The sequence below is a fragment of the Tauraco erythrolophus genome, chromosome 14 (assembly GCF_009769465.1).
Source record: "Tauraco erythrolophus isolate bTauEry1 chromosome 14, bTauEry1.pri, whole genome shotgun sequence".
Classification (NCBI taxonomy): domain Eukaryota; kingdom Metazoa; phylum Chordata; class Aves; order Musophagiformes; family Musophagidae; genus Tauraco; species Tauraco erythrolophus.
The window spans coordinates 14,009,968-14,081,183 of NC_141478.1; the positions used below are offsets into that span (position 1 = coordinate 14,009,968).

General features: G+C 50.9%; 1 protein-coding gene across 1 annotated transcript; it reads right to left on the reverse strand.

Annotated features, from left to right (window-relative positions):
• Window positions 1-14,595: 14,595 nt before the first annotated feature.
• ONECUT1 (one cut homeobox 1) lies at window positions 14,596-30,092 on the reverse strand. The gene is made up of 2 exons (XM_086620432.1): window positions 29,012-30,092; window positions 14,596-14,888 (listed from the first exon to the last, which is right to left on the reverse strand). The coding sequence occupies exons 1-2, from the start codon at window positions 30,090-30,092 to the stop codon at window positions 14,596-14,598; spliced, it is 1,374 nt and encodes a 457-aa protein (XP_086476558.1).
• Between the last annotated feature and the right edge of the window lie 41,124 nt (window positions 30,093-71,216).

Genomic DNA, 71,216 nt, shown 5'->3' on the forward strand with positions numbered 1-71,216 from the left:
AGACAAGTTGGGTAACTGGAGAAATCAGTCCTGCTGGTAACTCCAGGCTGCCTTACCACAGCGTGTAACGCTCCAAGGGCAAGGGGACAGAGCACCAGAAACCATTTGTTCGTAAGGCAGCCCCAGCCTGGCTCTCGGGCTGGGGGCATCCTGAGGAGCCCCCGGGTTGTGATACCCCAGGGGTGAACCATGTGTTCAGGGTGGTGACTCCATATGCTTTTCAGCGTGACACTAACCCCCACGTGCATTATTCGGGGGCCGTGCTTCTGCAAAAACCCCGGACACTTTCTGTACCCACTCCTCCCCAGGAGCGCCTGGGCCCTGCGGCTCAGGGGGATGCTGGGCAGAGGGCCCTTTGCCACAGTGGCACAGACAGATCACTGGAGGGTTCTCCCCGAGCACCTACCAGCAGGGTGGCCATGTGCACCCCCGGGTGCTGCCCACTCCCAGCATGGCCGGGCTCTGCCAGGTTTACCCATTCCAGGCTGCTGAGCTGGGCAGCGGAAGTGGCTGGTGTTTTCCAGGGTGAATCACAATGGCTCGTTTTCTATTTTCAGTGACTGCTAAGAATATGACAAATTTTCCCTTATTCCTGCAAATCCAACCACCACACAGTCTTTCGCTACCATAAACAGTAAAGAAATGCCTTAATCCAGGATTTAAATTAGATGTAGGAAACCTCTGCTGTGTTTTCCCATATAAAAGAGGGTTTTAAAGTAAAAGGCAGTTTGAATGTGGCTTTACAGTCCTAAACTGCAGCCCTAGGTCTGTCCTTAGGAGAAGTATCAAATATCACAGAGGTTTGTTTAAAAGGGAATTACTGAAGCTACTTGTATTTTAGTAATATTTGTACACACTTTGTAAGGAGTCAGAGGTCAAAGCGCAGGCAAACGAAGACCCGCATGGGGGCCAGGATTGTCCCAGGGGGTCAAAACGAGAGGGCTGCAGCGAGGCAGGAGCAGGTCCCACCAGGCTGGAGGCAGAGCTCTGCCCCTCCCCGCCTTGCTGTCACCCCAGGGGATGGCAGAGGATTGAGGAGACAAGGGCTTGGGGTTTGGTAACACCAGTGGAAGGTTTGCCACTAGTTGAGGCTCATCCTCACCCATCTGGTTTGAGCCCTTCACCTTACATGACCTGGAGAGCAGACCCCTCAGCAGATGCCAATCTGCACGCTTGGCAATAAGGCCAGGAGGTGCGACGCAGATTGGGGCAGCCCAGCAATACCATCCCCCAGCCTCAAGGCCTGAGGTTCTGGTCTTTTCCCTCCTTTCCCACAACACGCTGAGGCGTTTCCCAGCACATGGCACTAGGGTGGCATTGCACAGAGGGCACTGAGCCGCCGAGGTGGCCACACCCCAAGTCTAGTACAGAAAAGCCTCTCAAATCCGCATGGACCATGTCTCCAGAAGGCTGAAGGAGATGAGGACTGAGCAGGCAACCTGTGACAAGCCAAAGGTCCTTGATAACCATCAGAGACACCTCCGTCCTACCTGCTGGGGCAGAACTGCTCCCTGGGGCCGAGCCCACACCCTTCTCTGCAGCCGCAGGGCAGGAGGACAAGGTTGAAAGGAGACAGGGTGGCAGCGAGGGCGTCCTGGCTGCAAGGAAACGAAGAGCATGAAGATATCACACAGCAGGAACAGCCCTGGATATTTCAGAGTTGGAGGCAGTAAAAGATGCTTGGAGTAAGCCCTGGGGACTTACCTAGAGAAGGCAGCAGCTTTCTGCAAAGCTGCGGCTGCTGCCAGTTGGTGTTAAACCCCAAAAATAGGACAGTGCAGCCAGGGTAAGGAAAGATCTTGCACACAGTAGGATGCTTACGTGTAAGTATGCCGTCATTGAGGTCTTTGTATCTGTACATCCCATGTGTAATTGGAGATTAAGTCCATCCAGGGGGAAAAGGTTAAGAAACTGCAACTAGGGACATACAAGAGGTCAGACTTGTTGACAGTATTTGGAAAAAGGTTCAGCGTTAGTCCATAGCAGTGGTGAGCACATTGAGCATATAGCGAGTGCTCCCTCCACACCACCATCATTTGGAGAAAAGGCAGACGTGGTTTTCTCCCAGCCTCAGCAGGGGAAAGATTGTGAAAACAGCACTGGGAGGGCAGGCAGCGAGCGCGGCTGCGGCCAGCCTGGGAGAGGCAGCATGGGCAGCGAGAGCCCAACCTTACTGCTCCAGCACACGCTGTTCAGAAACACAACGGAGACTATCACAGGGCACAGACACAGCATGGCCCAGGCAGGGAGAACTAACCTCAGTGGCCGTGTGAGGTAAAAACCACTTTTGGGCACAGCCCTGTTTGGTGACTGGTCTTGTCCCTCTGGGTGGGAGACAGCCATGGGGCAACGAGTTGGTTCTGCTGGCAGGCTGCCACTGCTTTATCTCCCTTTTAACATTTTGTTTATTTCTGTTGGTGATGTGGGAACATTTTTCTCAGAGGAAAAATAAAAGGTGGTCAGTGAGCCGGGGAACCTTCAAGACTTCTCCTTCCCACTACACTGGCAAGCTCCTTCACACTTCCCTTGGAAAAAACAAAACAAACAAACCCTGCTTTGCCTAAATAGATGCTGCCTTGCCTATAACGTCTGCAGACTTAGACTTGCTAAACCTGAGCCTGAAATCCTGCAGCTTGTTCTGGCTGCTTTCATGTTCCTGCAAATGATTTAATATGTATTTTGCCAATGCACTAAATCAGAAAGCCTTACTATTGTGATGTTCATCTGAACTAGTGCTCACCTGACAGCAGCACTTACTCTCATTCTTAGACCTTTGCAAACCAACGATTTGCTTGTAACATTTTTCCAATACAGTCTTGGATATTTTAATGACTTTATTTGATATTAGAACAGTTTGGCAAGCAATTGGGAAAGAAGAATTAAGCAACAGTATCCAAAATCTATATTAAAATAGGAAATTCCCTTGTAGTCTTTAATGCACTTGGAGACAATCTAAGGTTTTTGGAGCCTGCGTAGCAGCACGTGCTCATTCCTACGTGGAATTTCCATAATTCTCCAATCAATTACCTGGAAAAAGCAGCCATTTTAATCAAAACCCTGAGGGTAGATGAAATCATGAGAAAACACAAGCTTTATTGCAATGGATATTGACTGTAACTCATTAAGATGTTAAGGTATTGACATCCCGTTTGATGAGAAAAATGTCTGATAGCGAGTGTACATAACTGTGTTACAGAGAATGCTGGTATCAACACATCATAATGAGTAACTAATGATGTCTGTGGCCTAACGAGGTGATTAAAGCAGTATCCTTTGATCTATGTCACTGACTTGATTTAATGCCATGCCAAGATTGAATCTCCATGCACCACTGGGGAGTTTCAAGTAATTTGAGTAATTCACTAGCCTTGTTCTCGCATCACTGGGGATGTTTGTGATGAGCACAGTTGCTTCTGGAGCCAAGTCACCCTGGGTGGCAAATGCTGCCCGGGAAAAGCCACTGCTCCCTGCCTGCTGGCAGCCCCTCGCAGGGCTCTCACCTCTGCAGGGCAGGGGTCTCACGCAGCTCCTGCTATGGCCACGAGCCTTCTTTTGCTCACAGTCACTGCTCCTTACAGAGCAACATCTCTGGTGAATTTTGGAAGCATCCTCTGCCAAGAGGAGCTCATAGGAAGATGCTTTGCTGCCTTCCACCCAGCACCTTTGTCCTGAGCATGGTAGGCAAGAGTCACACTACACAGAGCCATGGGGCTTTGTGCCTCATGCATCCTGAGCATCTTGTTCAAACTATTGTGCTTGTCCAGCAGGAGAAAAGCTTAAGCACTGGTTCTCCAGGACAGCAGCAAGAGTGCCAGGAGCCCAAGCCTGCAGGTGACACCAGAGATGTAAAAGCTTTGACGGTGGTCAGATAACAATGTAGCCTGGCTGCTGGCTACCAACTTATATCCTGCTTCCACTTTCAAACACCCAAAAACTTTTTCTCCCTTACTAGGGGAAGGACTTGTTAACCCTTTCACATATCTCACAGCAGCTCTTTCAAGCAGCCCTGCCTACATGTGCAGGCAGACCTTGGCTGAGCAGTGCCACTCTGGGCACCCAGTTTCAGGTGGTGTTTTGTTCATAAGAATACCAGAACAAGAAAGTGGCCACCCTCAGTCAGATCACCAAAGATCCATCTGTGGGACGACAGCAGGTACCCAGGGCAGAGCACGTGGACTGGGTGGGCACGCCGCAATGACCCTTCTCTGTACTCTTCCTGCTGCCAACTGTTTTCACTGGATATCCTGAGCTGCCCACGGTTTACGTATTAGCAGTCCCTGTGAATTTCACTCACATTAGATGTTTATGTTTCACATCACAGTAGTCCTTCTTAATGAAGCTGATAACGAGGATTAACTTTCCCTCCCAATCATCTTTAACATTAAGCGATAATGCCAAAAGCATAACTCAGAATCAAATTCTGGGCAAGAGATTGTTTTGCTGGATGAATAGGCCGGTTTTGAGAAAGGGCTTTTTCCTGTACATAAATAACATTGCCTGGCTCCCCAATGCCTAGGTGCGACACTGCCATCTCCAGCCATGCAGCGATCGTCACCCGGGGAGGGTGATGGCCCAGCTGCCCCAGCACAGGGGCTGGGCACTGCGCAGCCCCCTCTGCCCCAGCACTGCTCGTCCTGCCCCAACAGGGAGCAAACTGCTCAGGCCTTGTCCCGGGGCTGTCCCAGTCCTCAGGCAGCTCCAGCACAGCCACCCCTCTGTACCCACCGGGGACCCCCTGTCCCCACCAAAGCAGTGGGCTCAGCTGTGGGTCCCAGTCCCAAGGCAGCGCATCCCTCCAGCTCTGTTCCCTGCCTCATTCCCACCACACCAGCCCCTGCTTTAGGCACTTAATGTTAATCTATAACATCGACAGCAGCACTGCCCCGTCCCACGCAGCGCACCTGAGCCACCGCCACCACCCTGCGCCTGCAACACGAACCCCTCCAGAGTTTACACCCGAGCACAAACCCGCCGTGCGTCCCCCGAACGGAGCAGCCCCCTTACCGGACACAGCTCCCCGCCGAGGGAGGCGGGCCCGGCTCGGGCAGCCTTTATCTGCCCGGGTTACCCACCTGCAAAGGGGCTGCACCTGCTGCGCCGCCCGCGCTGCCCCCGGGAGCGGTCTGACGCCCCGAGGGGCGGGTGAGGGCCGCCCCCGCCGCTGCCTTTGTCCCGGGAGGGTCCGGGCGGAGCAGAGGCAGGAGCACGTTCTGGGACGGAGCCAGCGTGTCCGGCGCTGCCTCCTGCCCCCGGGCCTCAGCTCCTGCCAGCGCACGGAGAACAAAGCTTGTGAAGCTCATTTTGGGGTCTGAGCACCTGTGGAAAGCCCGGCTGGCTCCCCTGAGCACGTCGAGACAGAGGGTGCACACGGCAGTTAGCTGTAACTCTAATGGAAATGTAAACTCTAATATAACGAAGCAGCTGGGAAGCTGTGCCGGCCTCTGGGCATCGCGGCCATCCCTGCCAGCTGCTTGTGGCTGGCCTGTCCCCGCAGCGCGGGCCGGGCAGCCCAGGGTGCCCAAGAACACGGGGCAGAGAGCCGCTGCATGGGACGGGGACACCCCAGGGGCCACCCTCCAGTGCCTGGGGTCGGGGAGATTAATGACCAAATGACTCACATGAGGGGGAAATATGACGGGAGGTGTAGAGAGAGGTGACAGAGAGGGGACCTGCTGCAGTCGCGCCAGGCTTTGTCCCCATGCTGCCCATCATCGTCCTCTGGCCTGTGGAATGAGAACCTCAGAGATGATCCCTGCAGCTGCCTGATGGGCTTCAACCGCTGTGGCATCCCCAGATTATTTTTTCTATTAAAAATATTTGCTGTGTCCCTGGAGGTGTTTTTCTTTTCCAAGCCAGGGTGCTGCACAGCAGCATACACTTGCTTCGTGCTGTGGCCCTGGCCAGCAACATCCCATGGAGCTACTGACCTGAGTCAGCATCAAGTTGTCCCAGGCCTGGCCGGTATGATGGTGCTGAGAACAAATCCCACAGGCTGCTTCTTCTGGGGACCGTGGACATTTCTGGCTTCCCACCTGCCCTTTGCCTTTGTGCTTGCCATGGATGTGGGCGGCTGCTGCTGCTGCTGCTGCTGCTGCTGCTTTGGATTCTGGCATGGTTGTGGGATGCCAAGCCCGAGGGGAGTCCTCCGAACGGATGCACTCTGTGCTTCCCTCGGCTTAGCAGTAAAAAGAAATTGCACATCAGGGCACAGGCTGCAGGTGCTTCCAGAGATAAAATATTGTCAGTAGAGTCCAGACCATCCATCAGAATAAACGTAGCTGATGCTGTGATTTATGGGACAAAGATGAAGGTTTAATCCTCCTCTCAGCAGCGCAACCCAATTTGCCACAAAACCCTGTTAAATTTTGTGGCACGCGCTTCATCACTTCATTAGGAGATAGAGAGAAAATGGTTCGATGCATTGCTGAATCTTTTACGGCCAGGGACTCTCCTCCCACCACTCCCGAGTGATGGGTAATCTCTCTGATCAGATCCCCAGGAAAAGACCCCGTGGGATTACAGAGCGTGGAGGCATTAACAACAGTGACAGGAAGGGAATACAATATCCCTTTAAACAATTAAATATTGATCCTGCGGGCCTGAGGTGGACTCCATCACACAAAAGGAAACACCTCTGTGAATTAGTTTGGTGACATCCATACCCTCAGACGATACGAAGGAAACTGAGATTATTTGCTTCACTTATTTTCTTAATGTTTTTTTCCCTCAATTAGAGAAATGCATCTGGTATGAACCGCGGTTGCCTTTCAGACACTCGGCACCTGCTTCCCTTGGAGCCCACCCCGCTGGGCACTGTGGCGGGAGCTGGGACAGGGACAGGGAGCCCGGGGTGTTTGCTGGGGGTGGGGGGCTGCAGACAGATGGAGGGAAGAAGACACCATGCCGTGAAGCCCCAGGTGCCGTTTCCTGTCCCCCTCCCCGAGGACGTCCCTCCCATGACGCAGCCGAGCGCTGCCCATCCCATGGGAGAGCTGGGCCCACCTGGGGCCCACCCGGAGCCCACTCGCTCCCCTGGGCTCAGCCTGGTGCCTTGTGGCTGCACGTGGAGAAACAAAAGAAGGCAAGAAATGTCTAAATTTAAAGTGCTGGAAAATCCAACCTTTTATTTACTACATTTTTGTGACTACATAAACGCTGAAACATTGTAACACTGAAAAGCATGATGACATCATCACTTGCTTTTTTTTCTTTTTTTTTCTTTTTCTTTTTTTTTTTTTTTGCTTAGCAAACACAGCAGATGATATTGCACGGCATAAAGTGAGAACAGTAGCAAAGCTTAAAAAAAGTAACTTAAGGAAATCTTAACGCAGTACAGGAGATACTCATAACCAAACCAGAATAATGCCTAGCGCATTACACTTGTCGTCGCTACACACAAAAATACAGAAGAAGAAGCGCTTGACTAAGAGAGAGATTGAGGAAATATTAGCAATCAACCATAATTAGGTACAATAATCACTTAGTCTGAAATGCAGATGCAACGCATAAACTACTACTGCTTCCTAATGGGCAAACTAAAAATGACAGCAAAGTTGTCTTTTAGCAAAACCTTCGCTTTGTTTTCTTTTCTTTTTTTTTCCTTTTTTTTTTTTCTTTTGGTTTTGTTTCACTGCTCTGGAAGAACTCCCTCTTGCTCTCGGAAGGTTTCCTACGTCTACGGATCTGGGACCTGTGATTGTCTCTGGCTCCCTCTTTGCGCGGATGGAGCTAAGGGGAAGGCGGAGGGGCCGGGGGGCCCGGCTGGCCCAGGCTGCGGCTCAGCTGGGACTGGGCTGCAGGCAGGGGGTTATGAAGACAACTACCAAAGCAAGTAAAAGACAATGCTTTAACGTTTATTTCCATTTAATACTGTTGTTTGGTTCAGACTGCAAAACTAACGCGGTTCCACAGCAAGGATGCAGTAAATGCAGAACGGACCCTGAAAAATCAAACTATGGAGCGGGAAAAGAAACCGTGCCAGGTTCCTAAGCACAGTCTGTCCAGTGCTCGACGGCTCACGCTGGATGCGTAGACTAATGCTTTGTCTCCCCTCTCCATGTGAAACGTAACTCATTGCACGGCATCAGTGTATGTGTTCAAAGCAGACGATTAGCAAATGCTTCCCAACAGACCATTTCATGATCCTGCATTTCAGAGCGTCTTTATTGCCCCGTTTCAACACTCGAAGTATAAAAATGTACCTAGAAAGTGTAACTTCTGACCAAAAGCTCAAACCCTGCCCTCGTCCTTCCCTCCCTCAACCCCTCCGCTATCCCCCCAAAGGAAAACAAGGTACACCCGGAGCTCGGCTACTGTGCGGGAAAAGGAAATATTTACATCCATCACAAACCATGTCCGTACACAACATTTACTCGAAACAGAACCTATTCTTTACGCAAAATAAAACACAGGTGAGTGGCATCCTATTTTCTGTGCCGTGATGCCATCATCAGCTTTGCAGAATTATCATTGTCATTACCCTTTCTTTCGCTTTTCGACTCCAAACTGCTTCTTCCTCCCTAGAGCTGCGGGGAAGGGGGGTGGGAGGGGGGCGGTCCGGCGCAGAGCCCCGTCCCCTGGAAGCGGGGGCCGCCGCACGGGCCCCTGCCGCTCGGCCGCAGCCGGGGCGGCCGCGGTTCCGCCGCGGTCCCTCAGCCCGGAGGCGGCCGCAGCCCCGGGGGGGACGCGGCTGCGCCCGGCGGCCCCCGGCCCGTCCCCGCCTGCGGGCCCGGCCCGGGGAGCCGGTGCGGCGGCGGCGGCCCCGGGGCGCCCCGAGCCGGGCCCTGCGCGGCCCGGGGAGCCGAACCCCGCGGGCGGTGGGGCTGGCGGGGGCCGCTCCGTGGGCAGGTTTCCGAGCTCGAGTCAGCGAACGGCGAAGGAAAACAGAAAGTCAGCGAAGTCTCTCACAAATGCCAGTGCTTTTACACATCGAACGACTCTGAAACTCTTTGGATGTGCGGGTCTCACCCGCAAAGCAACCTTTCTAGAAAAAGACAAATAAATTAAAGGAAAACCACACTAATAATGCCTTTCTGCTTCCTAAGCGACAAAAGTACTACCTTGAAACACTCGTTTTGGCATGTACAAGTCGGGGGGCGGGGGGCCCGGGGGGATAACCTGGCAGTGTTCGTAACACGGGTGGAAGTGCATGCCAAGACGAGGCTGAAGATACACCCTGCAGTCAAGAGAAGCACTCTCCTTCAGATCATCTCGGCATCAACAATGAAAAGATTGTAACATAAAGCTTTGGCCGTTTCTGAATCTACTATATACAATTTTTTTTTTTTTCAAACTACATAGTCATAAATTAAAGCAGTGATTAAATAAGCGTATACAAAATGTAATTAAATTAAAAATCACAGCACATTATAGAGAAAAAATAGGAACATTTATCACAGCAGAGAATATTTTTTTTTTTACCCTGTGAAAAGAACATTGACTAGCAAACACAAAGCATCCTAGTTGAAACAAAAGAAATCGAAGCCACGTTTCCCTTTCTCGCATTCATTGCAAACAGTGATCTTCACCCACTTTGAAACATTCCCAGGAATAAGATCTTCCTTGAGTATAACAGAGAAGTTCCGCCAAAAAAAAAAAGGAAAAAAAGAAGAAACCCAAACCAAACGATATAAAAGGAATATACAAACAAAACAACCCCTACAAAATAAATAAGAATTATAAAGCTTTTTTTAAGTAACCTTAACAATTATCAAACTAGTAAGTTCTGCCTTATCACATAGACTCTCTATACAACATAACCCTAAAGATTTATTACTATGAGGTATTTGGAGGAATTGGTAAAAGCGATGCACGGCCTGTCTGGGCTGAGGGACTCAAGCTGCTCTGGGGGAAAGAAGAGGGAACCTTTGGTTTGTCAGCAAGAAAGTGGAAAAAAACATTTTCCTTTGGTATCAAAGAAAGTTTCATTGCATGGTTGCACGGCAAAAAGCACCACGGTGAAGAATTATTCCTTTTTTCATTAGTGGCCTTTCTAACAGGCTGAGGTATTCAAAGAGTATAAGGTGAGAGATAAAGAGGTCAACAGCGGTTTAACACTTTGGTTCAAGCAAGGCACTCGTCCTAGGGAGTTTACAAAGTTTGCAACATGTTTGCCTAGAGCTTTATTATTAGTATTATCCTTATCGTCATCAGTAGTAGCGGTTTGTAGCAAGAGAAGTATTCGTAAGGTTACTAGCATTATCATTAAGAATGAAGACAAGGTTACACACTGAGTGGAGGTGAGGAAGGAGGATCAAGGGGACGGGGGTAAGAAGGAGGATGAGTTCCCTTTCCAGACCAAGGCCGTGCATGAAAAATCTTTGGTATTCTTTGGTATCATCAATGTGATTAAAATCACCAATGGAAATCGAGTGAGGTAGCGTCTTTGGTTCACACTATAAATAGTAGATCTTTACACACTTTTTTTTTCTTTTTTTTCTTTTTTTTTTAACACGTGGAAGTAGCTATTCCTTACCTTTTGCTTCTTTGTCTTTAGCAAATAGTTACCAAATGTATTGTAAAGCTAACCACACCACAATAATAAACCAGGAGGCTAAGCAAAGTCTCAAAATTAGCCCCTGGGCCTTTGAATGCACCCAAACGCAGCGAGATAGAAAAGGGTAAGTGCTTTCTCTTTGTTTGCTAAATGCATAGTTTTCATCCTTATGTACAAAGGAGGAGGAAGAGGAGGAGGAGAGGAGGAAGAGTAGTAGAAAGAAGGACCGTTTTTCAGGGTAAAAATGACTTGTTTACAACTCAGGTGAGGAGAGGTGTCCTAAGACTCTTTGGTATAAGCTCAGGGGTGTTTCTGAGCCCCCCCAGCCAGTGGCAGCCCCCGGGCAGCGCCCGCTGCCACCGCGGCCTCATCCCGAAATCCCTCTCAGGAGAAGAGCGGTGCCCACGGGCAGCCCTGGCGCTGGGCCCGTGCCGGGACCCCAGGGGCAGCCCCAGCCACTTCGGCCACTCGGGGTTTTGCCTCTAGCATCGGTTGGAGCAGGAGCACGTTCTCAAGTGAACGCCCCGTTGCTGGCTCGCTCGCTTTTGTTGGGTTTGCGTTACCTGAGTAAGGAGAGGAGGCGGAGGCCCTGGAAAGCCAGGCGGGGGCTCACATAGTGCTACGGGTCGGTCTGAGTATTTTTTTTTTTGCCTGGAAAGCTAATAATGCCATTTACAATGGGGATGGATGCGGACAGTTCACCTCTTGGCCAGCCTCCCCTCGCGGGTCTCTGCGGTCAGGTTGGGATACAGCCGACGAGCCGAACGCGAGTTCCTAACGCCCCCTCGCCGCAGAGTCGCCTTTGGCAGAAGCCCTGTCTCCTGATGCTTCCAGATTGTTTCTGGTTCTGCTCCCTCTCCTAACCTTTCCTGGCAGACTTTTAGGTTCTTTTGCTGAATTTGAAACAAATTTCCATTTTGTCAGGAATGAAGTGAACCAAGAGACTAACACTAATAGACGGAGACAGGCTTTCCTGCCTAGCGTTAAGCGCAGCATTAGGAAAAAGCTCCCCTTTAAGGACGCCTTGCTAAGGAACGGCAACGATCCGAGCCGGGGAGCACCGAGCAACCTCTCCGTGCTTCAGCCGGTGCGGCCGGGGCAGTCTGCTCAGAGGTCAAACAGCTTTACAGGAAGAATGAGCGGTTCCATAGTTATTTGCTTCATGTTCGAAAGGAATTAAAGAAAAGTGTGTTCTTTGCCTGTTCAGAGTATGAGGCGCATATTGCTTATGGAAAGAGTGGTTTTGTTCCTAATGGCTTATAAAAAAAAAAGGCTCATATATACTCAAACAGACATGTCAAAAACCAAAACACTTAAGATCTATAACTTGTGCATCAGTTTTAGTGTGTGTGGATGTATGTGTGCACATGTATAAGTACATATACCCCATGAAAACGTGTGTGAGTATATATATACACAGGACCTATTCAGGGGCTTGCATGTGTGTGTGTCGGAGATCCTGAAATTGCATATTGGGTGCAAATTTAATGCTGGTATGAAAGTTCTCTTTGGTTTCAGCAAGTAGTCTCTAAAGACAATACAATGGAAATACTAAAAAATGCGGCAATGTACTTTGAATTTCCCTGCATTTTTAAATTCTCAAGTTTTAAATAAATAAGGCTTTATTTTCTAAACTATAGGTACGTTACAAAGCAGTGTTTTGCTGGAAAAAACTAAAATGTTAGTTATCACTGTCCTTTATTAACCTTATGCTAATGTGACTGCAATCCTAAGATACTTTATACATGAGCTTATTAATGTTTCCATGTCAATTATGCCTCTGTGGGGATGGAACACTTCAAAAGAAAGCTCACTAAAATTTAAGGTAAGCTAGAGACTCGAAAAACTCATGGATTATATTACATTTTCATAGACAATTGCTTTGTCAGTCTTAAAGTGGGTTTAACGTAGGAAAATGTGGAGAAATATTCCGTGCCAAAAATCTTGGGTTTATTTGACTTTATTTTAATAAAGAGATATTTCAGTTGTATTCTAAACACTTACTGGAAATTAACTGTATACCCTGAACCTTGACTAGACCCTGTCCTCTTGGGAAATAACTGGTGCTACAAAGTTGCTTAACTTTGGTGTCACTAGTATTTTGAGTGGGCTTCATCCCAAAAAACAGTACCTGCTATTGCTGATGGTGGTTGGATTCTAGTTTACCTTGAATTTTCCTTCTCTCTTTTTTTTTTTTTTAAAAAGGTGTAAGTAAGAGTACCTATTTCTAATCCTTGCATTGGGCCTATACCTGCATATTTAGTTACTTTGGAATTTAATATACCTAGTAGAATTACTACAGTGATTTGAAACACCAGTTAGAAATCTAACAGGCACATGTATGGTTTTTAAAGTCTATTTTCCCCTTACGCTAAAATTTACTATGCAGATGTTGCACGCTTTTCTTTTTAATTTTGTCAGAGTAGGAATGGGATGATTTCCCTTCTACGGGTCTGTTAGCAACAGAGCAATTAAAGCTTTTCAGCTACAAACTTTAAACTATTTCATGCATTATCCTGATTAATAGATGAGCAAGAAAGAATGCACAGGACAAAAGCTCAGCCTGCTACGCACAGATACGAAGCCACAAAACATCAGGCTGTATCTCAGTGTCATGAGAATTTTGCTATTGACTTCAGAGGCACCATGATTCAACCTCCCAAAAGCACTACCGGAGCACCTCTTGCGGAGCTCTTCCCACCAACACTAACCGATGTCGTACCACTGTTTTCAATAGGAAAAGACCACGAGCCTTCACAGCTAGTGCTATTCCTTCGCCTAGTAAAGTCAATAGGTAAAAAAAAGCTCGCTAATGTCAATGAGTATTGATCAGACGCTGAGCCCTGTGGGTTTACATTTCGCCGTTCTTTTCTTTTTTGCATGCAAAGCCTCAGGTCTGCTGTTGGCAGGCTCGATGGCAGAGCGGAGCTGCAGTTACAGAGCGCGCGGTTTGCTGAGAGCGCTGCTCAACCGGCCTCCGGCACCGTTGGCCCGGGAGGGCGTAAGGAAGGGATGCACGCACGATAGCAACCGCACTACCTCACACCTGCCTCTAACAGCCCCTTTTCTGCTCCCGCTGAAGTCGGCGACAACGAGGTGGACTGACTTCCACGGAAGCAGCATCCCCATCTCAGTACCTGTGCTCTGGCAGGGGCTGCCAGCTCCTCGGGTGACATTCTTTCTTGCCAATCATGGAAAGAAACGATAATGTGGTTTACTAATTGCAAATAACAGTCTTGATTACAAGTTTTATGTGTTATACAGTTAGATTAGTTTATACCTATAACTCTACATAGTATTTTGTGTAAAAATAGCTTTGGAATATTAAAATCATTGCAATAAAATACCTGCAATATAATTATTAAATGTGTTCTTTGGTAGCTAGTCGATTTTTTTTATGGATGGAATAGTTTTCCTTTTTTAAATCTGAACATTCCTTAACAAACAAAGAGAATGCACTGGTTTAGGTACCATTCAAAATTTCTTTGCCTAGTTTGAACTTGTTTCCAGGCGTTGCACGGGTTAAGTTCAAACCATGAAACAGCAAAAAATCACACTACCGTTCCAACGAATTCAGACGACTCCACGCTTTGTCAGTCGTGCCATGGCACGACCCTCTCTGAAGACCAGCCCTGACTAAGTCCCTAACCACCGGCGTGTACGCAATACGGATACACCATACACCTTCATGGCAATTGCTGTGGAAATGAAGAGCCATATCTGAAGAGATGTCCGTTCAATGACAAGAAATCACTATGCTCCAAACCACTAAACAGCCAAGTACGGTGAAGATGATCATGGGCGAAGGTGTAAGACCAGTGGTCTGTTCCTCTTCTCCTTGCCTTCTGTTTCATTCCTTCCGTTTTGCTCTCTTCTCTCTCTCTATTTTTTGCAAGTCGTCATCCTACTAAAGTGTGTGTCTTAGAACAAAGTCATAATGCAGGTGAAATAAGTCTTTGGTTTCTTTGGACTTATAAATAACATTTTTTTCAAATAGTTCTAAGTATAAACCTGCTATCTTGAGGTCCTGGTCTGTCTTTAGTTATTTATTTATTTATTTTTAAAGCTTTTCCACCGAGGTTTAGTTCGTGGTTATTCCTTCATGCTTTGGTACAAGTGCTTGATGAAGAAGATGAGTTGCCTGAATTGGAGCTGCCCTCGTCTTGCCACTTATCCAGACTCCTCCTCCGTGCATTCATGAAAAAGTTGCTGACGGTGCTCAGCTCCAACCCAAGCTGCTGGGAAATGGTGATTTGTAATTCTTTGGACGGACGCTTATTTTCCTTGAATATTGCATGTAGAGTTCGACGCTGCACATCTGTGAAGACCAACCGAGGCTTTTTGGGTGTGTTCCCTCTATCCTTCCCATGCTCTTGTTCTTTCCTCTTGCACGCTGCAAGAAAGGGGAGGACAGTTAGAGAGGGCTGGCAGAGGAGTCCGGGGGCATGCAGTACAGGGTAGACTAGGGAAAAAGGAGTGTTTATATCAGCTTCCAAATTTGGAGAGGATATGTGACACGTCAATTTAATTTTTTAACTTGTTATAGACTATAAAAATATAAGGACTAGAAATTAGAAAATACCTTTATCATTGTCTGTTAAAACTCAGCAAATACTATTATTGAGCATTTACACTTTGACAAAGCCCATTAGCACTGAGAATTTAACTATGTAAAATCCCTACGAGGCAGAGTGGAAATTCACTGAGCTCTAAAGTCAACCTTGCCAGTCTTTTTTACTGTCATTATTTGTTGTCAATTCACTTCTCTAGGGTTTTTTTTGGCTGAGAAATAAGGAATTAGGAGAAACCAGGATGCTACTAGAGTCTTACAGGCCGGATGATTATGTATTCTGAAGAAAATAAACCACGTTTTGACATGCAGAACAATGGTATAGTAAATCTTCCTTATAGAATTTCACCTTATTTCATCTGACATCTCTTCTTTTCAGAACGTGATTTTGCTCTACATTATTAAAGGATGCTTGCAAGTTGAAATCTGCCTTGCAGATCACCCGCCAGGCAGGATCCAAGGGGGCTGGGAGGGCGACTCTCGGATCCCCCCGCCAACTTTTGACTATCTGCCAGCTCATCTTTGTTAGCGTTTCGCTAGGATAAAAGGTTTCCTTAGGAGGACAGATTGCTCTGTCTCAACTCTTCAAAAGAGTCTGGAGTTGCCTGTTTCCCCTTTTTTGCGCTAACAATGTCCTTTAATGCTGATTTAGAGATGTATTTCTGAAGGTAATATGGATGTTCTGTCTCTGTGCCTGTCTAGTCCTGATTTCAGTGGAGATGAGCGCTGATTACAGGAAGGATTTTGTGCAGTGTCTCCACCTATTCCATGGTTATTGGAAGGAAAACAGCAAATTACTTTGCAAAGGTCCTTCCTACATCTTTATTGCTACTGAGAGCCAGCCTTGGCACGAGGGTTTAATTGCTCAAGGGAGGTATAAAAATAGTCATCCACCTTTTGTACTTAGAGAAACAGCAACTGCACAGATCAGACAGCAAGACTGAGGAGACGCAAAGGCACCTTCTGCTGGCCCAGGCGGGCAGGGACTGAGACACTGGCCTCTCAGCCCCTCTGAGAAGAAGCTTTTGAAGACCTCCCTAACAATATATATTCCAGCTACACGTTCTTTCATAAGCAATGACACTGCGATCAAATGGACTGGGATGCCAAACTCATATCTTCTAAAGTTATTTTTATCTGAAAACCTTTGAAGAGTGCTTTGAAGTTACATCCTGACCTCTAAAACGTGGAGCTTCTGGGCTGAAAAACAGGCTTCCTCATGCAACCAAGTCCTCACTGAAGTCAAGCTGCTGAATTCACTGTGGGGATCAGTGCCCACCAAAATAATTCTGCATCACCATGAAAAGCAAACATTGATAACTGAAGGCTTAAAAATGCTTTTGCAAGTATAGTTCATTATTTACTGACAAACAGGGAATGAGGAGCAAGGAAGATATTGACAGAATCTCAATCTTTTACACAGGTCTAACCATTCGACGATCAGAAGTTCCTGCGCAAGCAGCCACAGAAGCTCGGCTCCGTAACAACCTCAGCCTCCAGCTCCGGCTCTGCCCCTGCTAATGGGCTCGTGCACAAAAGGACACAAACCAAACCCAGATAGTGTTTGCCCAGCACTTCATTTCTGCTCACGCTGCTTTACACCTTCCTTTTTCAAAGACTACACAAATTTCAGCTTTCACATAGATACAGCGTCCAGAGCATTGCTTATCACAGAATCCTAACTCTGCAGACCAGGTGATCCAAGGCAGCACCACACAATGCTTCAGCAGCAACCATCACATCACAAATGACAGTCACAGCAGTAGATGATACAAAGCTGTTCAATTAGCGGTGTAAACCTCTAGGGTTTCAATCACAACCTAGTACATGAGTTCTCTGAAATCATATAGAATAACAAAAAAACAACCACATACTATGAAACTAACTTGCTTAACACATTGTCTTCCTGAGCTTGTGCTCATCTCCTGAAATTTAATATTCCTGAGTAACTATTTCCTTAGAAAACATCCCAAGAATTACAACACGCCTTGTTCCTGAACTTCAGTTGTATCTGAGACCTCATAATTACTTCAAGTAACATCACAGGGGTAAGAAAAAAGTGTTGATTGCTGGGGAGAAAAAAAATAATTTTCTCCAGTCTATGACAAAAAATAAGACAATATTTTGCAAATAAAACTTCATTTCAGTCAAGCCCATCAGAAAGCAAGCGTTGAGGTTCTCATGCTGCTCCCTGGAGAAGGTAGGAGCCATCCCTTCCTCCTGCAGACCAGTGCAGATTTTAGCTTCTAACAAGCTATCACGCAGGATTGTTGGTTTCCTAAGGCTTGGTCCACAGCCGGTGCGAACAGGTGAAGAACTAGGTGCTCTAGTTTAGCCCACAGAACAAGACAGATCTTGTCCTCACATCCGAGTTCTATTTTGAATTAAGGATTAGTTATATATTGGTTCAGAGAGAGGGAGATACTGACTCAGTTGCGATTTGAGACATTATCTGCAACACGGAAGACTCACACACGATGAGTTCAGTCCTCGTGGGACACAGCTCAGACCCAACAGGTGACACGGAGGCATCCGCTGCCCCCAGCAGAGCCGCCCAGCCCAGCTCAGCCCAGCTTTGACCCTGGATGCTCCCGTACCCCCGGCACCTGCTGACCCCGCACTGGCCCTAGCCCTGCCCAGCACTGCTCGCAGAGCCTTCTTCCACCTGGGGGAGACCAGGAACACGTTCAAAATTTGCATCATCTTCAGGCAATGCAAAAGCTAGTTCCTTTTCTGCTCTACTCCCATTGGCATTCACAAGAGGCAGATTGAGGGCAAAACTTTCCGATACGCTCAGTTGTTGAAGGAGCCCTTGCAGACAGCACTGCCAGGCCTCGGGTTGTGAGCAGCAAGGGTGGATACCACCTTTCATCTTCTCCCTTGTCCAGACTCAGGAATATTAATAGCACTTAAAAATAAATAATGGTGATAATGAAAAACTGTAATAGGGTTTCCTTACGATCGTTTTCCCTGCACTGGAGCCAATCAATTTTAATAATAAATTGTAGCTTCCAGCTTGCCAGAGAACAAATGTACACCATGGGATAATATCTGCTCCAAAGTGAGAGTCTATGCAGAGTAGGCACAGAGACCGGTCAGCTCACACTGTGAGGGCTGACAAATTGGGGCTGCCCAGCCCAGTGACAGCAGCCTGCGCTCAGCCCACGCTCACACAAAGCAGCCTGGGCCGGGTCCTCTTCTAACGCCAGCGAGGGTGTCCACTCAAGTCAGAGGCTCCAGAGACACCAACTGAAACACTTTTTTGGAAAAACACCGGAGCCTGTTTTCAAAACTGTTTGTCACACATCTTCATAAGAATTTTATTTTACGTAGCAGAAAGTAATAAAAATAATTGGCACTGACATCCTTCCCATGCCCCTGCCCATGAGGGCTGTGAGCAGACCCTCTCCTGCAGCACCGAAGCTGAATTCAGGTGCTTTGCGAGGTGCTGTGCTCACCAGAGGTGTACCCCTCTCCCATGGCACTCCTGCTCGCACGCTGCCCTCGCACGCTGCCCTCACTCCCCCATGCAGCCAGATGTGCTCTTTGTTTCTGGGCTGCCCCGGCTGAGCAATGCTCCTTGTGGTGCCTTTTGAAAAAGCCTTTAAAAAATCAATGGAAGAAAAAAATAAAGCAGAGGATAAAGAAAGAGTCACTCTGACTCTGGCAACACACGTGCAGATATGACAATGTAATATTATCAGTGCCAGAAGGAGCCTTATAAATCCACCGCTGAACTCTGGCCTCTTCCAGTCACTTCCATCTTCCTCTGCCCTGAGCAGCAGATATTTTTGACACTTGCGATTCTCCTGATACAGTCCATCAATCTATTTTTGTCTCCCTTTGTTCCTTCTCAGTCGCCTGAGGGATTTGGCTGAGTTAACTTGCCAAACCTCGTAAGGTCTCTACATCTCATCGAGGCCTGGTTGCCTGTGCGTGGAGCAGAAGGGGGGTCTCACCACTGCAGCCACACCGTCTGTTGCTGCTCTTTTGCAGTGCCTGGCTGCGCCCGCGGCCCGCAGCACGGCAGGATCAGTCCTGCTCTGCCGGAGGTGTGAGCAGGATCGAGTCCCCTGTGAAAACGCACTAATTGCATCTTTAGGTTGAGATAACAAAGAGGATATTTTGCCCACCTGTGATGTGAACTACACCGTTCTATCAGGCTAAAAGTCAAGATTATGGTAAGCTCAGGTGTTAACCCTGACGCTTGATCTAGTCTGTCATCTCTAGAGGCTGGATTTCTTTTTAAAAATCTAAGAAAAAAACCCTGATTACCATAAATCAATTTTCAGGAGCACTTGGTGCATACACGTGTGCCTTGCTGTATGTGGCAAACACTAATTTTCCTTTCTAAAAACCTGAAGCAAAGAATGAAATCAGTAATACTCCTAAGAAACTTGTTTTTATTCTGGGCACATAGTAAAATACCACCACAAGTTTTTCTGTCATCTTTTCTGGAAAATTGGCACCAGAGCAGGGGGAACAACAACGGAAAAATCCTACTTGGGCAGACCCTGCCCCAAGCCCTGTGGCTAGTTGTGCAGGCTGAGGACCACTCCCACTGCCAGAGGCATTGCTCAGCTGGCAGTCCACCACACTGCCATCACTGAGCATGCACTCTCAGACACAGGATGGAAAAGTGGCAGATGCTGAGGAAGAAGAAGGTGGATTCAGGGGGTTCCAGACCTGGCACCAAAAGAGCCATGCCCTTACACACACCTCTGACACGCTGAGGCAGCGGCCACGTGCTCCAAAGGGCCACACCAGCCACCAGCAGCAGTTCCCATAGCTCCGGGACAGGCACACGCATCGGCCACAACTGGGTTTTGACAGCACAAAGTGGCTGGAAGAGGAGAAGAGGCACAGGGCAGCACAAGGGGAGCGTGGTGGCCCAAGTGCACTGCAGCAGCACAGCATTACGGCTCCTGTCGGAAGGGAAGCACACTGTCCTGCCAGCGCCTTGGCGTGAGTCCTCTCACGCCATGGAGAAGGAGGCCAAGGCACACAGTGGGTCTCCGCTTACAGGGAGCCCTTTTTCCCATTTGTACCTAGAGCGGGTCCAGACCAGCAACTGGGAGACACACGCACGATAACATCTCCATCCATGCTGAATTCAGAGCCTGGTTGACACAGAGAGGAGACCATGTGCTGGCCTCCAGCGATGGGATATGGGGCCTTCCACCCTGAGGTGACAGGTCACATTTCCAGCTCTGGACCAGGTCACTGCTGACCACAAGCCATTATTACTCAATGGGCCATCGAGTGCCCTGTATGAGATGAGGTGCTGGTCTTGGTTCAGCTCCCCATGAGCAGGTTCACACCATGCTAATTTTCATCACATCTGACACATTATTTGACACCAATTAGCACCATGGCTAGAAGGTTGAGCTGGACACTACAGACAGGAGGAGTCTGTAGGAACCCATTTTATGGCTGAAATGTTGATTTTGGGTAACAAAGAGGATTGGAGATTTCTCAGGATTCTGGGCTAACAGGACCTTGGCTCTGTCTTGCCCAAGGAGGCACTTGCCCGAGGTTGCTTCACATTAGAAGGTAAACTCAGCACTGAGTCTGCATTTCTGCATGTGCAATAGGAGAGAGAGGAGATATATTTTAGATTGACTTGAGAGAGCTCTCAAAAGTTTTGTGATTATCATATTTTCCCTCTCTTGCAAAGCCTAGTCTTTTAGCTATCCCAACCTTACCCGTATAGGACATGTCTTAGAACATAAAACCCTCTTAGAATTCTCTTCTTACGTGTATTTTCTAATCTCTACTGTGTCAGGTGTATAAAGGCTGGGACCTGCCTCAGCTACAGTCCGATTTGTGCCCAAGACCCTGAGAAACATCTTCATTGGTACAAGCTTCGGAAGGAGGTTCTGCCTTTGGGTGGAAAAGGCAGCAGGATTTCCATAGGACGTTGGAACTGCTTAAGGACTTTGGCCGTCAGAGATAGTCCTAATCACACTGGCTACTACAGTTCAGTGGAAGCAAGTAGCCAAAAGTTTATGGTAAATTCATGGTGATGATAGTATTATCACACAATAAAGTGTGATAAGCTCCATCCTTATCAAGTGAATAACACCTCTGGAGCGTGCAGGGAGACACGCAGATGATGGATCTTTCCTAATTGTCAAAACCATCATATTTGAGGGAATATGAGAACAAGATATGGGGCCTGTAAAACACATCCTACCTGCGGGCAGACTTCACCACATGAACCAAAAGCAAGCAAATCTGTCTGGCCTGGATGAATAACCACAGCTGCTGTGTGCCATCCACTCTAAGGCATCACCATTTGGAGATGCCCCATGCTGCCCATCCTGCTTGTCACTGCCCTCAGGCATGAGACCGAGCCCTCTGCAGTCAGGGCAGCTGGTGGCCATGTGCCCCCGCCGTGGCAGCTAGCAGACAGCATCCATGCTGCAAAGAGCAATCCCAAAAGCTTCAGCCCACAGGAGGAGAAGGCCATTAACATATCAGGGATGATAGTCTACACAGGTGATACTTCATTGGTCGCTCCTCAAAATTTTCCTCTTTCAACTGAAGAGACTATGGGCTATTCTGAAACGTCTGAACCCACACTAAATGATTTCGTATTACTCCTGGCATTGTCCAGCGTTTCGCACTGTCTCTTTAGTGATTTGTATTTATGCTTATTTAGAGCACGGGTGTATCCATCTACTCAGAGGTCGTTTGAGCTGTATCTTACTTCTCTGCCATCAAGCCCAGGGAATCCTCCTCTTTTGTTGTTTCATACCATGAAAAGAGATGAAAGTATGTTCCTATGCGGGAAGCTCACAGAATGACATCAGCCTGCCACCACATAGATCCCAGCTGAGACTGAATGGTAAACAGCTCACTCCTGTGCACTGTATTAAAATGCGTGACCTTAATTCGCTGCCCCTGGAATAATAAAGTGAATCTGACTAAGGAGCGCTGACTCAACAGTTTGGGATTCTGGGGTTTACACAAACTTACAGTGTTGATGGATCTGTAACCACCTGAGCGAGCTGACATCACCATTACAGAATATGTTGTTAAGTGGATCAATCAGGGGAAAACACCTGATTTTCCTGCGGTATTATTTAGAGCAAACGTTAGATTTCTTTAGCTGGGTCTTCAGTTAACCATATTACTGTGACAAATATTTCCTTGTCCAGCACAAGTAATTAGAATTTAATCACTTTAACTGCATCTTAACTACCGGAGACGAATTGAAAGGACGTTTAATAGCAAAGATTAAATTGCCTTAATGAACGATTTTTGCGACTACATCGATGTTTACCCGTGCGAGCCCCTCCCGCGCGCCCCGCCGCAGCGGCGCCGGCAGCCCCCGGCCCCTGGGTGGCGCCCGCTCCTCGCCGCTGCCGCCGCCGCTGCCCGGGGAGGCGGGGACGCTCCGCTCCGCTCCGCGCCGCCCCGCACCCGCGCTGTCCGCGCCGCTCTGTACCGCACGGCTCCGCACCACCCAGCCAGGGAGCGCCGCCCGCTCCGCACCGCTCCTTGCCGCTCCGCCAGGAAACGCCGCCCGCTCCGCACCTCGCACCTCCCAGCCGGGCAGCGCGGCCCGCTCCGCACCTGTCCGCTCCGCGCCGCTCCTCACAGCTCCTCGCTCCGCTCCGTGCCGCTTCACACCGCGACGCCAAGCTCGGAGCGCCTGCTCCGCACCGCCTCGCACCGCCCCTGGGGAGCGGCGCCCGCTCCGCCCCGCCCCGCGCTCCCCGCCGCCGGGGAGCACCGGCAGCCCCGCCCCGCGCCGCACCGTTCCGCTGCCTCCTGCGCGGGTTTACCGGGCACATACTGCTGTGGAACCTCACTGGGCCCGCCGGCCCCAGGCAGCGGTGGAGCTCCGCACTGCTTTGAACGGTGCAGCGGGAAAGACCTCTACCGTGGGGGGTCCCGAGGCGCTCGGGAAAAGGGCTTGGCGTCAGGCCGCGTTATTCTGCCCCTTTCTTCTGCCCCAGCCCGGGGCTCTGCTGCAACCGCCGAAAATGGAGTTTCTGAGCGGTGGAAGTGACGCAATCCGTTGCGAAACCTTCACTCGTACATGAAGGGTCGTCAGATTTATTTAAGAACCTGGCCGGTTTCCCGGACTCCTTTCCTAAGGACCTGCTGCCCGTCTCCGCGTCCCCTGCTCCCGTTTTTTAGCCGTCGGTTAATTCCACCAATATATTCTAAACAGCGAGATACGTCTCGAACGGACGAGAAGTACAGCGGTGATGACATAAAGAAGTTCCTCCGTTTTGGGGGCATTACGGCAGCAGTGCGGCAGCCGGCCTCTGCGGGGGGGGGGTGGTTCGCACCGGTGGGAAATCTGCCTGCGCTACTCGCACCGCCTGTGGGTGACTTCTTATCGAGAGGTCTAGGAGGCGCGTAGCAATGTACGCGGTATTGCTGCACCTTAAAAATATCAGTCACCTTCGAGCGGGTTCACTGCGGCTTCTGCACCGAAGTCGCTAAGGAGTCCCCCGTGCCACCTGATTTAACGCTTCTAGCTGTTTGAAGGAGCAGCATTTCTAATGGTCCACCAGCAAGTGCTTGCACAAGCCAACGCCGACGTTACACAGACGGCAGCAGCTTGCGACGCTGCTTGCGCTCCCGCGAAGCAGCAATTCATCGCGTTTTGATTGCCATTTGGGCTGTATATAAAATGTTACCGCTGAGACTTCCTATCGCCCTAAAACGGGAAAAAATCAAAACTACTGTTGAGCTAATAAATTGTGCCTATAAAGTACTCTTTCAGCATCATAAACCTGACTTCCTCTTAAGCAAAATTGCTCAAGTAAGCTGCATTTCCAAAGCAAGTCAGTAAGCATCGGTCGCTTCTCTGTCAGTATACGATTTATCCGGATAGATTTATCTTTGGGATGCGAATCAACATTTTTCGATTTGACCAGGGAAGTACCCGACGTGATCCATACTAGGTCCCCGCCCGGTCCGCAGGAAAAACTCCCCTCGATGCCTGTAGTCTTCAGGTTAAAGTCACCAGCAAAAGCTCCTGCGCTTAAGAGTCACCTTAGGTCTCCCTCGAAACGAACTTGTCCCTTCTGTGAAGGTTGCGGGGCTCCTTCTGTTACGCAGAGGACACGAAAGGCTGCCTGAGGCGAAGCACGAGCTTCAGCTCAGTGCCGGCGCGTGGGCAGCCGCGGGGCGGCTCGGCGAACCGCGCAACGGCAGCGGGGCCGCCCGGGCCGGCGGCAGCTGTCCGCGGTGCTGAAACCGCGCCCGGCCCGACGGAGCGGGGTACCGGCGGACGCAGACAGCCCGGGCACCGCCGTAGGGCATCCGCCAGGATGCGCCCCGGCCCGCAGGGCTCGCCAGAGCCCCCGCCTCTCGGTCCGCAGGAGCCGTCGCTTCCCGTTGCAGGCGGGATGCCCGAGCCGGCGAGGCCGGTTTTCGCCCGCCGGCAGTCAGTAGATGGCGCAGAGCTCCCGGGAACCGAGGCACGAAGGGTGAGGGCTGCGGACGGCTCGGTGGCTCCAGCCGGCCGGCGCGGGCAGACGGGGCGGACCAGGCCGGCATCGTGCCCACAACCGGGGAGGCCCCGAGGGTGCCCGCTGGCGGGAGCGGCCCCGTTTTGAGGCTATTTCATCCGAACGGCAGCGAGGGTGGGAGGCGGGACGGCCTCCTGGCGCCTCCCCGCCACGCAGCAAGTAATTAAAACAAACAAACAAACAAACAAACAAACAAGCACGGGCCGAGTCGTGCTACCGGGGGCGGGGGCTCCGCGGGGACTGTCACGGGGCGGGCGCGGTGCGGAGGAACGCGGGTCGCGGCAGCCCGGCCCCGCTCCTCCTCCTCCCGCTGGGCAAACATTAACGAAGGGCAAACGCGGCTATGGGCGAGCGGCTGTAAATCAATCCCGCCGCAAGGACACGGCCGACAAACAAGCGCGACTCCCAGCGCCCGCCCGGCGGCGCGATGGGCGCTGCGGTGGGGCGCGATCGCGCCGGGGCCTGACTGGGGGCCGCTCTTCCGCCCTCCCGTCCGACCGGGCCGGGTCACGTCGCCTCGGCCCCAGCACCGCGACGGCAGCCGCGGAGCGGCCGCTATCAGCGCCGGCGGTGCGCTGAGCCAGGCCCATGCCCATGCCCGTCCCTGCGGCGCCCGGGCGGCCCGTAGGGCGGGAAGGGGCAGGGCTTTTCCCCCGGGGCCGCGCCGCGCTCGGGGTGTCGGCGGTGAAGCCCCCGGTCGATGCCCTCCGCCTCCCTGATGCAAATACGTTTATGCAAAGCTCCCGGCGGGTAAATATTAAACAGGCCCTAATGAGGCAATCGGGGCCCGGGAGCTGCTGGGGCCGGGGCGGCATCGACCTTGCCCGGCGCAGGCAGCGGCGGCCGGCGGGGCGAGAAGTGCAAACGGCGTTCATTAGATTTCATATTTAATGTGGAAAACGCTCTGATTACTGCATCGATTTCTTTACAGTTAATTTGGCGATAATTTCTCGCCGGCTTCCCAAGGCTTCAGCTTAGCCGGGATTCGCATTGGAGGGAGAAAGAAAGGGGGGAGTGGAGTAAAGAGATGCAACTAAGAAAAATAACAGTCAGGTCGCACGCAAATATCGAGCAGCTCTGGAGGGACTGACGACCCCCCCCGTCTGAGCCCCGCGGGAGAGCGCGGTTCGCCCTCGGCCCCCACTCCCCTCGCCCGGCTCCCGCCGCCCCGGGACGGGCTCGGGAACCCCGATGGGGAGGCCGCCGCGGAGGGACCACTTCGGGACGAACTCGCTCAGAGGGCGCACCTGGGCAAACCGGACCCCTCTTGAAGTAGATCCAAAGGGGCTTCTGGGGTCTCTTGTACCCTCCTCGCCCGTTCCCGAAACGTTTCTTTGCCTCCTTTCTGCCTTGGGCGCTTCCCTCCCGCCCGGCGGGGCCAGCAACCGGCCTTCGGGCAGGTGCGTTTCTAATAACAAATGGCTTGAAGCAGATTATTTTTTCCTGAACAAGACGAGTCAGATTTTGCCTTCTTTATCCCCTCCTATCTCCCCCACGCGTACGAAAATAACCTGAAATAAATTCGCCCTTAAATCCCAGCAGGCTGCAGAAACGCTGTACGTTTTCTTTGAATTGTATTTATTTTTTTCGGTATCGCTTTTCACTGCCCTTCCAAATGTCAGTGAAGGCGAGGGGAGAGGGGAAAGAATAACTAACAGAGAAACGGCCAAATAGATAAATATTCAGTGACAGAGGGGGAGCGGGAGGGGGACAGACAAAGGAAAAGAGAACAGAGAGGAGAAGGAAGATGGGATGAATAAAATGGAGGCTGGAAGAGGTCAGCTTTGCAATTAGTAGTTCTGCTTACATTTCGAGAGACAGCCCAGGAAGTGTCAAGACCTCAATCCTGCTTCCATGTAACTGCCAATTTTTCCTCTATTTGTCGGAGCTTCTGTAATCTGGGAGGTAGGAAACCCCCAGGGACGGCTGGAAGGGGCAAATACTCAAGACAGAGTGCTGGGCAAGACCGTGAGGCCTAAAATAAGCACACTCCATCCCCCTCACCGCCTCCCGGCCGCTGCCTGCAGGAAGGCAGAAAGGGAAGAAATGAAGGCGGCAAGGGCTCCGCTCTGGGTATTTATCTACCTGATAATTCTCTAAACGCCCGGTAGTGAGTTCTAATTTGGACGCGAAATTTAATTTGCGTCGGCGGCAGTAATTTATGATATTTTGAATTGATGTTCATACATCAATATGAATCGGGGCACATTTTTACCACTTAGTAAGATCATCACATATTTAAAACCTGCACAAAATAAAATCGATAGTTTATGCTTTTACAGCAGATTGCCTGCGGTGCGGGACGCGCAGCGCGGAGGGACGCGCAGCGCCGCGCTACCAGCGCGGGGCGGGGCCCCTCCGGGGGCCGCCCCCATTGGCTGGGACGCAGCAATATGCAAATGACCACGTGCTGCGGGCGCCCAGGCGGAGCCGCGCCGGGCGAAGCCCCCGGCAGCGCGGGGAGAGCCCTGCGCGGCCCCGCTGGTGCCCTGCGCTGCGCCGCCCGGCTGCACGGGACGCGGAGACGCTCGGGCACAGGCAGCCCTCTCCGCCCGCCCGCCCGCCCACCCCCCCTTGCCTCCCCGGGCGGCGAGCCCAGTTTCGCCCTGGGGAGGCCGTTTCCGCAAGGTGCCAGCTTTCGGGTTTCATCGGAAAGAGAAGGCGGAATAATGAGGCTTTGTCTCTCTAACGGGATTACCGGGATCCGTTTGTGCGAGGGCAGCGCTGGGGTGGCTGGAGGAAGGGGCGGTTTAGGGCAGAAGCGAACAATGGGTCTCTCCGGCCCCGGCAGCTGGGCAGAGCGCGGCCGTCGCGCGGCAGAAAGCGGCCGCGCCGCGGGGAGCCGCCGCCTCCCTCCTGCCCGACCCTGCAGCCGGGGCTGGCAGAGCTTCCCGGCCGGCAGCGCCAGGGAGGGGATGCCAGCAGACTCCGAAGCGAGGGGTTGTTTCCAGTATTGATCTATGCAAATGAGCGGAGATTCAGGTCGACCGAATTGTCGTAAAAATACGCTCCAAATCGAAGAAAGTTCGCCTTAGCGATCGTTACGGGGACATGGGAAACACAAACTCCATTCTTCTCTCCTGGATAGCACCAGCAAGATGGGTTTTTTTTCCTGGTGGGGTGGTTGTCGAGGAAGGGAAGGCGGAAAGGGCATTTTCTGAGAGCTCAGACCTTTGAAACTGACTCCGCAGGAAGGGAAGCCAAAGAGAGCAACGTCCTCCCGCCGGCGTGCACCGCAGGGCCGGCTCCAGCAGGGAGGGAGATCCTGCTACGGGCCCTTCCTAGCACTGCTTTAGCCTTCAGAAACGAGGAGGTTGGCTGAAACCAGGCAAGGAGCACGGCGGCGGCCCACACGGGTCCCCCGCACGGTCGGGAAGCGGTTCCAAATTCCCACTGTCGTGGGTAGACGAAAGCTCAGGACCGTTTGTGCGTTTGAAAGAAGGAAGATTTGGCCCTTCCCTTATTTTTGTCTGTGAAACGGATCAGTGACCCTGGCTCCAACTCGGATTGACTGTCTCGCGTTCTCCAGGGACAAATTAATGGAGACCTATCACTTAATTAACAAACCCTCACTCGCGGCATATTAAACCCGGGCTCAGCACCGGGAGCGCAGGCTGGCGGTTTTGGGGAGGCGGCGGAGGAGAATGGGTACCGAACGGGACGGCAATTTCCGAGCAGACAATACGGGAGCCGCGACACTGACTGCGTCTCTCCTGCGGAGGCATCCACGCGAAACTCAAAACTCCACGGCCTAATGATAATTACAACCAATTAAAAAAAATAAAAATCTAACGATTTTCGCCAACAGCGTTTCTTAGCCACCACTCACGCGTTTTTTGTTTGTGTTTTTTTTTTTAAAAAAAAAAACGTATCCCAGCGCACCTAAGCCAACCCGAGCGGGACGCCGGGATACCACCGGCCCGAGCCCCGCCGGGCGCTGCGACCGGAGCCCGCCGCCACCAGCACAAAGCAGACGCTCCGATTCCTCTCAGCAGCTCATTGCCTCTCCCCCGCACCCCGTCCGTGCGCCGTACCGGGCAGTACCGGTCCCGGTCGCTCAGACTGCCGCTAATTAAAGTATTTCCGCCTCACCCTACCCGCTCAAGGTAGCGCTGCGGTCGGCCGGTGCGGGTGGCAGCGGAGCCCCGTTACCGGGCATGCTGGGCGCCGTCCCGCCGGCGACAGGCGAGCCTGGCGGGTGCGCTCCGCCTGGGATAACGGGGAGAGCCGGAGCACCGCAGTGCGCAGCCCGAGCCCCGGCTCGGCTTTGTTTGGCGGCCGGGAGCGCGGCGCGGAGGAGCCGGACGGTGCCGGCGCACGGAGCCGGGAGAAGGAGAGGGGAGAGGAGAGAAACGGAGCAGCGGAGGTGGGGGTCGGGGCTGCTCTTCAGGGGCAGGCAGGCCCCAGCCCCGCCGCCGCCTTGCCCCGAGCGCTCCGCAGCGGGCTCACCTGCCAGCCGCAGAGCAGACATCCGCTGAAACTCCGGCTCCTGGAGCCACTTCCACATCCTGCGGAAGGTCTCCCGGCCGGATTTGAGCTTGCTCCAGGGCTTGGGGTTCCTCAGCAGGTCTGAGAGGGTCCCTTGAGAGCGGCACAGCACCCTCTGGGCGAAGATAGCCTGGGGGATGCTGTACCGCTTGAGCTCGGTGGTGATCCTCTGAGCTACTTCTTTGGTATTGATTTCTTCCATTTGCCCTGAATTACTTCCACTGTTGACCTGCGAACCAGTTACAGAAGGGTTTTGCTCCCTGGCAGAGCCCAGGATCTGCCCGTGGCTCTGGGCGTTCAAGTGGGCATGGGGGTGGTGTGGGATCCCGTTGATAGGCACCATGCCAGCGGAGGTGGGGGTGAGGTGTTGGTCGCCATGCCTGGCTAACATGGCAGGGTGGTGGGCTTCAAATCCGTTCGGGGTGAGCATTTTCTCGGCGGGCATGGTGGCACTGGGGTGAGCGTAGTGGGGCAGCCCTTGCTGGGAGTTGTGGATGCTCCCCAGGCCCGATCCAGACAACGGAGAGAGGCTTTGCCCCATGCCGGTAACATCCTTATGGTAGGGGGTGTAGAGATTGTTCATAGACGCCAGACCCCTCTCGTCCCGCATGAGCGTGAAGCTGCCGCTCACGTTGCCCGGTATCCGCTGGTGGGGGTGGTGGTGGTGGTGATGGTGGTGGTGGTGGTGAGGGAACTTGTCCGAGACCGTCGAGATGGGAGGTAGAGGCTGCAGAGGGGTTAACGTGGTGTAGGTACTGCTCATGCTCATGCCGGGGGGTGTCTCGCAGGCCATGGTCATGGTGGGGTGCAGGGGGCCCGTCAGCGCGTGGTCGGGCGGCCGGTGGTGGTGGTGGTAGTCGCCGCCGTCGAGGATGGACGCCATGCCCATGGAGCGCGGGTGGGCCGGCAGGTGGCTGCCGCGGTGGGCCACCGCGCTCCGGTGGTGGGGGCTGCCGCTCATCAGGTCGGCGGCAGCGGGCACCGGCTCATGGCTCACCCCATGCAGATCGCCGATGTTCTCCATCGCCAGCTGCGCGTTCATCGTCGGCCGTGCGGGCGGCTGGACCGCACATCTATCTGGTGGGCGGCGGGGCGTCCCGGAGCTCTTCGCGGCGGCCGCGGGCCGGTTCCTCCCGCGGGCCGGCGGCGGCGGGCGGGCGCTGTGGGCTGGTGGCGGTGCTGCTGCTGCCGGGCTGGTGGCTTTTCCTTTTTTTTTTTTTTTTTTTTAAATTTTGTTTTGGTAATTTATTTATTCGTTTTTTGTTGGTTTTTTTTTTTTTCTGTTGTTGGATGACGCTGTCGGGTCGGTTCTAGGGCCCCCGCTCCCTCAGGCCAGGCTCCGCAGCCGCGGCGGGTGTCTGGCCGCGTCCCTCGCCATCTCTAGCCATGGCTCTCTCTGCGCTCCGCCGTTTGGACACCGCTCCGCTGCTGCAGCGGCGCGGCCGGCGGCCCGGCGCATGCGCGCGGCACCCCCGCGCCGCCCCCGCCCGCGCCGCCCCCGCCCCGTGACGTCACCGCCCCTATTAAGGAGGCGAGCCCCGCGCGGCGGCGCCCACAGTTGGCGGGGCACCGCTGCCCCGCGCCGCTGCCCCGGGCCCTAACGCCCCCCTCGCCTCCCCGCCGGGCACAAAGGGCCGGCCCCGTACTCCGCCTCCGCCCGGCGGGCGGCTCCCGGGTATTAGGGCCGCCCGCCCCGCCCCGCCCCTTCGGTGACTTCGCGTTTTCCGTGAGCGCGGAGCCTCCTCGCCCTCGCTTCACCGGGAGCTTCCGGGAGCGAGACCGCCCTGCCCCGGGGCGCCCGTGGGCCGCGCCCGCCGTGTACCCCCGCACCCTCCGCCGTCGTCCCGCAGCCGCCGGCTCTCACAGCCCGCCGGCCTAGGGATCGCTCCTCTGCGCTGCCCTACCGGGACACATCCCGTTACCTGGCATGGGGGCGGGCGCCGGGAGCCCCACGGCGCTGCATCCCTAGTCCAGCCGGGGTCCCCCCTCCGCCTCCCGCTCTTGTTCCCCCCAAGTCCTTGTCCTGTTCCCCCCCGGCAGAGATCCTGCCGAGTCCAACCAGGCAATGCGATTCCCGCCCCCGCCGGGGACCCCGAGTGGCCCGGGGGCCGTGCCAGGCGGTGCAAGGCGAGCATATGCCCCGAGGCGCCCAGCAGCCGGACGTGCCGCTGGTTTTCTTTTATTTTTTCCCCTAAAAGAAAGAAAAGGAGGAGGAGGAGAAAGAAAAAACGAGCCCACCCGCCAGCCCCCCTCGTTAGCTAAGGTGCCTTTATGCTGGAAGAAAGGGCAGATGTGCCTATTGTTCGCCCATTAACAATAACGAACCACGCCGGGCAGAGTGCAGCGTGTGCGCGGCGCCGAACGGCGGGAGGGACGGGGCGGGCCGAGGCGCGCCACGGGAGAGCCGCAGGGCCGCAGCCGGGAGGCACCGGGCCGGCAGAGCACAAAGGCCGCCCCGCCTCACGGCCCGGCCGCCGCCGCTTCCCCCCGCTCCACCGTCGGGGCCCGCGGGAGCTCTCGGGCACCCCGCGGAGCCGCCTGGCCCCCTCGCTCAGGAAAGGCGCGGGACCAGCAAGCAGGTTCCGGCCGCGATGAGGCTCACCTCAGGAGCCGGGATCTTTCCCACGGAGAAGGGTACAGCGCTGGAGCACCCGCCCCGGCAAAGCCTCCGCCGGCGGGATGCAAAGAGAGGGCACACCGCCTCGCTCCAAAGCTCCCCGGCGTGATGCGTGCAGCGGTCCGTAACGGGGGACCGTCACCCTCCCTTCGCCCTGCCAAAAGCTCCCAGGTTCTTTCCCTGGTGAGAGCCAGGAGCTCGCTGCTGGCGGGCCACCAGTCCCGAGGGGCTGGTTCGGACCGCAGGAACAGAGACTGGGGTCGGTCCCAGGGCAAGAGCCACCCCGGGAGCGAGGTGGAATTAAACCCTGGGGTCATTTCTCCTGGAGCTCTTGCCCTAACTTTATGGCCAGGGCCTGCGGAGGTTTCCCTCGGTGCGACGGGGAGCGCACTGCTCGGGAGCCCGTGGGGACTCACGGCTGCACCGGCTCCGGGAGGCAGCGGGACCCCTTGGCCCGCGCTTGGAGCCCAAAGCACCGCCAGGTCCCGCAGCAGCGGCCGACGCGGGGGGCGCGGAGGGGCCTGGGAGAGCCGCCGTGCCGCCGGAGCCAGGCCTGTCCCCGCTCCTGCCCTGGCCACCCCCAGCAGAACGCCTGCAGGGGCGAAATGTGACCGGCGCGTGGGGTGCGGGAGTGGGGCTCATGCCCCCTGCCCCGCACCCCCGCCCCGCAGCCGCCCGTGGCAAACCCCGGAGGTGAGCGGGAGGCACCCTCTGCCTCCCCGCTGCCTCTTGCCCAGGCACCGCGGTACGTCGCGGTCTCCCGTGGGGTGCCCGCGGGCACCGTGCCCTGGGAGCTCTCCGTGGGAGCTGCTGTCCGGGACCGGCCGTGTGCGTGTGTGCTTGTGTGCGTGTGCACGTCTGTGTGTGTGTGCGGTCGGTGAGCTAAAACCAGCCCCAGACACCGGGCAGGCTCGCAGGAAACTTTTAATATCACGATAAGTGTCTGCTAAGAATGTCGCGTGTACGACCCTGGAAGCAAGTGCCTGAGCTTTTCTCCCCCATACATTCAGAATTTCCACAGCAGGTTTATTATTTCCCGCAATTAACACGCACAGACACACATTTGCAAGAACTGAGCGCCGTTGAACCGCGTCTCCGAAAGACATCGGCTACTCACCTCCGTTCATTTTCCCTGGGTGCACGAAGCTCCTCCGTATTTTATTTTGCGCTAAGAAATACATTCAGATCCCGCACAATTCCTACCTCTCCAATCACACCCCCATCCCTAAACGCTGCCACATCTCTCTGAATTTTTGTAATCTTAACGTTAACTGTGTCTCCATTTCTTACAGAGAGGGATAGGTAAGGAAAGGTGTATCTGCGAAAGAAGAAAAAATAGACCCGAAACCTAACTAATAACCTCAGGAAATGTTTAGGATAAAATAAAACAAAATTATTGAGAGCATTTCGAGGCCGAGGTGAACGGCTGTGATCGTTTCCCAGGCCAACGAGAGGTGATGTCACGGATCTAATCGAAACGTTGTCAGCTTCTTCATTATCAATATCTGTACACAATTTACAGTTCAATTACAAATATTTCATCTCCACGCATTTGGCGATTAGTTACCAAAGCAAACATCACAGCGGATATAAGTTACTCCTTTGAGTTTGTAGGAATTACAGCATCATTTTTTTTTTTTTTTCAAGAAAGGACCATAAAACCAAACCCCAGACAATTTGGGGACACGTGCCAGCCCCTGTCGGGATTCCATTTCTAATCTCAGAAAAGAGCGGCCGTAGATTCGCACCCACCTCCTCCTAGCCCTACACGCATCTTTCTTTTTAAAATATTTCCCCCCCACACTCTTTGAGGGGATCCCCACGACGAAGCGGCCCTGGTGCGCAAAAGCCGCCGGTGCGGAGGACCGCGCAGGAGCGCAGGACCCGCGGTGCCACCGTTCCTCGACGGCGCCCGGGCCCGGCTCGGCCGTAGGGTGCCCCGGGCCCCCCAGTGGGCTCGCAGCGGCCCGGGGCTAAGAAGGCGAGGCCGGCACACCGCCCCGCCGCCCCGGTTCCCGGCCGTCGGGGGTGCCCGGCCGTGTTCCCCGCGCGGAGGCTTCCGCCCCGCCGGCGGAGAGGGGAGCGCCGGAGAGATCATTTCGGCGCGCTAATCAATTACTGCTTGTGCAGTCAAGTACCATATATTTAACAGAATAATCGTTACCGCCCTTAAGTCTTTATTTGATCAGCAGATAGTCGGAGCGGACTTAAAACGCAACTTTGCTTGTTTGAATTGCGTTGCGTGTGTGTGCTTTTTAAATCCGAGATAATGACACCATGAAACGGCCGTAATCTCCCTCCTGACGCCAGCAAACACCGCGCGGGCACCGGGGCCCGGACGGGGCGGCCCGGCCAGGGGCAGCGATCGCAGTACGCTGGAGCGGACCGGACAGAGGGTTTTCTTGTTTGGTTTTTTTTTTTATTATTATTATTATTATTATTTTCTTTTTCTTTTCTTTTTTTTTTTTTTAATTTTTTTATTTGCGTGTGTGCGCGCTGCCACCGTCCGCACCCTCCCGTCCCTGCGCGGCTCTCCCGCGCCTCCTGCGCGGTGACAGCTTGCGGCACCCGGGTCCCCTCGCACGGGGGAGCGTGTCAAAGGTGACGCTCGAAGGCTCCCAAAGCCAACAGCTGCCGAGGGGGATTAACTTTTCCAGACTTTCCCCTGTCGAGCTTCTTGGAAACTTGCTCGGTGACAAAAACATATACATCTGTCGGGGGCAGGCGGAGAACAGAGGCCCCACCGGCCGGGGCAGGCGGGGGAGGGCCCGGCTTTCAGGGGAAGCTGCGGCGCGGCGAGAGCGGCGGGGGCTCGCTGCGGGTGCTCGCCCGGGGGGGACCCGGCTCCCCCCGCAACCCTCGCCCCCGGACCCGGGCTCTGCCGACGGGAGCTGCGGGCGGCCCGAGCGGCGGCAGCGCGGGGTCTGGGCTTGCTCCCAGCCTGCCAGGCGGTCCCCGCTGCCGGCCCGGGGGCGCGGGGCTCCCCCCTTTTCCCCTCCGGACGCGCCCGGGGCGAGTGTTTGCCCGGGCTGGGGGACGCGGAGTTGGGAGCGGGCACCGAGAGAGCCCCGCGGGCTGCCGGGCGCTGCTCCGGCCGAGCCGCCGCGATCCCTCTTCGCAGCCGCGCTCTCCCGCACCCCCCGGAGCAAACCGCAGCGCTTGTTAATGAAGGAACTTATGGAAGATTGCAAAACACCGTAAATAATTTAGCATTGTATTTCAGGAAAAAAAAAATAGCTTTCTTAAATCATCTCCTCAATATAACTTGCAGACTTACAGTATGGCCCTGGTAAGTCTAAATTTTTAAAGTAGCAATATTCAAAGAGACAGAGATGTCTGTATTAATTATTTATCCGCTGGTGCCTTCCTTCGTTTCTAACTTATTATTAATTAGGCGCCTCTAGTCTTTCGCAGAGAGCTCCACAGAGCCAGTTGCAGCTTTAAATATGAATTAAAAGCAAATCCAAGCTACTGTAATGCGAAAATTATTCCGTGTCTTCTATGGCAGAGATGAATAGCTGCGCAGATCAATACTGTGAAGCTATGCTCCAAACGACAGGGTTATTGATAGCTTATATTAATGATGTTAATGATGGAAAAAGGAAAACAAGAACCCGACCAACTTATAAACTTTTATCTGCTGAAACCCCGCAATCAAGCGGACAGGAACATGAATTAAGGGGGCTGGAGGTAATAAGGACGTTATTTATGAAACCGGATAAATGACTTCGGACAGTTTGATGCGTTAGAACTCCACGCTGCCGCCTCCCCGGAGGCAGGCTGGGACCGGCCCGCCGCTGCCCCCCGCCGGGGCGACCCCCAGCCGCGAGGGGGGTGCGGGATCCACGCGTGACCCGCGCGGTGACGGCCGCGGCGCTCTGTGCCCCTGTGCTTCGGATCCTGCGAGGATGCCCCGGGACACTCGCAGGAAAAGACCTCGCGGGGTGCGAAGGATTCGCTCCTCGGGGACCCCACCGACAGCCCGGCCCGGCCGGCGGCGCGCGGGAACCTCCCCCCGCGACACGGTCGGCCCCGCTATTCCGCCGGGGCAGAGTTGAGGGTAACTGGAGGGAGGGAGGGAGGGAGTGCAGCCCGACCCGCGCTTCTCCTCCCTGGGGAGCGCACGGGGCCTGGAGCTGCCGCCCACGACGTGCCCCGGACACGCGGGGCCGGGCAGAGCCGTCCCTCCCGCGGAGCTGTGTTTGTGGGGCGGTACCTGCCGTCGGGGCCCGGGCCGCGGCTGCCGCCGCTCTCCCGCCCGCAGCGGGCCGGCCCCGGGAGAGGCGCGGGGCACCTGCCCGCTCCGCTGCCCCTCGCCCCACGGACACGCCTTGGCACCCCTGGAACAAAACTACTCCTTGAGCCCGGCACCGGCCGCTGCTGCGGGGACAGCCGGGTGTGTGCATCCCGACACACACACGTACAGGGACGGTAACCCGATAGAGATCAATAGCACTTTAGTGAACACTATTAATCTGCTTTATTATTTAGGAAAAGACGCCATTAAAAATCCCAGCCGGTTGCTCAGAGGTGAGGCTTTGCCAGGGCCCCAGGAAGGGCACCTGCCCGCGCAGGCAGCACGTGGCCCTGAGTTATCAATTAGGGCAGGGACACATTTTAATCAGGCAGGGCTGCTCGCAGCGTCCTGAGTTTCTGAGCTGAGGTCTTTATTAGTTACATGTATAAGCGAATATAGCCTCTCACTTATTGTTTTTTTTCTTTTTTTTTTCTTTTTCTTCCCTTTTTTTTTTTTTTTGTTCCCCTTCCCCTCTTTCCCGGGCGCCAGACCGAGGGCTCCATAAAAATGTTCCCCTCTGTAATTAATTTGTATTAGACATTTTTTTTTTCCGTGCAATGCTCTCCTGTGCCTGTCTTAACGCATTTTATAAAACTCTTTGTCTAGATGCCGTCTCAGACAGACACGGTCCAGCTCATAGATAAAATTATTTCGTGCTTTAAAAAGCTGTTGTCTTTAAGCTGGATTTTTAAAAAATATTTTTGCAATTATTATTTTTAAAACTAGCTTCCTCCAGGATAAAGTCGCACTTGTTTCCAAAACCAATTCACAGCAGATAGTGTAGATAACACTTAATTCCTACAGAAATCAATGTGAAAATTAGATTTATTGGCTACTTACATTGTTAAAAATGACAAAGTGCTGCCTTTCATTTTCATAAAAAAAACCCAGAAGACCGAAAATCATTTAATAAAAAATCCACCTAGTTTAATTTCACTGTAGGTCTTTTGCATCGAAACCAATTCTTCGAGCCTCTCCCTCATAAACTTGCCTTCCATTCTAGTATTAAGGACAAAACCAATATTCTCCAAGAGAGTTAAAATAGTAGCATTTGTTTGATGGCTGAAAAATCTTTCACGCCGTTAGCTGAAAGGAATCGTGTAAATGGAAGAGGATCCGCCGTTGCAAAACGTTTGGAATCCCCTATTAAACCCAAAGCTTTGTTGATTTCTATTTGTATATTTTTTTTTAAGCAAAATGCCTTTTACAAACGTTTATTTCATGTATTAAGCTTATTGAAAAAAAAGGAAGAAAAAAGGAAAAAGAGAGCGAGAGGACAGCCTGGCTGCCCAGCGCTCCCGAAGCGGGCGGGCAGCAGGCGGGCAGCAGGCGTGCGGCGGCCGAGGCGGTGCCGGGGCCGGCGGCGCGGCCGCTTCGCCTCCCGCTCCTTCTTGGGTTTCGCTGTGAGGGAACGAATTCGGCGGGCAGCGGCGGCGGGCAGCAGCCTCCGCGGCCCCGGGCCCGGCCCCGTGCGCCCCGTCGGGCCCGGCGCAAGCGGGGCGAGCGCTGCCTTCCGCTCCCCGGCGCTACTCCCCGCTTTTCGGCAGGGGAAGCGCGGAGGGAGGCGAGACCGGCCCCCCCGACGGGCACCTGGGCAGCGGCCCCGGGCAGGAGCCGGGCGCGGAGGGCAGGGAGCTGCGGCCGGGCAGGGGTCCGCGGGGCTCGGGCAGCGCCCGCCCACCCTCCCCGCTACGCAGCCGCGCTGCACCGCGCCTCTCCGCTCCCAGCGCTGCCGGGATTTAGGATTCGCGCCCCGACCGGGGAGAGCGTCGATAAAATTCTCCGTATCAAATGAGCAATCATTTGTTGTGGTTACGTGTTGGGTAATGAAAGATGTTAGCAGGATCAATAAAAATGAAAACACTTTTACTTACATCTTGAATTACTGTTTTAAGGGGAGAGCTGTGGTGATGCAACAAACCAGAGAAAGATCTACAACCATCAAATGTCTTCAAATGAAATAAAATGAGCGCGTGTCGCCCTGGGCTCACCCCCGCTCCCCGCCCGAAGCCGCCCCTGCTCCCGCACCCACGGCAGGGCTGAGCGCCCCCCGGCCGGCCGGGGGCCCGGGCCGGCTCCGCGCGGCGGAGTCATCCCCCGTTCCGCTCTCTTACTATTTCGAAAGAAAAACTCTGCTATCTTCGGGGGTGTCTAAAGGTCAAATAACAGGTCGTAGCCCGAGGCAAATGAGAATTTTAGAGAGACGAGGAGCCAGCCAGCTCCACGGCATCCTAAAAGCTTTCCCTTAGCTGTCGCTAAATAATAAAGTATCTACGTATCCCCATCATTTATTCCTGCGTACAGTGACACGGCAGACACACGCTCAGGCATCCCCGCGAATGGTCTCTGCAGCGCACGAACCTGCGGAGAAACCGGCCCGCAATCGACACCCCCGACCCGCAACAGCCGTAGAACCGCCTTTTATCCGAACTAAAATAAAAGCGGGGCCCTTATTAGCAGAAAATTATCGGGATCGATTTCGGGGACATTCACGGCGAATTTAGCAAGGAACAGCCCCAAACATGGAGGCTGGCAGAGCTCCGGGACCGCTCTCGCCTTGGACGCGCCGGTGGGCTGCGGGCGCAGCCTGCGCCGAGCTGCGCGGCGGCGGCGGAGCGGGCGCGGACAGTGACACGGAGCTGGAAGGGCGGGCGGCAAACGAGCCGGCTCCGCGCGGCCCCGCGCAGGGCACAGACCGCGGCTCCGCGGGCGCGGAGGCGCCGGACGAGGCTCCTTCCCCTCCCTGCGCGCACCCCGCTCCGCGGGCGAGCCTGCGGCGCCGCGCGGCGTCCACGGGGTCCCCGCTCCGCCGGCGGGGCCGCTGCGCGCCCGCGGCCGCTGCGCGCCCCGCCCCGCCCCGCCCGCGCGGCCCTCCGCCCGCTCCGTGCCCCGCTGGGCACGCTTACCCCGCCGTCCGCCGCACGCCGCCGGGACGGGCATCCGCTGCGGGCTCGCCTCCTAGATTTGCCCCCTAGGAGGAGAAAAATAAAAATACAAAAACCCGATCTGCATAATTTCAAATGAGAACGAGAAGAAGAAAAACAAGAAGAAAAAAATGCAACCGCCGTGGCTGCCACGCCAGTCCCGTTAAAAAATAAAGCACCAAACCCTCACAAGGTGTAGGAGAGATCTTTATTGGACCAACTTAAATGCAAGAATTTACAGCCAGAATTACACGTTCTTCATCAGCCCAACATGCACCAGAGGCAGAGGCACAGGCAGCAATTTGTGTATTCCCTGGGTCAGCAGGAGCTGAGATGGTTTTGGTGGAGAAACGGGGTGGGAGAGAGGACAGACCCTCTACTCCCTCCAAAGAGCCTCAGTTTGTGGCTTAGGTAAAAATAAAAATAGGAAAAAAATAACCACCAACAAAAACCACAACCAAAAATCTCTCCAGCGCCCCATTTTGTTCCATCTTTAAGTCCAGTCCAGGATCAATTCTCTCCCTTACATCCCCAGTCATAAACAACAGCTTCCAGCTAAATCTTTTAAAGGTTAAAAGGAACAAAAATAGAATAATAATCAAGGGTTTTTTTCTTCTCCTTCTGCTTGTTGGACAGCGCATTTTGGTCAGTCTAGCCTTGCATTTAGGGATGCTACTTGCATTTGAATAGCTGCCTGGCTGGTTATGGATCGGGAGGCTATGAGAGGAATCAGTATGCAAATTGTTTCAGTTACAATCGAAGGGTTCGATCTGGAGAAGGTGCCTGAGCGGAAGTCGCTGTCAGCCAGCGGTGCATTAGGCTGCCATTGCCTCCACCGTCTGGGCCTGCTCTCCCTTTCCCTCACGCTTTTTTATGCTTGTGTACAGGTTTCTGCGGTGGTAATTAAAACATACACACAAATCAGGGGCTGCTGCATATCACGTTGGTGCCTTCTGCAGGCTGCGGGCGCGGGGAAAGGGGGAGTGGAGAGAATATATCGCCATGCTGCTGGGGTTATTATTATGCAGCAAGGGTGAGGCGATCAGTGAAATAAAACATTTATAAATGGCTTCGTGCTTACAGTAGGAGAGGTGGGCCGGGGGGGCCGCCTGGGCGCTGATCACACAGTGCAGGCTGCAAATCGATAACCCTTTCCTTGTAATCCCAGTAATTGTGGGAATCACGGCTCTCTGTTAAAGGGACAGCGGGCTGCAGCGGGCGCAGCGCTCGGCCCAGCCCCTGCCCTTGAAGGGGCCATCCCGGCCTCCCCAGCTTTGTCTGGAAGGAAGGCAGCAGGGCTGCGGGCAGGAGGCAGGGGCAGGCTCTGGCCCCACCGAAGCCGTTTCCAGAGTCCCCTTTGTGGCTGCAGTAAGGCCCCTCCTATCACCTGTGGCATCCTCTACCCCGGGCAGGACATGTCCCGCTCCCCTGACTTGAGGCATGCAGGGGAAGAGAGCAGTCCCCGGGCACGGGCAGGGGAAGGGGCTGCCCACAGCGCTGCCTCCCCTGCCCAGGCTGCCTGTGGCTGCCCCATGGCCCCACGGAGGCCCAGCAGCTCAGCCCAGCTCCCTGCCTTCCCTGGCTCTGGCACTGCCAGGAGCAGCCGGAGGCCTCAGCTGCTCTGTACTGCTTGTGTCTCCACGAATTTGGTGGAGTTTTGTTGCGTGGCAGAGGGATGGGAAGGACTGGTGAGGTGCTGGGGCCAGGCTGGTGAGGGCTGCGGCAGGGTGCCCCCAAGGCAGCACCCCACGCCCATCCCTGCCCGCTGCCCCGCTTCCCCCGGGTGTGCAGCTGTGGGGCCGCGATGCCAGGCAGCCTTGGGGGTGGCCGGTGCGGGAGGCTCGTGGGCAGGAGCGCCGGGGGCGTGGGGCCCTGCTCCTGCCCTCTCCCTGCCGCTGACCATCTGTCATTCAATTAGGGCTGGGAGGCAGCTGAGGGGCTGGGGGGAGCGGGGCTGGGGGTCAGCGACCCCGCGCACAACGGCCTGCTGCCTCGCAGACGAGAAGAAGTTCAAATGTTAAATGCTCTCCGGCCCTGGCTCATCCAGGGCACTCGCCTTTGGAGGCAGCGGAGGGGTGAAGGGCATCAGTCATTAGCACTTAGATTTCAGCTCCGAGGCTGACCCTGCCTTCTGTTGGGGGCTTGCGGCCCGAAAAGCCTTAACCCTTCCAGGGCAGCCCACACCCTCCCTGGGGCCCTTGTGGGCAGCCCCAGGCTGGTGCTGCTCCGCCAGGCTGCTCCAGCAGCTTCCCTGGTGGCCTGGAGCTGCCCCTCGGCAGGTGGGTTTGGGGGAGAGGAGGGATCCTCACAGCCCTGCCCTGTAGCCGGCCTCTTCCCTGACCCCGCCAAAGGGGAAAGCCAGGGCAACAAGTCTCGGTGCCAGCAGGGAGTCTTGCCGTGGACCCACGATGGAGGCGGTGCGCATGCCCTGCCCACCCACGGCTGCATCTCCTGCGGGGTGCCTGACACCCCCTCCCCTGCTTACAACAGACCAGAACAAATTGATGAATTGAGCTTTCACTATGCTAATTTGGACATTATAAATATTTAACTATCAACCCGAGCAGCCAGCCAGAGAGGGCTTCTCTCTCCTTCACATGCCACTTCATCTAAAGTAAATGTTTGCCCCAGAAGTGGCTGGGGCAATCGGAGCATCCCATTCCCTGCCCCTTCCTTCCTCAGGGGAGCTGAGTTGGTCCAAAAGGGGGGTCTTGTCATGTTTGACTCATTTCTGAGAGCCTCCCTGATGGCCGCCCTCAATTTAGGTATGCTAAGAAGCTAAACTGAGGCAGAGACACGGCACTGCTCTGGCTATGAGGATTCTAACACTGTGCCCCAACTCAGAGAGAGTCTCTTGCCACATTGCCCAACACTGGGGCTGCTCTGCCTGGAGCAGATTTCACAAACATTCAGAGAGGGAGAGATTCCTGACTTGGGATCAAAGCAATGAAGAATGAGTTTCCATTCTCTTTCATTGAGTACTGGCTCCTCTGTCTCATGCAAGCCCACAACGTTTGTCATTCCAGTGGGACGGTACCGACAAGAGAACCCCATGGCCTTCATTTTGAGGACAGATTATACACCCCTCATTACATCAGCATTTGATACATTTAACAGATTTTCTTGTTTGATATACTTACTATTTGCTGCTGAAGGAGAGTAGGTTTCTCTTTCATCGTGGTAGCACATCACAAGTATTTGTTAATGATTGCAGAGCTTTGCTTTTTCTGAAGGGCTTGAGCAGCTGTTCGATACCCTTGGCTGTAACAGTTTTACAAGGTATTCACCTTAGAGGCTGTAGAAGCAAAAGAAAACGTCACTCAGAGTGGTGCAGGGGTCTGTGGGGCTTCAAACAGCTCAGCTGGGGCTTGGTCTGGCAGTTCTAAAGCATTTGTGTGGCAGCTGTGCCACTCATCCAAAGCAGCAGGCCTTGGGGAGCTGCCTTTCTGTTTTTGAGCTCTGTTAATTTGTTAATGAGAAGCTTATGGTATCTGCTACTTATTCTGATTCTGTCTCTCACCTGCTAGCAAAAAGTGAAGTTCTCCTCTAGGGAAGAGTGCCCTGGTGTTTTAGTACCCAGCTTGGGTGGGTACCATTGTGCCACTGCACAGTCAGGGCTCACAGTGCCACGTGACAATCCCTGCCTGAGTGCAGAGTGTGCCATGACAAGATGAAGGCTCATATTGTGCTTGGTGTGTCAACAAAGTATGGGAATAATTGTGGGTTGTCATTACCTCGGCATGCACAGGGACTTGACATCAATCCCTACGTTAAAATACGAGAACAGGAAATGGTATTCTGGAATGATCCTCCTAATTTGGGTGGCTTCCTCCTACCCTCGGCCCCCAGTTATTTAGAAATGTAGGGGATGTTGGCGTATTTTTGTGCTTGCTCCCTCTCCCTGGCCCAGGACAAGCTGGAAGCAGCCTGGTGAGGTCCTGGGAGAAGGGAGAATCCAGCCTGGGAGTCTGCCTCAAGCTCAGACTGCAAAAGAGGGGTGGATGCTGCACCGGAGCCGTGAAGCACTAGTTGCTTTGCTATAGGGTCAGATATTGGATTATCAGCAAAAGTTAATCCAAGTCACATGATAGATCTTACATTTGCTGTCATAAAATCTATCATTATTTTATAGGCATGGAAATCAAATTCTTCTGCGGACTATGAAGCAGGCATCTTTCAAAAATGTCTGTTTACCACGACAGACAATGTATCGATCATTAGTTTTGAGACCTCCCAGACAATTCGGAGATGTGTGTGAACACAAGCTGGCAGCTATCTTTGCTGTATTCACTGTCCAAAATTAAACCCCACCAAACGGCTGCACATCCAGCTTTCCGATCTGGTAGATTTTAATTTCTTGACTTTAAAGATTACTGTTCTGTTAAAGACAAATAACAAGGAAATTATATGGCATCGACCTGTCTTTAGAGATGCTGCTGTTTGCAGTGATGCCCACAGGTATACCCAGCGAGGAGGTATGCTCCTGCCTTTTGCCACAGAAGAAAAGCTGCCTTCTCTGGACGCAGCTGACCTGGTATTTACTGCTGTGAACAGCCTCATTTATTCTGGCAGCACGAAGGGGCTGATCTCATCCGGACTTGAGTCAATGCAAATTGTTTCCCCGGTATTCGAGGCTCCGGGCTGGGTGGAAAGTGGACCAGCTTGCTTTTCAGCTTTGCAAAGGCTACAAATACTGACTGTTTCCATTCCTCAGTCTCCCCATTTCTGCCACGAGATGCCTGGACAGGAGTTGTGGGATGAAATTTAAAGGAAAAGTTGCAACACTGATGCAGGGCATGTAGGAGCTCCAGCGGGTTACAGCACCATCCCAGCAGCCAGGCTCCTCCAGCAGGTGACAAAGGGGTGCCCGTCCTTCCTCTGTGCCATGGTGAGGTAGTTCAAGTCATGAGAAAGACCTCTCCCAGGTAAGGACTATTAACTGCAGATGACTTGTGATTTGCACCAGATTTCCTGATAGAGATGCTAAGCCATTTCACATGGATCGTGATAGAGGATTTATAAATGTGTTTTCCCAGTTTCCGTTTGTGGACACCTCAGGGCACTCCACGAGTTGCTGTGGCTCCAATGGTCCCTGGGCTGAGCCCACTCTGCCCCTGCCAGTCCACAGCACTGCTGTGGCACCCTGCCACTGAGGAGAGAGGAGGAGGCACGGGTGCCATCTCCCTCTGGCTTTAGAATTAGCACGATCTTTAATCTGCGCATATTTTAAAGTGTGGGGATCCCATAAATCCTTCCACATCTGGGATCGCTTGTAATGGCCAGTGTCAGGAGTTTACGGAGGAGCTTTCCTAAGATCTAGCATCCAGAATCAATAGCAGCTGCAATTCCAGGCAGGGGGATAGGCTGAATCCCAATTTGATTCTCAGGTGTTTTCAATTGTATTGCCGGCAAAAAATTATTGTTGTTAAGCAATTCTGCTGGTCTGCTTGTGCCTTTTGAAGTTGCCTTTGTTTCTTTGAGCTCAGATTCCTTGAGATCCTCTTGCTGCTCCGTCCCCAAACCCGCATGTATCTAATAAAGCTGACAGCTTCACGGCAGATGTCTCCACCTTCTTCATTTTCTCCTTTATGGAGGAGACAGACTTCACTGGGGAGTGTGTCTTAGTGCGTGGGGCCAATGCAGGCTCTTCAGAGAGCTCCTAGAGGCTCAACTCATCTGCTTCAGCTGTGGAGGAGCAAGGGGACATTGCCTCGCAAGGCAGGGTTTGAAATACCCAGCAGCTCTCACTCCCTTCATTTTCTATTTTCCCGCTTGTCCTTTCACAGGGCGTCTGGCAACATCAGCTCCCATCTGCCTGGAAGCACGCATGCTGCTCTGGCTGAATTTTTGGAGGTTTCAGCCACCTCACCTCTCTATGGGGACTTCCCCTCATCATTAACATGACTTCCCTTTCTCTCTGTGCAGAGTGCTGCCAGGGAGCACCAGGAAAATAGAGCCTGGAGAAAAGAGCTCTGTTGTGCCGTGTGCTTTTGGCCTGGGTCACAGCATGCTGGCTGGGGTTGCTGGCTGGACTCTGGCCTCTCCGCGAGGCCCTTCCTCCAGGTCTGTGCTAAAGCACAGGCAATCCGGGGCCCGGCTGTCTTTGCCGTCCTGGTTTGCTCTGAAGTGCCTACATCTGAACTCCTTGTGAGTGGAAGAAAGGAACATGGAGGTGATGGGCAGCATCTGTAATAGGAAATTGCTGTCTGCAGATGTGTGTGTGAAGGAAAGCCTGTGTCAGACAATGGTATCAAGGGATAAATTCCACAAGTGAGTGAATCCATCTGAGTGTGAGACACAGGTTGTGCATTTTCCTCAAGAAGGAGCTGAACAGCTTCAAGGACATCAATCCACTTTATGAACGACATGGTTTCCCTAGCGTTGCCCATGCTTGCTCAATAACAGAGAAGACAACAGGCAAATAAACAGGTATTTGGCTCATCTTGCACCAGGTTTGAATCCTTACTCCCTTGTACTTAGTTGGAGCTATGCTGGGAGTTCTGCTTGAATAAGGAGCTCAATTACATTCCTCTTTCAAAGGAGCAATGTGATAGTGTCCAAGCTGAAACACCTTCTGGAAAATGCAGCCTTCTCTCCTACCTTGCTCTGCAGGTGGGTGGTGTGCAGTGGGAGATGCTCCAGCTCTGTTAGAGCAAGGCTTTGCCCATTGAATACAATGGAAAGCAGCTTGTTACCACCTCTAAGTACAGAAATTTCTCCTGCCTTTGCTCTGACAAATGGAAATCTGATTGCTCCTTCTAATCTTGCCCTGTACACCTGGTGTTGCAGGGACCAGTGACAACCTGGCCCTGATAAAGACTTCAAGAGTGGACCTATTATCTGTATCCCAGAAACACTCCGATCATGTGGGAATAGTTAAGGTAAGAAAATGTATAACAGGTCATCTGTCTTCAGCTACAGTCAGCTCAGGGTGGGAAACAGATTGACACAGCTGGGTGCAGCCATCATGCTGGAGCCTGCGAACGCTGGTCAGCAGAGCTGCAGCAGGCACAGAGCATAGCCTCTGTGTTTGCCTTGAAAGCTGTTTGTCTGTGGGGAGTTTGGCCGCCAGCTTTGGAGGACCCAAAAAGGCCCATGGCAGGGGGGTTTGGAACTAGATGATCTTTGAGGTCCCTTCCAACTCTAACCATTCTATGATTCTATGATTCTACGACCCAGCCAAAGCACTGAAGTTGCTTTCTGTCGGCCTGCTCCGACGAGTTAGTGAGCCCTAGGACCACGTCTGGTTCTCTGTACTATCGGCACGTGGGGTGACACGACCTCTTCTTCATCCAGCAGTCTCTGCAGCCCTTGGCACTGTACTGAGGCCAGCACTTGCTGGCAGAGGCAGGGGGCCGGCTGGCACCTGCAGGCAAAGGCTCTTGGGCATGACAGGCAACGCAGATGCTCTCTGCCACCCGCCCTGGTGCTGCGGAAACCATCGTGCCACGGAACCAGCTGGACACCTGAGAGGTGCAAGCCTTCTTCTGTACACTGCTCTCTGGGTATTTGCTCGTACACGGTATCGTTGTGGGCAGGATGTAACCCCCGGCCTCCAGTGCACATGGTTGCATGAAAACAATTAATCTCTCAGAGAGCAGGGAATGGAAACATTAGTGCCTCGACCCCTAACACAGGTGAGTGCCACTGCCCCAGCAAAGGCTTGTGTGCACAGGGAGCTTTTGCTGACTGCTAGCTTTTGGAGGCTTGTGGGGCTGTAAGGACAGGCATAAAAGGCTGGAGAAATGGATCTAGGGAAGCAAAGAAGCATCACGTTTGTCCTAGGCAAGCACTGGGGCAGGAGCCCTGAGGAAATCCAGTGAGCCCTGCTGGGTGCGGGCTGGCTGAGGGGCTGGGAGAGGTGGGCAGCGAATACCCCTTGCTCTGATTCCTGTTGTGGAAAAGGCAGCACGGCATGGCTGTTTGCTCCTGGCAGATAACCTGTAAGCCATCTAACAAATATCTCAGCTTCACCTATTTCTTATCCCGGGGGAGTCAACCATCTGCAGTTTAGCTAGCTGTGCTGGACAGGAAGGGATAGTTCATTAGCAATTTATAGGTTTGGTTTGCCTCCTAAAATGGATGCTTCCAGCAGCAGGGATGTGTCATTTCCCCATTGAGATGCTCCTGCTTTCACAGTAGCGACTCCCAAGCAATCACTGTCAGTTCGAGCCGGGGTTACCGGCGTATGTAAATGACGTAAATAAGCTGCAGGAGCAGGGTCACATAACCGTTTTGTTAGGTTCTGCCCTGTCAGTCCTATTTCATGGATTCCGACAGAATATTAACATGTTTGCATATGTAAATGTGTTAAAGAGAGCATCGGCTGAGGGAATACATTAAACTCCATTGTCCTTCCAAGTTGATTTAATCTGACAGCACCTCCATTAAAAAAATAAAAAGCATCAGTTTTCCCTTTGTGACTTGATGTACAGTAATTAGCTTGTTAGAGCAGGAAACACCTCCTTTCATAATTGATTTGCACCCCTTTTACTTGGATATCTCTGACAAGCTGTTTCTAGTTCCCCAAGGACACCATCAGTACTTCCCATGTGTTTGGAATTTCATGAATGTGAATAATGAATATGATTTATCCCTCCCACACTCCCATGCACGGATAATATATGTAGCCAATTTGTGAACTGGACCTTGCATCAAAAGATTGGTGTCAAAGTATTAATAGTGTAGTGACCAACCGTGCGCAGGAATTAGGGCACAGCTAAGCAGTGATTTTCTGGGCATTAGCGAGATGGGAACAGGTTGCACCATGTGTTTGTCCACCGGGGAGGAAAAAAATGGAAGATTTTCTGAATGGTCCTGTGTATCTCAGTTAGCATGCCAAATTGGTTGCTTATTACAGCTGGCACAGTGCCTTAGTGGGCTAATGTGTTAATAATGTGTAATGTTTCTCTTAGGCAATGGCACCACTCTTCATTAGCGCTTCTCAAGCCCTGTCACTGTTGCTTAGCTCGACATTTTGTTTCTGATGTTCGAGTGAGGGTATTTGAAATCAGGATTTCAGATCTGCTCATACATGTCACACACTCTTTAAAAATGGATTTTAAAAGGGCCTCGATAATTTTATGGCTACTAATAACATTTGTAGCTATGTGAGCTAAGCTAATGATAAGAGTAATCAAATTTCATGTTTCACGGCATAAAATGAGCAACTGTAGAGGTCAGGAAGGTATTCACTCCCTGCTCTCCTCCCCTGGGAACCACCGTCTTTTCCAGTTGGTTCAGTAGATGAGCAGTGTTTGGGATGTGAAATAGCACAGCACTGCAGGAAAGTTCAGGGTCTCGCACTGCGTGGAGCAAGGATCTTATAAATAAGCACAGGAATTCTGGTTTCAGTTGGCAGATGGAGTGAAACATTTGAACGATGCATTTGTTTCACACCAATTACCTCCCACGTCGGCATCAAATACCTGGGGCTGGTTCTCCCTGCTTTTGGGGCTGTTTGCTCAAGCCCTCTGAACTCAGACATACAAGCCTCATATTTCTGAGCGGCCCTAGCGCGGCCACGTAACTCACATCCGAATTTTTCAATCAATGAAGGTGCTCGCTTAGACTTTTCTCACATTTCTGTGCTTCCACTCACTGTATTAGCAAGTCTGTCTTGAGCATTTCTTTAACGCTGAGAATAACTGCGAGAGGCGGCCGAGGGAGCCTGGAGCCACCGGCAATCACCTTTCTCAGCAGCCGCTGCTGCAGGACCACAGTGAGGAGACCGTTGGTGCTGCTGCCGGTTCGGGAGCGAGGCCGTGGCATCGCCCACAGATGGGTGCAGACAGTTCGACCTTCCCATGCCTGTAGCATGCCTGTGGTTTGCTCCCGCTGTGCTCTGGCACAATGTGCTCTGCCCGTGGTGGCTGTGCCCGCTCCCGGCAGGCCACGTTACGTGGCCACGTGCCTCCTGGCAGCATTCACCCGGCGCTGAACGGCAGGGCCAGAGCCAGGAGGGTGGGATTTGGCGAGGCAGCAACCTGTTTAACTGATGTCTGGTTTCGATAAAGACTTTCAGTCCTGTGTTTTGCCGTACACTGCCTAGAGCATTTTCTAGCACCCATACTTTTAGCGTGATGTGTTCTGTAAAGCCTTTTAGTGCATTGTACCAGTGATGTACTGATGAGTCTAAAAGGACTCACTTAACACAATGTGTAATAAACTACAAAGGAGACGCGCTGAGTAAAAAAATCCAGCAGAGACAGACGAAAAGCTCTCTGCATTTTTTAAAGACTGAAATAACTTCTATTTTTTAAAAAAGATCTTTTCCAGAAAATGTCTTCTGTTTCTTCTAAACGTAGATATTCATTTAAACGCATAAATAATTTGAGAAGCTTTTTTGTTCAGCTGCATTTAACCTGAGATCTTTCGATTCCTGAAGCGTAGTTTGCAGAAGTTTGGTATTATCTCACAAAAAAGCAAAAAAAGTTAAAAAGCATCTAAAATAGTTTCAGTTTCAAAAACATTTTCTGTAGAAAAAGCGCTCCCAGTGCACTCTGTCTAACCAGACGCAGTTTGTCTCCGGGCCATTTCCAGGCAGAGGGCCCGGCAGGTGGTGGAGGAGCCCGTGCAGAGCTGGGGAGCAGCTCAGGGCAGGTGCTGCCCCACAAACTTCCAGCGTGGGCTCTGCTGGGCTGCCCGGACCAGATAGGTTCCTCATATTAGCAAAGAGCATGCAAAGCCACAAACAAAAAGAGAATGTTTATAGAGGCAGGCTTGGAGATAGTTAAATTAAAGGCAAAGATCAGAAGAGTGCTCTAGAAAATGTTTTTGCTTAGCATGGTGCGACGATCAGAGCTGTGCATGAAACAACGTGGGACTGTAGTGAGGAGCCAGATCTAGCACAGCAAGGGAACTCCTCGTCCATTCAGGCTTCCCAAGTGCTGCTCCTATGGCTGAGCTGGGGCAATGCTGGGGGATTTCTTCCTATGGCCTCTGACCGGCGCCTCTGTCCCTTCCTGGGGACAAAACCCCTACACACCAGCAAGTGTCGCCTGGTCCTATCCCACAAGCAGGTGACTCTTATGGGCAAGAAATGCAGGGTTAAAATTCTGCGATTCTGGGTAGAAACGACACCATAGAATCTCCCTCAGCTTTGCTCCCCTTTCCTTGTTGCTCTCGCGTTGGGTTTTCTTCGAGGCTGAAGAGAAGCTGCCCCACCAGCCCATGCCCCTGCTCATGCGCCGGGCACAACCAGCGTGCCCGCAGGCAGCCAGTGCCTGTGTTACCCCCCTGCTGCTTCCGCTTGCATCGCACCCCTTCCCACGCGCCTCCCGGCTCTTCTTCCAGCCAAGCCTGGAGCTGCCCGCAGAGCTGCTTGGCTCAGGGTGCCGGCAGGAGATGTGGGGTGGTGGGTGATGCTGAGGTGCCCGCTCCTCCCCGCACCAGCTGGGGCGGCTAATTCAGCTCCAGGTAATTGCTGAGGGAGGGCTAAACCTCAGCTGAGCAGCATTGGGCACTGCCAAGAGCATTTTTTTGTGGCTCAGAGTGGGCTGCTGAGAGGAAGGGGCTTCCTGCTACGTCAGGGAACATAACAGGAAAGGCTGCAGTTAAAGACCTTTTAATTGGGGCCTTCAAAATGGCAAGTATAACACTGCATCGCTCTGTTTAGGGGATTTTGCGTATCTCTACTATCAAGGCTACATGTGTCTGTAGGATTAATCGCTTTTTGATCCAGAGGGTTTAAGACAGACGGCTTACTAGGAATGTGCCGCATGGCTCTCCCAGGCTGGCAATTAGCTTTATTTCTTCATGTTGTCTTGTTTATTATGCTCTTCTCCATCTTTTTTCTGACCAGCATGTTAATACATGAATTCATTTTTAATCCATGAATTAATTTTTAATCCATTTTTAACTGCGCTTTTAGGAGACTTTTTATCAGAGGATTTTAGTAAAAGCTCTATGTCAAATACAGAAAATGAAAAACTCCTGCTGCTGAGCAGAGAACAGGTTTGTATATAGATGACACTAAAGAAATCCTTGGAGAAACTCAAAGACATAATTTTTGCTTTATTTAGGGCTTTATCTCTAGACTTGCTGAGGTTCTTCTACTTGCCAGAAGGTCATCAAGAACCTGAATTATACCCATTGCCATTTAACTTGGTTGCAAACAGGTTTCTTTGGGACATTATTTGATCCTCACATGAAAGAAAAATATGTCTCGGGAGCTGTATGCGTGCACGTCCACTCAGTTCCCTTCAGATGCTAAGAAGCTCTCTCCTGCTCTTGTCAGGCTGTTTTCTCCAGCTTGTCACTGGCTCTGAATGGCAGAGAAAGCTCATGCCTCTATGTCTCGTCGTGCAGCCTTTCCTCCCATGCTCCCGATCCTTTACTGGCTCACACAGAAGACAGATGACATCTTTACCTCCTTCTTATGTGCGCTGTTGAATGGAGGGGACAAGCAGGAAACTGTCCTTAGGCTCTAGACCAAAATTGTCCATCGAGGCTGCGGCTGGGAGGTAGCCCTGTGGGCTTCTCACATGAGATCGCACATGTATGGGCCCTGTGAGCAGCCAGAAAACAGCATGACATTCGGCAAAGCCCCTCCAGACCTGGCAGCTTGCTTTGTGGCTGGAAACAACCCAAATGCATTTGAATGCTACCTAAGGGCTCAGAGTTTTTCTACTTCCAGACGTGGCTTTGCCCTGAATCTTCTGGGTAACCTTGGTCCAGCAAGTTCACTGCTCTGCATTTGTTTCTCGCTCAGTAAACTGTGGGAATGATGCTGAGCACCTTTGTACAACATTTTGCTATGCCCTGAGAACATGCACAATCTAAGGACTGAATTGTGCTGTTTAGAACAGCACATTTGGTGTAACCACGGCGTACCAAGTCAAAACTTATTGAAATACATGGGAGCTTTGCTTTGGCTTTGGTTGATTTTGGATCAGATGCTAAAGGCTGTAAAATATTTTTGGCCTTCTGACATCCGCAGTGTGAAGTTACTAGCACGGCTGGAGCTGGATGCAGCACAAGCCACACTTTTCCGTCACAGACAGTTTGTCTTCCTTTTTCTTGGCTCTTCTTTTAATAAATGTAACCTTTTCTTCTATGGCTCAGGCATTGTGTTGAACCACCCCGACAAACGTTCTCAGGTTTTTAAAATATTTGGTATTAAAGAGATCAGGCCAGATGTGTTCTGCTGCCTTCATCACTCTAGGTTGTATACTCTGTGTTGAAATGATTATTGTCATCATCTGGTGAAAGGCAGCTGATGAAAGACTCTCTCTCCCTCTGATGAGCTATCCATCCGCCCATGCCCGGTGCAGAGTGCACAGGTTTTGTTTTTGAATGATATATTGCTGTGTCAAAGTGGCTTATGTGCTGCTTAAACTTACGCTGGTGAATGATAGAGAGTATGCATTAAACAATCTCATTGCAACGGGAGCTGTATTTTCTCATCTCCAGCTTTGGGAGCACCATAGCAAACCCCGCCGCTGTGAATGTGGCAGGGGCTCCTGGAGCCGGTGTCTGGGTACGTCTGCATTCACGCTTGGGTGTTCATGCTGGGAGTTTTTAAAGAAATGCAATAAGATACCAGCCATTTTAAGTCTTTCTAGAAAACGTGACTGCTCTGTCTGCCCACTCTGTTCTGTTGAACAAGGAAACTGTTTTACATAACACATTTTGAGATGTTTTGGATGTATTTCCCCTAAAACCTTTTCTGTTCTCAGGTAGCATAGCTTTTGTTTTCCCACTTGTCTCCCTTTTATTCCTCTTTACTCCCCTTTTTCAAAATCCTTTGCAAAGCTCAGCAATAATAGCTAAGAAGGGATAGAAGAAGGGGTAGCTGTAATGTTTCATTCTGGGTCTATTACCAGTCTCCCAAACCATCTCCAAAGGAAGTGTTTGCTGAGCAAAACATATTGAAAACACCACTTTGCCTTTAAAAATGTTTTGAACGGAAAATTCAGTCCTCAAAGCTTTCCACACCTCCACAGTCTTCCAGTGCATCTGGTAAATTCCAGCGCCGCTGAGCAGAGCCCGTAACATGAATAAGACCTTTCCAAACAACTGAGAATAATTAAAAAACCCAAGACGTAGACATTTTCTCTGTGTAGTGACACAATGAAATACTTAACCAAAAATAATGTAATGAAAAGTCTAGGTCACAAAATGGAGTACTGCAGCCTGGAAAAATAGTTTTCTGACCTTCTGGATTTCCTCTATTAGAGGACTACTGTGCAGTGAGCAAACCCTATTTCTTACAACAAAGAAATTTAGCAATCTGAGGCTATGTCACCTTGCTGGCAGAAACACTGAGCGGCAATAGTGCTGAAAGTCAACACTAATAGCTGACACCAAATTAAACTGCCAGAGTTTGTGTGATGTAGTTCTGTCACCCTTTGACACATTTGATGTGAATTCAGAGGCTTCTGCTGTAAACTCATCAGCAGAGCTCATGACGCATCATCTTTACATATCTGTCCATCCACATTTGTCAGCAACCCGTGCGCCTCAAATGACTCCAGTGATTGGGATATAGATTGCTTTACCTTCACGTATAGTAAATAGAGTGTTTTAACACTTGTGATACCCTCAGCTCTAGCTTTTAACTGACGAAGTCTTGTTAGCTATACTTCAGCCTTCCTGTGTCTGCGCTGAACACGGTGATTGATGAGGGCTGATTATGGCAGTGGGGTTGCCCATCCCTTCTTAACCTGTGGCTCAAATCATCTCCAGTTTGCCCATGCAGAAGAGCAGCAAGTACACTCCTAAGTGTCTTCATGAAGTGCCTGATTGAAAGGCCACAGCCAATTAGGCTGAGCTGAAATGGACACTTGCAGGATGTCTTTGCCTCTCAATTCCCCACGCGGTGCCTGCAGAGAGCAGGCACTGAAGGAGCGCAGATAGCCCTCACAGCTCCTTGCACACACCCCGCGGCTCCCAGACCCAGGGGCCGGTGTTTCAGCCCAGGAAACACGGCAGGGTGGCTGTGCCCTCACTTCGCAGCCCTGGACTAGGAACGACTGCAGCAAGCGCCGGGGGTCAGATCCTGACGCAGCAAACAGGGCTCACAAATGGAAGTCGCTCTGCTGAGGCAGTTGTTCACCAGTGACAAATATGACCTCCCCCCTAAATAACATGGCATTTCAAAACAAAAACAACTCCCCCCACCTCTTCTCCCTGGGCAATATGAAAGGGATTGCTAATATTTATTTTTTCTCTAAACCAGTCAGTGTTATTGTAGTTTCAGATTGATGCCTTTTGGTTATCAGCTCCTAATTTTTCTGTTAATTTTGGACTTACTGAGGTAATAAAAGCAGGTCCCTTCAGATGACTGCAAATCCCTGCTGGGGTGCGTGTGAGTGCTGAAGTCGATGCGATGCTCTGGGCGATGCTGAAGAGAGACTCCACAGATCTGCGCCGTGCTTCTGTCTCCCTATGGACCAGAAAGGAAAAGGGCCTGCAGTTTCTGTTTGTGTCTCCATGGTATTTAACATACTTACTAGCTTCAATAGCATCTTATTTGATACATATTGCTCTAGTATATTTAATATCTTGAGTCTTTTTCTTCCACTGACTAGCTTTGCTATCAGCCTAAATTGCTAGGGAGAGAAAGCTGTATTTAGGCACACAGAAGGATCAATCAGACAAGAACGATAAATTGGATCTTTTTATAAGTCTTTTAACATACAGTTTAAAATACTAGCTTCATAAGGTGGTATGCATCAAATCATATTTATTCAAGTGTGAGCTATAACAGAATGGGAATAGAAACAGGATATCGTGAAAGAAAATCCACTCTAGTTTCACCCTGTATCTTCAAATCTTCTGCTTATGTAAAGTGGAATAAAAACATTGCATAGTGTCCCATGTTCCAACAACCCTTTGCACCACTAGAATTATCTCCAAAAAACAGTAATAGAAGATTTCCATCTTTGGAAGAAGACCATGAATCTCGTGCCAGGTCAGAGGGTGGAGGAGAGCAGTTCGAACTGAACCAGGCAACATCTTTTTCCTATAAAGTATTAATGTGTGTCAATAATAAAACTTTCTGACAAAAAGCAGCGAAAAAAATTTGCTAATTTTTTTACAATTGCTCTTAAAAATTCTAAACTGCAAAACTTTGCCAAAAATTGGAAAAAAAAGTAAAAGCTTTAAAAATATTCCCCAGCAACTTCCATTGCTGCTTTGTGATCTGCTCTGTTTGGAATCTGCTGCACAGTGCCACTCGGCTTGAGCGAAGGAAGCAGTTCGAGCTCTCAGACCCAGCACCTGAAATTTAATTTGACATCCTAAACATGATACTCTTGTCCTCTAGAAACGTCTGTCCTTGTAATTCATTTCAAAGTCCGCAAGAACGGAGTGTATCATTAAAACACAATCTGGAACAGCCAATTCTGTCCCCGCCAGCGCAGTGCAGGTCCCGTGCTGGGAGCGTTAGGAACACCTGGGTGGCCGGGGAGAGCCCTGAGTGGCCGAACCGGTGCAGCTGAGACACGCGCCCGCCGTGGCGTGCAGCTTCCCAGCCCACTCCGTCTTGAGGCGCCTGAGGCTCGCTCCCTGCACAAAGGGGATTGTAATGGACACGCTGACACCTCTTAATAAGTATGACACTTCTGTAATTACCGTACAGAGGCTTCTGGCATGCAAACGGTATTAGGGTACATCTTGTGCCTGACTTGTTTTATCTGTCTGTGTGGCAAAGCTCCTGAGGACAGGAAACTATGGCTTCTCCTCGCGCTTTTTGAAACACTAGTTGCTCTCTCAGCAGTTTACAGTTACTAACAGCAGAGACAATTGAGCTAATTTGATGCTTATTTTGATTTCCAGAACTCCTGTTAATAGACTGCAGAGTCAAGACACCCAGTGCAAGGTGCTCTGTGGACTAGAGCTTTTTCTGCAGTGTCCCAAGGAGGAGAAACATGAAGCCTGCACCTCCAGGAACTATTTATAAATGCACCTGACTTCGTTTTTTTGTGTCATGTCATCACTGGGATCGGTGCTGTTTGTCCTTTCTTGCACTCTCCTGGTTGGCAGCTGGGAAAGATAATTCCCCATCTGCTAAGGGGCTTGTCCCACCCTCCTGTATTGGGCACTTTCCCAACTAATGAACAACTTAAGTCTTATGAGTACGTTTTATGGCACTCTTGGTCAGGTGAAGGTTTAAATTAGACGAGTTAAAATGGATCATGAAATGCAAAGCAGTCATCTCTGTTATTATCTGGACTATGGCCAGTACACCACAGCATTTCTGCAACTGCGCTGCTTGTATGAGGAATAATTACCTGGAGATTACACTACATGACAAGCAAAAATACAGCAGCTAAGCAGCAGTCCCCTGCCTCCCCTTAAATCTCGCCTCCAAGTGCTGAAATCCTGGATGCAGTAAAGGGTACAACTTGTGTAAAGCAGGCGGTGGTGACCAGGGAGTGATGGGGCTCAGGGAGGTGTTTCCCACACAGCCTACAGCTCTCAGGGTGGTAGCTTTATCCTGGCTTTTCTTCTCCTTGGACACAGTCTCCAACCCAAAGCACATTGTCCCAGTGACACGTGTCACACCGCCGGGGTCCCGCCGACCCCTGAGGTACCTGAATTTAGCCCGGTGCCCAGTTGGGCGCAGCTGGGTTGTGTGCATGGCAGGTGGCGGGCTTCACCGCCCCGTCAGAGAAATATTAAACAAAGTTATTGAAATAAGTTCTGTGGATAATTAGATATTGTAGCACCCTCTTCTGGCTCCCTGCATTCCCTGGGTTGTGACCGTCTCTCCCCTTCGAGACCATTCGGCTCACATGGGTTTGCTGGTTACGGTTTTGGAGCCGTGTCAGTCCCGACCCTCTCCCGCTTTCTACAACCTCGTGGCTTTCTAGGAGAACAGCTCCTCAAACTTGTATTTCTCACACTGAGTCCGTCCACAATTAACCTTCTTGTGCAACCTTTTTTGAGCAAAATCCTTTTTCTTCTTTTTTTTTTTAGCTGGTGATCATGGAAAAAAACCCTGACTTTGCACGTTTTATTTGATTCTGACTGTACCGCTACAGAGAGGGTTACCACAAAACCATGAAATCAGAGGGAGGGATGCTGTGCGAGGAGCAGCGACAGCCACGGCCTGCAGCGGGACGCAGTGGCCTCGGGGAGCAGCAGAGCGGGGAGGACCCCCACCACCTTCAGTGCTGCCCCTAAGGCAGCTGGGGGCCTTCGCACGGGTTTGGAGGGGTGCTGCTTCCCCGCAGATGTCCTTGCTGTGAACCCAGAAACAGGCAGTTATAACTCATAATGTGGGTGGGCAGAATTCCCTCTAAGAGCTAATTAACTGTGAGGACTAATATTTCTGTTTTAGGGTCCACAAATGTCATTATACCATTATAAAATAAACTCTTGAAAAATAATTCACTTTTAAAATAATACATTGCTTTCCTTTTATCCAATAGGTTAAAGTACTTTGTTCCTTGGTACCAGCTTTAATTTTTTCGTGTCAGGGTGAAAAGCAATTTTTTAATTATAATTTTAATGCATCTGACCATATTTCGTAATGATACGTTTTGAACTCAACTTGTAAAGGTGTCAGAAAAAAATATGACTATTCCATAGAAATATCTGAACCATAAGAACACAGTTGAAATAACATAGTGCTTTTAAACGTGCCAATTATTTATTTTAACTGTGATATTACATCTGTCATTAGCACCATGTGAAATATTTGGTATGTTATTAGGAAAGTTTCAAATTCTCTGGTTTCAATGCTCGCAGAATTTGTAGAAACACAGGCTACCATGTTATGGCTCCTCCGAAGCAGGTCTGGTAACAAAAATCAGCCTCAAATCCATTTAAGGAGTTTCCCTTGCTTTCCCCATTCAGGTGACAAAGCCATCCCCCCTGCCCCGCGCTGCCTGCCCCACGTCCTTTGCTGTATTCCCCTTGGGGCACCGGGCAGGTCAAACCCTGTGTAAGCGGAAAGGGGATTATCTTTGCTTTGCAGGCTTAGCAGAGGAAAAGCGGGAATTGTCACTGCGTCCCGCTAGCAGCAAACCTGGAGAGGGGCCAGGGGGTGCAGGAGGAAGGTGCTATCAGCACCCAAGGCAGCAGTGGGGCTGGCCGAGGGCGAGGACTTTTCCAAAGACCACCGAGGTGACTGGCTGCTCTGCAGCAGTCGCCCTGTGCCAGCACGCACCTCGCCCGATGGTGGGCTGCGGGTCGGGTTGCCTATGTGGAGCTGGAACACTTGGCAAACATCACCTGTACTAAACTCTGCTGATTTCTTGAGGCTGCAGCTTCATTTTGTCTGGCTCAGCCTCATTTCCGTAGGGTGTCCCATATCTCTCCTCGCTCTCTCCTTGCAAAGGCAGCAAAACTGTTGGAGTTATTTTTTCCCATTTTGGCTGCCTGGTTCAAGCTATGGGGCTTTACAAATGCCCTAAATCACAGCATACTCATAGATCAGTGGTAGGAGTACCAGTGCTCTGACAGCAACAGGAGATTGCAGTGAGCGTACCGAGGGGACACTCATGCAGCACCCAACAAAAATATATTCCTACCAGGGGGATGCTCTGAAGCTGTGAATGAAGATGCAGCTTCATCACTCTCCTGAGTACATAATCAGTGGGAAAAACTGCTTAGATGCTTGGCAGTCAGACAGGAAAATCAGAGCCTCTTGGAGAGCAAAAGAGGAGAGGACCAGGATGGAGTACGATGAGGTTTTGATCAGCACAAGCAAAACATTATCAGTAGCTTCTTCAACTATAAGCAAAAAGACGATTGCAGAGGATATTACAGATTTAGATCTTCCTTTGTTATTTATATCCTGAAACTTGGACCTACCTCAACCCTAAGCTAAACCAGAAGTCTCTGATACTTTGTACTTCCTTAACGCTTTCTATGCCCAGCTCCTCAAGGCTCTTAAAAACATCTCTTTGAAGTAGGACTCAGAGGTAGTACTTACTCAGACCTTTGGCTCAGTACCAATGCTCACTCAGCACAAATCACTCATCAGCCTTGTTTGGTGACTGCTTTTCAGCACGTCATGCTGATTACTCCATATAGCTTATACACATGCCGGATCAGGGTGCTCTTCCCACCTGTGTCCCTCAAGAGGGTTTGGTGCAGACCTGTTTAGCCATTTCTGCCTCAAATCTTCCCCTCTGTCCTTATACCACACAGTACACCTCCTTGTTGGGTGTGCGAGCCCCGCAAGCTAATGCTGGAGGAGCACAGCTGACGAGGAGGCTGCTGCGTTAATAAAAGCAGCAACAGCCTCCAGAAGCATGATAACTTTCTCCCTTTGAGACAAACATCTCTTTCCCCATTTATGATGGACCAAAGGTCAAAGATAGCTGCTCTACCACTTCCATGGCTCTGCTGAAATTTTATGCCCTGGAATTGCTGTCAAGTTTAATGTTCTCATTTTATATAATGAAATAGCAATTGTTTCAGCTCTGCAGCCTGAATGAATTCACACTGAAACAGATTGAAAATTTTAGGTGAAATTTCACAAACCGCTCAGATCTTCAGTCAGTGGTCCTACACTGGCGTAAAAGCAGGGATAAGCAGTGTTTACCTGGAAAACTGGGTACCAGACATACCTGGAGAATTCTTTCTGAACCTAATATCAATGCATTTGAGAAGAAACCATCAGAATATTTACCCTTTTGTACAGCTTCATCGACCTTTTCTTACAACCCCTTGTTAGCTTTTCCCTTTACAAGTTTTTGGTATAGATCCTTGGTTATAAGTCTATGGTTCTCTGACATGTTATTGCTTTGTAGAAAGGCAGGTCTTTTTGCTTTACAATTTTAAAATACAAGACCTCAAAATGATTGCCTCTTCAATAGTTTTTTTTTTACATAGGCATGGTCCCATCAACAAAACTCCCATTGACTTTGATGGGTACAAACCCCACAGCTGAACTTTAAGGAGAAAACATTATTACGCCTTAAAGATGACAGTCCGACATTTACAGTACTTTCAAATCTGGTAGAGCCAGTGGTTTACCTAAATGCCAAACACACATCCCTTACGGTAACGAGTCACAGCTCAGGGCTGCCTGGAGGCCCCTCTGAAACACCTGAGGACAATTTCCAGCGCTTACAAAGTGAAACAAGAGCTGCTGTTACTCCAGAGGTTTTTCACATGGTTCATTTTATAATTGCTGTGAACAATCCCAGAGGAGCCCCACTCTTCACCCCGGCGGGGGAAGCAGCACCCTAAGGTCTAGCTACGTTTGCAGATCTTGACATTTTTCTTTATTCCCCTTCCGGCAAGTAGAAACTGAGCTAAGTCTAAAGGCACAAGGTGTAGCTGTGATGCTGAAGCAGAGCCGATGAACAGAAAACGCAGAGCCCCAGCGTTACCTTTGGTCCCTCTGAATTCACTTGCATGTCCACGGCAGTGCTAGGGGTCACAGGTTCACCGCCACGGCACCAAGCCCGCTGCAGAGCTGTGCCTAAGCCCATCCCTGGGGTGTCAAAGTAGCTTACGCTGCGCTAGGAAGAGAGGAAGAAAAATGTCTCCGTGACTAGTAAGTCTAAAATCTGTATTATTGTCAAAGAAACAATAGCGGCATCAGCTGCTGCTGCTGCCCAGGAGCGGAGCAGCGTCATTAGGGGCGCAGGGCGGCAGGGCAGGGCAGGGCACCTCCGGGGAAGGCAGCGCTGCCTCCGGCACCGTGTCCCTTCTCTGCAGCCTTGGGAGGCAGCGGCAGCCGAGCTTGTGGGGCAGAGGCATGGGAGAAACCAGCAGTGAGAAATGCTTTTCCTTCTCCAAGGGACACCATGAACAAACTCATCACCGGCTGCTCTGGAAAACACAGGGGGCCATGGTGCTCCTCTAGCTCTTTAGCTGGCAATTTGCCTTATGCTTTTCACGAGACTGTTAGTGGCCATATTTCCAAGTGGCCCCACACTGCTGATTGCTGCTGCCATGCTTCAGACATGTTTGAAATGTCCTGATTTGAATTATGACTCGCAACAGCTGTATTTAAAATCATATACTTCACCTTCACTTTCAACAATCAATATTGTTAACAGGGATAAAGCCATGGAGGGATAATAGAAAATATTTACTCATTTCTCTCTGCGCAGTCTTCCCCAGCCCTCCATTACCATGTCCCTGATCTCGCTCACCCTCCACCGAGGGATGCATCTCATTGCTGGTGGTGGGCGGCGCGTCGGCGCGGCCTCCGGCAGCATGAGCACGGCAGCAGTGAGAGGTGCTGGCAGCAGCGCTCTCAAAGCAGCTGGGAGACGTGTTCCCGAAGGATCAGGATCTTCCCCTCGCACGCTGCCTCACATGCTTCCTTACACCTTACAGATGGGCTCACCAAAAAGCACCGCCGATCTCCCTATGCCTCTGGGTGCCGGTGGGCACTGCTGGGGGAGGCTGAGCGGAGGGCAGGGGCTCCCCCACGGAGGGTGCTGCTCCCTGGGCTGCTGCTCGGTGCCACCTCCTCTGCCACGTGCCAGGGGACCGCTCTGCCCGCTGCCTATCTGGCTCCACCGCCCTGTATAACTGCGCTGCGTGAAGGCCATGTGAGTCCTTCCCAGATATTCCGGTAAAGCTTTTAAGACCAAACTTATCTGCTGAAAACTGATGCAGCTCCATCAAGTCAATGGAGTGATGTTGTTGTACAGTAGCTAAAGCCTTCACTTGTTAGTTTTTATAATTGAATATACAACTCTTCCAATTTCAGGTAACTGACACCTTCATTTCCACACTGGCAAGGGGTTGATTTAGTCCGAAGAATATTGACCTGCTGTGATGAAGAATTCTTATTATCAGGATGTATTGGTATAGCACAGATATATTGATAGATTTTCAGCTCAGTGTTGTATAAACATTTTACAATGACAGATTTTGAACTTACGCTGACATGCTTCTGAAAATATTTGTGCTGGTGAGCAAGCTGTGATCTCACTCAGCTATCTCTGACATGGCAAGGGCTGGGAGGATGACCGAAGATTCACTAGAGTTTCGGGCTGTTATTGGTTGTTTTGCATGTACAAGCCTAAGCACGGGTCAGGAGTCTGTTTGCAGTGGGGACCCACTTTCAAAATTTGCCCCATAAATCATCTTTCGTTCTATCCATTAATAAATAATGAGTTACTGAAGCCTGAAATTCTCACACCGATTTGTACAGAGAGGTTATTTTATTTGCTTTTCAGAAATTTTAATATTTGTATTTCGTTCCTCCCACAGGCTGCATGGCAGAGCTGGGGACCCACGCCTCCTGCCCGCAAGCGGTCCGACATTTCAGCTCCAAAGCACACTGCTCCGATAGCTCTCTCCCCTCCCTGTATTTGCAAAACAAAATCCATGAAGTTCCAGTGTAAAAGCACTCCGAGATGAAAAGCAGAATGGTATGTAGAGTAAAATATGGGACCTAAATAGTTTTGAACATTTTTTTTCCCGAAAGCAAGATACATTTCTTTTTCTTAAACTGACCGACAGAGCTACCAACCCCCTTACTGCGCAGGGGCACTCTCCCAGGAGCTCCCAGGAGTCACCAGCCTGGGCAAGGCGGTGGCGAGAACCTCTGGCTCTGCCTGTCCCACTACGCAAGTGCACTGAACAGTAGCGGAGGAACAGCCGATTTTTAAATCGCTGTAATGGGTGAATTTTAGCTGCTTATTGGTGAGAGGCAATTCTCTAATCCCGGAAGAATCAGGATCATTTGAGCTGTCAGCAAGTGGCAGGCGGGATGGATTGTGCCTCCGGCTGCCAGGCAGCACTGCAAACCTTGCGGTGGACTTTCCTCCTTGACGGCACGTTGGCGTGCAGGATCCCCAAACTTTTCTGAACTTGTTTGCTTTATCTTGATTAATAAGCTCAAGTATTCGTAAAGCCGAGGCCTGCCATTAAGGAAGCGATAAGCCATAATTTGTAATAAAGAACTACCTTTTCCAATTGTCTTCAGCTGAAGCGGAGAGTCCCCGTAATGATTTATTGCCTTACTGCCACGCTCTTGATAAGTGGACACCAAATGGCTCCTCATTACTCAAAAGCTCCTCTGATTTCTTGAACCAAAGTCCTTTCCAGGCTCTGCTTAGTCCACTTTTCTTCTGAAGAAAATGAATCAAGGCCCTTCTCTCAGTAGCCTATAAACTATTTTAGCATAAAAAAATATCATAAATGAGAAAGGAGAAAATCTTGTTTGCTAAAGGGCTGCTGGATGAACTGCCTCTTGCCCTTTTGATAGCATCTTTGAAATGGAAATGGCCAGCTGCCTGACCTTCTGTTCAATGACCCTTTTTGTACAAAGTCAAATTGCAGTGGCTTCACAGCAGCAATTCACCTATGGACATAAACTAGATTTCAGGGGGGGTATGGAAGAGGAGGATTCAATCTGTAGTTTCTTCAGAATATCTCTTCCACGTTAGTATTTTCTACATACACATCAAGAATCAAGTTATAAAATAAATTAATGTTCATAAAAGGTATTTAGATTTTTACTTCAGTAGCTTATATCTCTCTACTTTTTCACATTATGGATGTAACAAGCCTTCTTTAAAAGTCATTAATCAAAAAGATTTAGTATGTGAACAATGCTGCACGCAATTTTGAAAAAAGTCTATAATCAGTTATTGGATTGTGGCATTAATTATTTAACTCATTTTATTAGAACTCAAGGAAAAAATATAATTCTAAGCAGGATGAAAGATCAGCAAAAACAAAAGAAGAGAAGAAAATTTTTAAATGTGTTAAGACTTAGGTGCCCAAATTTAGAAATTTGCTGCCCATGTGAGATATCCAAGTACTGTGAAAACTGGCTTCCCCATCCAATTTACGCCCTTGCAACTTAGTTTATCCTGTGATGCAATTGCTTTTTAAGAGCAGCCATTCTTTGTTAAATGTATTTGCCAAATTCAAACCCACTCTTCCAGCCGGGGTAAATCACTCGTGCTCTATTATACCAGCTGAGTAGCTGTCCAAGGAGGTTTCCCAGATATTCATAGAAACATCAGACTCAGGGTGCTCTTTGGCAGGAGCCAGGATCGCATGGGCCATGGCGTTGTTTCCCCGGCTGGAAATCTGGGGCTTTGCCTTTCACCGCCGTCACAGCGACTCATCCTTTATCTTTTGCCTCCACGTCTATGTCTCTGCCAACTGCCAAATATCATTTGGCCAAAAAGAGGGAGAAGTGTTTTTTTTAAGTAGCACATTTAGCAGTATTTCAACTTCATCTAAAATTTTATGCCTGGATCCTGTAAACATAAGCAATCACTCATAGCTGTCAAAAAAATTAGACCCTGAAGGTAGCTAGTACATTTTCTGATTAAAGAGCACCATGATTGTTGTTTTACAGCTAACAGCTGGTATGTTAAAGCTAAAATCTGAGTGTCAATTAATTGTGTATCAGATCAGCTGAGAAAGACAACCGTGCGCAAGCATATGGTCATTGTAGGAATAAGGCTGCTGAAAGCTGAGGGTGTTTGATGGTTTCAGCCTGTCGCTCTTCACTTATGATATTGTAAATGAGGCTAAAACAGTTTAATTCGTGTAACTGGCAGTCAGAAGGAGTGTTTAATTGAGGGAGAGGTGAGGGCTGGCAGCACTGGCAGGTTCTCCCGCGGTTGCTTGATGCGCAGCGGATTGTGCCCAGTGGCAAGTTGCCCAGTCTTGTAGCACACACAAAAACAGTTCATAATTACACCATAATTCAATCTGAAGTCTTGTTTCCAATAAATCCCTTATGAAATTAGTATTCTACCTGTCAGCAGCCCAGGCAGCTGCCAGCCCTGCCACCCCATGACGCGGCATGGGAGGGATCCCACAGCCTGAGTGTCCGTCACTCTTGGCGAGAGCGTGGTGGTGGCCAAGGGGAAAGGCCACCAGCCAGGACCCCGACGTGCTGCCATTGTGCCCTGTCCTCCTGCTCTTTGGCAATGGGTGGATATGGCTTTCCTGTTTGGGGCACACTAATGGCTTGGAAATTTTCTGTTTGATTGGTTACAATGCAACTTTAAAGAAGAAGGAAAACAACAAGCAAAGGCAGTAGATAGAGCACAGAGTAGACAGAATACAGAGTAAGAGATGACTCTCCTTCTGTTCCTGCTGGCACAGGTCAAGCCAGGAGGTTTCAAGATATATTCTTGGGCCTCCAAGTTCAAAGGAGCATCTGTGCATTTGTTCAATTTCTAACCATGTACTTACATCCATTCCTACACAAAAGCACTCTCAAATCATGTGGAAGCTCTGTCAAATCCAACAAAATGAATTTTTATATAATATTTTGTAGAAGCTGTCAAAGGTTTGATCCAAAAGGAGGTTTAGGTGAAATTCCTAATTTCAGAAATACCATCCTCAGAACCTGGCTGTATTTTCATTTCTGAGGTGCTTAAACTTAATTTTCAAAATTACAGTTCGAGTGGCTGCAGCTTCACACTGCCAGCTCCTCTGGCACAACCAGGCTTAGCAGGTGGATCTCCAAGAAGGGGATGTTCTTCCATCTGCTGTGCTTTCCTTCATACCCTCCAGCCTCGCCTGTGCTGTCTGGTCTCGCCTTTCTTTTCACACAGCTGGGGGAAGAGATGCTGCCTCTCTTTTTCGAAGAAACCTTATGGTTAAGGCAGAGGAAAACCTGGGTTTCTCCTCTTCTGCCCGAGAGGCTTGTGTACAGGGGTATCATGGCTATTGAACCGTACTCTTCTAGGGGAAAAGCTCATGGGGAAGCCAGGAGAGAATTGCTCTTCACCCCTCCTGTTGAGAAACGCAATTTGGAAGGGTCCCTGGAGGCAGCGAGAGCAGCCACGAGCCCGACCGTCTCACTGCGAGAGTAAGGCACTCACCTAGGAGGCAGGCTGGCCCCGCTGGCCGTGCACTTCATCCAGGGACTGATGTAATTAAAAAAGACACAAGCAAATAGTCATCTGATGTTTCTTCTTCTATAAAAGCATCTGAAATACTACTGACAGAGGAGGAAGTGTCTTTTCAAGCCCCATATGTGAAGGAGTCTAAAATGGCAAAGAAGTATTTCACAGATGTTTAGAGGAAAATAAAAATCCCTCTCTGAGCTGAGAACAAGGATGAAATATTTAGACCAAAGGTCAGTGTCCTCCCATATATATAAACCTCCTGGGTCATCGGCTGTTAAGATAAAAATGTTTCCTCTGTAGTGGAGCCCCACGAAGCTGTAGCACCGCTGCATTTACAGGAGAAATAGCAAAAGGAGCAGACACATTCCTGAATGGAGTCAAAACTCAGACTCGGAGATACTGGGAGAGCAGATCATGAACCCAGGCTCGGTCATGTGTGGACATGTGGCCAGCTCAGAGTGGCCCAGGGCAGGGAGCAGCGCTGGCCTCTGGGGACAGGCAGGCAGGGGACCCACTGACCCACCGCCCCTTCACAGCCCCACGCGCTGCCCTGGGCTGAGTGGCAGCCTCGCTCACGGGGCTTCTCCCGAGCCAAGTGGGAGGAAAAATTTCAGAGCATAAATCGTGCTGCAGAATAAAGCCAGCCTGGTGTGCAGCTCCTGGGGAGCTGAGGAGCTGTGTGTCCATCACTCCAAACTGAGAAGAATTTTTAGAAACTTCTCCAGAGAAAGAGAGTGATTTTTTCCCTGTCTGGGCCTTGTCCCCATCACCACTGCGTGTGAGTAACTCCCAAGGAAATGCCCAGCACCCCACTTATGTGACCCACGCAGCTGGGGGGAGCCACCAAGCGGGACCTCCCCTGCAGCTGTCACCATGATCCGGCATCCAAGGACAGGCTTGCCAGGAGCTACCAGCCATTGCCTCCACAGCTACGAAACCAAATGCTTATGCTTCCTTTTCATCCATACTGTCCCAGCGAACATAAGGCTAAATAACCACGCCAGTGCCTTGTTTGAAATGAAAACGGCAGTGCTTTCTCATCGGGAAGGTCTTTTATCATCTCCCTTTTCACCAGTGGCACCGTGACAGTGAAAATCAGTTAATGCAATCCTCACAAATCAGCGCTAACCCCGCAGATGCCAGGAACCTTTGACAGAAAAGCTTCGTACCCTGGAGGAAGTTACCTAATTCCTAAAGGTCTTTACAAGTTCGGCACTCCCTGTTGTTTCTGCACAGTAGCGGTGCAGGATTAGGGGCACGACACAGACACCACTGCAGATACAAGTGCTGTGCTAATACCTCTCTGAAAATCATCTGTTGGCTCCGCTTAAAATCCAGAACTCCCAGGTTAAGGAACAAACACTGTTGTACTCAGATTAAATATGTTTATCTCCCAAAAAGGAATAATTATGGAAACCCAGATTAATTCAATTATTTTACTTAAAATAACAAGCTGAATCCTGCAGTGCAGCTTAACTGGACTAATGAGCACAACAGCGAGGATGAGCAGAGTGCTAGCTAGGGGGAAGGAAAAAGTGGTTCAGAAACCAGTGTGAGAACATGCAAATAAAACACCTACCAGGCTTTGTGCCTTGCCCTTATAATCATCGCCTGTGCTTTGAGGGATTCCACAATGCACAGTTGCTTATGCACCCTCATTTCCTCCCAAATAAACAGCTGACTGTTTATTTTTTAACGACAGAAGTACGACGCGGACCATAGCATACGGACTGAAGATGCTGCTTCTATATTTTTCTGCTTGTTGCTATTATTCCTAGGTTGTGAATATTTTAAAGCACATGCCAACTCTTTGCCTCTGAAAATCAATGGAAGTTTGCCCATTGACTTTAACAGAGCTAGATCAGATCTGAAGGTCTGTACCCCCCACCCCCTTTTAAATAAGTGGGCATTTTATAGGATAATGGTCCTGGAGCGTATTGATTTGCCTCAGCTAGTCTGTACATTGCCCTCACTGGAAAATGTAAAACCTGTAATGGGCTGAACACAATGGGGATGTGACTGACATGTGCTGAGGGCATTTTGGGGCTCCGGGCTGCGCTCCGCTTGGGGTGCTGCAGCGGTGGGAGGTGTCGCGGGGGACACCCGACAGGCCTGGCACGGCCGCGCTGCGTGGAGCACACGTGCATAATCCTGAGTCTGCTCTGCAGGGATGGCGACCTCGATGTGATGGGCTTCGTGCTGGTCTGCGAGGACGGCACACGAGGCTGCGTGTTCCCTGCCCGTGCCAGGGACACAGCGCGCCGCACAAAATGCTACAGAATGCAGCAAAATGGCAATGCGGAAAAATGTCAACATCATTTTGTCTTATTGCCTTCTCTATCTATCAGTAGCACTGAATATTACTATGACGAAGGTAAGCCTGAGGAGACCTGTGGGGTTTTGCAGAGATGGTGTGAGCCCTAGAGAAGTGCTGATGAACATGTCAGCTGTATGCCAGCCTCATCACTGCCTTCAATCAGTCCCTGCCTCGTCCAGTGCCTGAGTACCTGTATCTGTTGGCTCTGTGCAAAGAACATTCAAATCAGAACCACTGTCCTGGAAAAAAAAAATCTTTCCGATACAACAACTGATGATGTGAGCCCACGTCAGCGGTAGCCTCTTATTGACCGGTGGGGGTTTTGGATCAGGCCCTCCCCCGTGGTCATTTCCAGAGGCAATTATCCTGATAGCTCCTGCTTTGCCTTCTGTCACGTAGTGCGATTGCTCTGGGGCTGGCCAGGCTACCGCGCTCTCCTGGAAGCCATTTCCCTTCACTGAACTTTGATTGTGAGGAATAGGTTATTGTCCGGGCTTTGAAAAGGAGACCGTGCGCGAGCCTTTCTGGATCGAGGCGCCGGCTCTTTTCAGAGTCAGAATCCAAACAAAACACAGTTTTCTCCCGACGGCCGCATATGATTGCAATGTGATCTACGGGCGCGTGCCTGTTCATCTGAATGTGGGAATACGCTGTGCGAGACTATCTGCTGAAAAACATCATAGACTGTCTACTGCTTCCGAGACGTAAGAGTCTGTATACATAGGAAAGGAAATCTTAGTTTTGCAGAAATCGGAGGAACTTTACTTTTTTTTTTTTAACCTGACTTCACTCCACTTGAAATAATGTTTTAGGTACAGCATTAATGAAAAGCTACTGTCATAAAAGCAGAGAACGTGGGTGTCAGCCAGTGTAATAAAGGTAATGTAAAAATCATAGAAAGTTGATGTGTGACATGTACTAGTCCTATTACACAGGCTGTGCACGCACGTGCATGATATTCAGGACACCCTCTTATCAGGTTTAATTATATCAGTGCCCACTGCTCATCTCTATCCTGTATAAAAGCAGCAAGGCAATCATTAGAAATAAGCGTCGCGAGGTAAAGCAGAGAACGGAGCACAGCAGCGGCTTCTCTCTTGTGGTTTGATTTGACATGCCTGCATAAACACTAATAGGACAATTCTTTATTGCTTTATTTTGGGTAACAAACAACCAAAAAAACCTCCAAACCTGAAATAATTTGATCACGTTTTTCTATAAAGGAAGAAGCTGAACTACTTAGGGCTACGGAGGAGATTGTATTAAAGGACTGTGAATCTAGACCTCTTTGTTGTGTTCGCAGGGATTTTCAGGGTGATTTAGTGTGGATTGATTTGCAGTTTATTCTGCAGCCATTGTTTGTAATGTGCTTTGCAAGCTCATGTATTCTGAACCTTAATTGTTCTAAATTAAACTATGGGGACCAGATAGAACACATTTCAATCAGAATTACAAAATATTGCACCAAGTTCCTTTGGGACACATAATCTCTCACTATGTCTGCAGCGCTTGTATACATGAAGGAGAAGTGAGAAAGCATATTTAGGAAGACATTTTACTGTAATTTAATTTACCCTTTTCCATTGGTAAAGCAAACAAGGACGGGATATTGGCAGAAACAAGCAAGCGAAGTCGTTCTGAAGCTGCCTCACAGTGGTATTTGTCGTACCCTGCTTAAGCAACTGCTTGTGTGTAATTCTCTGTACAGGGCACGGCAGGCAGAAAAGTGCTGCCAGCAGTGAATGGCTGGGTACTGGCTGGGCTCACAATGCCCTTGGCAGGGTAGAGAAGGTAATAAAACCTTATTTGGGCTAGCATGGGAGAAAGGAGCAATATAACTTGCATTGATCATTGATTTGAGCAATTCTGGGTGGAAAAAGCTCAGATATCAGTAGGGTTGGAGCCCTTTTAAGCCAACACGCCTTTAGTCAAAGAGTTCTATAACATTTGCTTGAAAAATACCTTTGTGCGTCCTTGCTAGGACTGACTTGGCTCCTGTAAAGTTGGCAGCCAAGGAAAACTCTCTTTTTTTAAACTCTTTTTTCTTCAGATAATTGCTTCCCCAGCTGAAGTTCCTCTTGAAGAGCCATGGAGAGGCTTTTCTGACAAAGAAATTATACATGAAGATATAATTTGGGAGGAAAGCACTTGGTGAGGATGAGAAAGAGTGTGAGAATGCAGGAGGGATGGCAAAAGCAGGGAGGGATTTTGGGGAAGAGCAGTGTAAAACTGATGGCCATAGGGAAATGAAGGCTCCAGACAGATCTGCCACACAGAATCAGATGTCTGGCCCACACAAAGCAGTTCTGTTCAGGTTACCAAAGCACCAATAGGAGTTTCCTTTTCTATTCAGCACTAGACTGGGCTAGAATTTTAAAAGAACATTATTTTTGGAGGTTACCAGCAGAAAATTCTTTCTGGGTTCCTTTCCCAGCAAGGCAGAGGGCAGCTGGTCCAGAGCCCCACAGGCACCTCAGCATCCCAGGCCTGGAACAGGGTCATCATAATTTTAGACTATTTTCTGCATTGCTATTTGGGTGATTTGAGCTGGGACCTCCCAGCAGCGGGGTGTCTCAGTAGTTTTAGGGGCAGAAGCAATGTCAGGATGCCAATCTGCCCCAGGCTGCAATCCAAGGAGAACACCTGAGCCTCTCTGGGCTGGGCAGAGTGGGAAAGAGGGGTCTTCCCATTTCATGGGGCAGATGATCTGAGAGCTCCTGAGTTGGTCCCTGAACAACAGTGAACTTTTGTGGCAGAGGTAAGGAAGGAGATGTGGTGAAAGACAGAGTTTGACAAGCCTTGGCCCTGGCCAAGGGGTCAAGTGCTGTTTACATGGCCAGTCCTTGGAAGGCACCATGATTTTGGGACAGGAATTCAAGTCCTTTCTGAGCTCACAAGTATCAGTGCCTCTTCCTGTCACTTTCAGTCTAGAGAAATACAGATCAACTGAACAGCAGCTCGACGAGCTCTGGAAAGTCACAAGTGATTTGTCAGAGCTTTTTCGCTGGGAGGTCACTACGAGCGAGAGCGTATTTAGGCACCGTATGTGTCCCTATTTATTGACTGCACCTGTGCTTCCATGCCGAGCCTGAAACAAACCCGCTCACACTCAATTTAGCATAGCAGCCTGAATTAGTTAATTTTAGTCAGTCGGTGATTGTTATTGCTAAGATCCACCACTGTTCTGCATTGCACAGGCATTAAAATTAGTGTGAAGATTGACAGCCTTTTTCCGGAAAGAATAAAAGTATCCAC

Coding starts and splice junctions, on each gene's coding strand:
- ONECUT1 (XM_086620432.1), bottom strand. CDS start 30,092: ATGAACGCGCAGCTGGCGATGGAGAACATCGGCGATCTGCATGGGGTG. Junction 14,889..29,011: donor GTCTGCTCTGCGGCTGGCAG/GTGAGCCCGCTG, acceptor CCTTTCTTGCAG/CGTGCAAGAGGAAAGAACAA.